At 45.2% G+C, this 60,948-nt stretch overlaps 3 protein-coding genes and 2 pseudogenes across 3 annotated transcripts; all 5 read left to right on the forward strand.

The window, feature by feature from the left end:
* Window positions 1-11,835: 11,835 nt before the first annotated feature.
* Window positions 11,836-13,378, forward strand: LOC141041899 (noroxomaritidine synthase 2-like; annotated as a pseudogene).
* Window positions 13,379-15,012: 1,634 nt separating this feature from the next.
* LOC141041470 (desmethyl-deoxy-podophyllotoxin synthase-like) lies at window positions 15,013-17,212 on the forward strand (annotated as a pseudogene).
* A 23,776-nt stretch (window positions 17,213-40,988) lies between these two features.
* On the forward strand, window positions 40,989-43,075 carry LOC109781177 (noroxomaritidine synthase 2-like). The gene is made up of 3 exons (XM_073506700.1): window positions 40,989-41,048; window positions 41,160-41,245; window positions 42,457-43,075. Exons 1-3 carry the CDS (start codon window positions 40,989-40,991, stop codon window positions 43,073-43,075), a joined length of 765 nt encoding a protein of 254 aa, XP_073362801.1.
* Window positions 42,362-44,543, forward strand: LOC141041900 (noroxomaritidine synthase-like). The gene has a single exon (XM_073509465.1). The coding sequence runs from the start codon at window positions 43,082-43,084 to the stop codon at window positions 43,916-43,918; it is 837 nt and encodes a 278-aa protein (XP_073365566.1). The 5' UTR covers window positions 42,362-43,081; the 3' UTR covers window positions 43,919-44,543.
* A 1,015-nt stretch (window positions 44,544-45,558) lies between these two features.
* On the forward strand, window positions 45,559-47,646 carry LOC141041471 (desmethyl-deoxy-podophyllotoxin synthase-like). The gene is made up of 3 exons (XM_073507666.1): window positions 45,559-46,052; window positions 46,164-46,619; window positions 46,738-47,646. Exons 1-3 carry the CDS (start codon window positions 45,630-45,632, stop codon window positions 47,359-47,361), a joined length of 1,503 nt encoding a protein of 500 aa, XP_073363767.1. The 5' UTR covers window positions 45,559-45,629; the 3' UTR covers window positions 47,362-47,646.
* The last annotated feature ends 13,302 nt before the right edge of the window (window positions 47,647-60,948 follow it).

Genomic DNA, 60,948 nt, shown 5'->3' on the forward strand with positions numbered 1-60,948 from the left:
TTACAGAGAAACTTCCATGAAAAATCCTACATTGTTTCCGTGAGCATGAACACAAGTGCTCAAGGTCGACCCTCACTTCTTCAATGCATAACTTTCCAATCACTTATCTTTTTGAAAAACTTTTTAGGCATGATAGGCAAGTAATGTTTTTTATTTTCATTCTTTTAAAAAAGTTGTATGTTTCACCCACAACTAAACAGAAACAAAAAGGTAAAACAAAATCTACTTAGTGAAGAAAGCAAACAACCACACACGAGAATATCAACCCCACGCTATTGCTCCCCGGCAACGGCGCCAGAAAAGAGCTTGATAATCCCCAAGTGCAAGGAATCATCGCAGCAACTTCAAAAGGTGGAAGTGATAAGTATGGAGTGTCGAACCCACAAGGAGCTAAAGGTAAGGTCAATATTCTCTCAAGCCCTATCTGCCACTGATACAACTCTACGTACACCGAACGTTTGCTTCCAACTAGCAACAAGAAATAAAACTATGTTGTGGGTATGAAGAGGATAACTTTGCATGGTATCGGAGAGCTAAAATATAAAAGTAGGTGCTGTTATCATAAAGTTAGAATAAATTACTAAATATTATAAATAGCGAGTGTGGAATAATGGTGGATCGGTGCGGAATTATCATAGGCAATTGTTAACAAGACCGGTAGTCGTCATTGCAATTTCATATGAGGGAGAGGCATAAGCTAACATACTTTCTCTTTTTGGATCATATGCACTTATGATTGGAACTCTAGCAAGCGTCCGCAACTACTAAAGATCATTAAGGTAAAACCCAACCATAGCATTAAAGCATCAAGTCCCCTTTATCCCATATGCAACAACCCCCTTACTCGGGTTTATGCTTCTGTCACTCAAGCAACCCACTATAAGCGAATCATGAACGTATTGCAACACCCTACAGCGGGAATCCCTCACGCTTTCGCGACACGGAGGGCACAATAGGACAGCACCAAAATAAAACATACAACTCGTACCAATCTGGATCATCAATGAACCCAAAGACAAAGGATATCTACTCAAAACATCATAGGATGGCAACACATCATTGGATCATAATATCTGGCATAAAGCACCATGTTCAAGTAGGGATTACAGCGGGGTGCGGGAGAGTGGACCGCGTAAAAGAGATGAGGGTGATGATGATGATGGTGATGTTGATGAATACGATCACCGCGGCGATAATTCCCCTCCCGATGGCACTCCGGCGCCACCGAGAGAGAGGAGGAGAGGTCCTCCCCCTTGTGCTTCCTCCTCCATGGCCTCCCTCCTGGATGGGGAGAGGTCCTCCCTCTGGTCCTTGGCCTTCATGGCGATGATGGCCCCTCCGGGATCCTCCTCCATGGCCTCCGGTGATGATGGCCCTCTCCGGCAGGGTGCCAGAGAGGGCCTAGATTGATTTCGCGTGGCTACAAAGGCTTGCGGCGGCGGAACTTCCGATCTAGGTTATTTCCCGAAGGTTTCTGTATTTATAGGACGAGTTGGCGTTGATTTCACGTCAGGAGGGCCTTCGGGGAGTCCACGAGGCAGGGGGGCGCGCCCCCACCCTCGTGGGGCCCTCGTGACTCCCTTCCGGTAGATTTTTGTTCCAGTAGTTTTCATATTTTCCAGATAAATTCTCCCTTGATTTTCATCGCATTCCGAGAACTTTTATTTCTGCACAAAAACAACACCATGGTAGTTCTGCTGAAAACAGCGTCAGTCCGAGTTAGTTCTAATCAAATCATACCAAAATCATATAAAACTACTGTAAACATGGCATGAATACTTCATAAATTATAGATACGTCGGAGACGTATCAATGATACCTCCGGCAACAAACTTGTCCGGTAGCATACAGTTTAAGTGCTCAAGTTCTCTAGCAAATGACTGTATCTCATGAGCTTGCTCAACCACGGAGCGCTCTTCAGTCATCTTGTAGTCATAGAATTGCTCCATGATGTACAACTCAGTGCCGGCATCCGAGACCCCAAACTTGGCCTCGAGTGCGTCCCACATATCTTTTCCATTGTCAATTGATGCATAAGCATCAACTATGTTCTCACCAAGAACACTAAAGAGAGCAGCCTTAAACAGAGTATCCATTTTCCGAAAAGCTTGTTCCTGTTGGGCATCATACTCCCGTTCAGGTTTGCCAAGCGGGGCGTCATAGCAACTCATGGTTTGAAACCATAAGACTACTCTCACGTGCCACCTCTTATAGTGGATACCCTCAAACATAGGAGGTCTCATGGAAGCAGCAAAACCACTTGGGGTAAATTGCCTATAATAAGGTTTTTGGATTGTTGGAAATATGAGCAATTTACTGAATGATTTTATTAACAGAAATACTAGATAAAGCATGACTAGTATGGCAGTGATAAAACAAGTCATGCGATTTGACAAAGGGAAGGTTAACAGCATCTTCATATATGAACTGTAACAGAGTCTAACATATCTAGGGCAAACACTAGAACAAGGAACTGTAGCAGGATCTCTAATGGACATGGGCCCTTCTCCCGTACAGGACTCAAATAGGTGGAGTTTCGGAGGCCTACTGTCCCGGCGTGCACCGCAGTGCTCAGGAACTTTGTGGCGAGAGGAAGAGGATCTTCGTATACCCGTAGTGCGTGGCAAAATTTAGACATCGGCTCGGCTCATTCCCGTAACCCGCGGCACGTCGCGACGAGGCGGGCAGCGGAGGAGCGCCCGTGGATGTCCCTCTTGTTCTCATGCTCATACAAGTGGGAAAAGATCCTCCCTTATAAGGAGGTCCAACTCCCACTAAACTAGCAATGTGGGACTAAACTTTAGTAGTATCCCTTGCCTTGCATGAATGGGCTAAGTGAGCCTTTAGGATTTATTTAGGAATTTCTGAAATAGTTATTGGGCTGTCCCAAAATACACTAAATTCCAGCAGGTATTACTCTCTACTTTACAGCTTCTGCTGATCTCACTCAACTCTTATCTCGTATGTGTCAGAATTATACATTAGATATTAATTATTTTGGTTGGGTGACATGCGATGCTAGTTCCAAGACTTGCAATTACGAAGGGGAAAATGCGCAAAAAAAAAGAAAAAAAATGTGCAAAATACTACAAAGATTAATTGAAATGTAATATAGTCATTACAGCGCCAAAGCAAAACATTACAATACATTTATGCTAGTTGTTGTTTATCATAGTGAAAATTATAGAAACAAATTTTAACTATTGCAAATATAACGATGCTTGTATAGGCTGAAGCGCAACATTATACAATGTTATGATACTTATTTTTCCGCATCGGAATTTTGCTTGGGGCTTGGCTCCCACTATGCCTAAATCCTGGCTCCGCCCCTGCCAACGAGGACGAGGACTTGCTGGATGTGCTGCTCAGGCTGCACATGGAGGAATCCTTGCCATATCCTCAAACTTTAGAGGGAATAGGCGTCATCATATTTGTCAGTACTGTTACAAATACCTTCTTCTATTTGTTTTTTGTCAAAGGAGGATAAACCTCATGAGTCGCACATAGTCATTTATTGGATTATTAATCATTATCTGCCGCATCCTCTCGACACGTTTGTTGAAAATATTATGTTTCATCTACTATATTATTTTCACTATTGATGCTAAATATGTACGTCTCATATAACCCGCAACAATTGTTTGCTGGTGGCACTGAGACCTCTAGAATAACAATGGAGTGGGCTATGTCAGAGCTCTTGAAAAATCCTGAAACTATGAGAAAGGCACAATTAGAAGTTCGACAAGTGCTGGGTGTGCAACAAGCTGTCATAACTAACAATGACCTTCATGACCTCCACTACATGTGAATGGTTATCAAAGAGGTCTTGAGGTTGCATCCTCCCGCTCCGCTACTCCCCCGAAGGGCAAGACTGTGAAATCATGGGATATAAAAATCCCGAGAGCACCAATATACAAGTTAATACATTTGTGATTTGTCAGGATTGCATATATTGGGACCCCAAAGAATTTAAGCCAGAGAGGTTCGAGCAAAGCAACATAGATTATAAGGGCGCACATTTTGCGTTCACGTCTTTCGGGGGACGGGCGTTGGCAGTGTCCTGGAATGTTGTTCGGCACATCAACCGTGGAGATTGCATTGGCAAACTTTCTATACCACTTTGACTGGGTCATCCCTAGTTGGCCTAATCCAGAGTTATTGGACATGTCTGAGAAGTTCGGGATCAGCGTACGTAGAAAGTTCGATTTAGAGCTTAGAGCAACCCCATATGTGCTCTCCAAAGCTGCGTAGATCCATGGACCTGCTGGGGACGCATGGAAGAATTGATTTGCTCATAGGCGACATGTAATCCCTCATCTGGTCCCCGTCTCAACCAACTGTCTCGTGCCTCAGTCCCTGGCTTTGGGCCACTTTCAGTGAAAATCCATGTGGGGAACCTCTCCCCCCGGTGAACATTCGAATAAATAATTTGTCTCACGTTGTACTTCTATACACTCAACCAAGAGAAGCTCATTCAAATACTTGCGTGACATTGACCTTGTGCATGCGCCTTTTACACACGTTAAAATGGTAGAAATAAAGTGTGTGCCTTCTTTACTTTACAATATGCTTATCGGTAAAGAAAAAATTCACGAATTAAAAACATATTTATGAATTCCAAAAATTGTTCTCAAATCTAAAAATATTCATGAATTTAAAAAGACTTTTACAAATTCACAAAGGCTCGCAATTTTCCAAAATGTTCCCAAATTACTCGACTGTGTGTTTGTAAGGCAAATCTGGCATTGGTTGGTTGGGGAGGATCACTGGTAGGCCGGCATTCGAGCCACTAACTGATGAGGAGTTGAGTGCGTGGTGCATCAGGCAAGATTCAACCGCTACGGATCGGAAGTGAACGAGGGCTAAATGCCTCTTGACTACGTGGATCCTTCGGAAGCATCGGAATGACGTCGTGTTCAATGGTGTGACACCGTCAATCTCCCAGTTGAAGCAGCGAATAACGGATGAAGGAAGGCTATGGGCAAAGGCTAGGCTGTTGAGAGGAATACGGTAGGAGTAGAGGTGGAGGTAGGAGTGTGGGATGTCGAGACGTAGTTCGTTCATAAGCTTCGCGGTAGTGTCGGAAAAATTCCGGGATGTAAGAGCATCTCCAGCCGCGCCCCCAACAGCCCCCAGGCGATTTTTAGGAGCCGGCGTCAAAAAATTGGCCCAGTCGCGCCTCTAGGAGCCCGTTTTTCGCCGGTTTGGGCCGAAACTGACGCCGGCGGACCCAGGCCGAACCCGGTGCGCTAGGGCGCCCGGGGGCGCCGGGGAGAGCGATTTTGGCGCGAAAGAGCTGCGGGCCCGCCGAGTCAGCGACTCGCGCCTCATCGTCCTCAGAACGCCTCGATTTCTCGTGGGGAATCAATGGCAAGGCTGTCGCCGGTCAGCCTTCCATTGATTCCTCACGGGCGGTGCGGCGACGCCTACACACGGCGCGCGGCTATAAAAGCAAGGCCTCCCCTCGCCTCTGGCCACACCCGCCCACAGCCACCGCCGAGCTCTGCCTCACTCCCCGTGTGCAGCCCCCGCTGACGTTCCTCCCCTCTCTCCCTTTCCCCAAGCCCATCCGATGGCCGAGCGGTTCCCCGGCGATGGGGCGGCGGCCAGCGGCTTCCGCCACCGCTCGCTCCACGAGTGGGAGGCCTATCTCTTCTTCGAGGCGAACATCCCGGCGCCACCGGACATGCGCGCCGGGCCGACGGCGTGGAGGCTCAGCGCCGGTGTCGTCCCAATTCCCCCGGTGCCCGACGTCGACGCGCGTCCCGACATCTTCGCCGCCGAGGTCGACCGCGTGCGGGCGTCGCTAACAGAAGAGTAGCAGGCCCTCCCGCAGTACGCCGCCGACAACCATGCGTCATGGACGGCGTACTTCCAGCGCCGGCAGGCGCAGCGGCAGGCGTCCACGAACGGGGCGCCGATGGTGGGGGCGTCAAGAACAGCGAGAGGCGCCGCCTATGGTGGGGCGCCCCCGGCCGCACGCTCCATGAGGTACTCCAGTACCTCGAGGGCGGCAATGACCCGCCGCTGGCATATCTGCCGCGGCCGCCGCCCCGGTCCACCGCCGGAGCGCCGGGCAATGGATGCCCAGGAGGTTCGGCTCCTCCTCGTCTTCCTCTTCTCACTCCTCCTCCCGCTCCTCTTCCTACTCCTCCGGCTCGCCGGCGGTGTTCGACGTCAAGGCCGAGCCCGCAGCGGAGACGCCGCTCGGTCGACGCACCCGCAACACCGGCATCGTCATCAACGAGGGCGGGGGCGCGCCTCCTCCTCGGCTCCTCCCCGCTACGTCAAACCGAAGACGGAGCCGGGGCTCGCCGTCGTGAAGACGGAGCCAGGGCTCGCTGGTGGCGTCAAGGAGGAGCTCGACGATGCAGCGGCCTTGAAGTGGGCGCGTGACGATTGGGCGCGGACGGAGCTGGAGCGCCAGCGCCTCGCCTACGAGCGGTTCGCCGCTCGGCGCCGTGGCCGCGACAAGGGAGGCGTAGTCGTCCTCGACGACAGCGACGATGACGCACCGCCGCCACCGGTCCGCCAGGGCGACGCCGGGCAGGGGTCCAGCATGGGCGGCCGCGTCAAGGAGGAGAAGGCCGATGAGGACGGCGGCGAGGATGGCGGCGACGTCGGCGACTTCGCCTCTCTTAGCGCGTTCTTCGACCCGTAGTCGCGTTTATTTTTTGAAGTCTTTTATCTATGTAAAAGAACTATTTCAGTTCGCCGAAGTAATGCACTGTTTCGCCGAATATTTGTCCCGTTCGCCGAATTTTAGTCAAATAAATGTTCCAAAAAGATTTAAAACAGGCGCCTGGGGCCGATCCTGGGGCGTCGGCTGGGAACCTGATCGCCCCCAGTCCGATTTTACCACCGGTTCGCTCCCAGGCGGCGATTTTTCGAGCCGTCTGGGGGGCCAACGGCTGAAGATGCTCTAATTAAACTTTATACATATGAACTTGGGGAGTCTTCTCTCTTTATTAATGAATGATACGCACACTCGTGCGTATTCGAGAAAAAGAAATTCTAAAATATTATCATAAATTTGAAAATAGTTCATATATTGGAAAAACAGTTGGTGAATTCCAAACAAAATCACGGGTATGAAAATGTTAAGAAATTTTGAACTAATTTGTTGACAAAATTAAAGGAAAAAGGAAAAAGGAATATGAAACAAGTAGAAGATAATAGAAATAAAAAAGTGGAAAAGGAAAAATTAAATACAAAATGAGTCAAAAAAAAAACAATGGTGCAAAGAGTCTTCTAGATCCTTCCTAAAAATAGTGGTGAAAATACAGAATGGTTCGGCCCATACGGTGAACAGGAGGGTATGCGCTAGGTCGCTACACAGCGACTTACACGACAAATAGGAGCCATGAATAACGATATCCGTAAGTATTGACATCATCTTGAATCACAAGCTAAAATGGGCTGGCTACGACATGGCCTGTTAGCACAACATCTGGTCATGCTTTTTTGTGTTGGCCAGAATACGGCCTTCTAAATATGTACTTCCTCCAATCAATATTACTTGTCTTAGATTTGTCTAGATACGGATGTGTCTAACACATGTTTAGATACATCCGTGTCTAAAAAACATTTAAAAATATATTAAAAAATTCAATTGTTTCTTAATCGTTTTTATACAAATATGGTCTAATGTTATACTCATGTGTAAAGTTTCGCAACAAAATGAAATCTGTGGAAATCTTGGCAAAAAACATTGCCTGTTAGAAAAATGTGAATAGTAACTTTATATTGTATCTGTTTTTATTTAGTTCACCTAGACTACGACGGAAGTCATTTTGTCGTGAAACTTTATACACATATATAACTTTAGACCATGTTTATTTCAACAGTTTTGCTAAAGCACATCTGGATGTGCCTTAAGTATTGCGCATCTAAGTCCTATGTCATTAATTTTACGCTGAGGTTTGTGTCGATAATTTATTTATTTTCTTTTTACCTTTTTATTTTATGTTTGATTGAGTTATTTAGATGTGCAATAATTTAGGCATATCTACATGTGCCCTAGGAAAATTGCTTTTGGGGGCCAAGCTCCATGTAGGGCCTCCATTGCAATTTTGTAAATTCATCAAAATTCTTATTTCTATGTTTCATAAAATTCTGGAAACAAATGCAGATCTACATGGATCCATAATGTACATGTGTGTAAATTTTCAGGATGAAATACTTTGAAATGAGGTTTGTAAAAAAACAAATATGAGGCCTTTTTTGCACATGATACAATTCATCCTCAAAGTCCATGAATTTGTATTTTTAAAGGTCGCATTTTAAGGTATTTCATCCTGGATATTTTTACACAGATATACATTTCATCCTTGTATACTTGGATATTTGTTTTCAGATTTTTTTGAAAACAGAAAGTTTGAATTTGAATTTTTAAAAAATTTCAGGCTGCATAGAGCCCGGTCACCAAAACGCTATTCTCCTAGACAGACCCTTATTCAAGTGAAGTTTCAAAAATATTAGCCCTTCTCTAATACATTTCATAAAAAAAATCAACATGTTCACCGTCCATTGTACTCAGTAAAAAAGTTTTATTCAAATCTTATTAGAACTTATTACATAATTATTAAGATACGAGTAAGAAAAAAAGTGTGATTGTACTTGCTTCACGGGATAGCACAGCGTGCGTGTTGGATTTGCATGCATGCAATGATGCATAGACCCTGTTTGTTTGCACTTTTGCTTCTTCTTTTTGCAGCTTTTCCACTTTGGCCAAAAAGCCATAAAAGCTCATAAATAGATGCTTTTGGAGCTTTTATGTCTTTTGGAGTCCAATATGACTTTTATGGATTTTACACCTATTTAGGCGCTTTTATGGCTTTTTGGCTGGCGGAGAAAGAGTGAGAGGTGGACGAGGAGGTGGAGGCAGGCGGCGGACAAGTACAGGGCGCCGAGGCCGGCCAGGGAGATGAACCAGGCCAGCATTGCCACCATGTCCCAGCTAGCTCCGGCCTCTCGAAAGTATAGTTTTATTTTTTTTTTTGTATTTTTGTACGAATCAAAGCGACTAGGAAGCTGTGGAAACTATGTATATAATAGTCCGTATGTCTTACGGAATAGCAGGTCGAATTTTGACATGGTGATTATTAGATTCCACCACTCCTAATAATCAACGTGTGATATTGATTTATTGATCTTACGTTCGACGAGGTAAGCGGACATCCTAAAACTTCTCCTATGTATAGTTGTAAAATATTAATTGAATATGAATGGAATAATAGAATGAAAAATATTTTTTCATGTATGGTTGCATGTGGTAGTGTGTCTTTTCCCATGCATGGTTGCATGTCATGGTGAGCCTTATCCCATGGATAATTGTATGATGATGTAGAATGCTTGCATGCTTAGATAAATAGGTTAGGGACCACTCTCTTACATATGTAGGATATATCCCACCGATGTCTTTCGCTCATCCACTTAGGAAACTAGAAGATACCCGGTGCATTACTGATGGGAATTGGTTAATGAAAATTTGGTTTGATAACATGAGAATGAAAATTTAAAATACATGTGATTATATTGATTATGTATAGTTGCAACAATATTTATTGAATATAAGTAGAGTAATTGAATGGAAAATGTTTTTCCATGCATGATTAAATGTTGTACTAGGTCTTTTCGTATACATGATTGCATGTTGAGGTAGATCTTATCCCATTCATAATTGTATGATGAGGTGACATGCTTGCATGTTGAGATAAACAAGTTAGTGACGATAACCCTCTTAGGTATATATAGAGTCAGTGGCGGAGATAGGGGTGCCAGCCAGGGCCTGGGCCCTGGCCAACATGCAAACATTTCCACTAGGACACTGAGTATTTCTGCTAAAACAGTGTATTAGCTTTGTATTCCGTTGGTCTGGCTCTCTCCCCAAGCTATAGTCGATGCAAACTCTGTTTGGCAGACGAGGAGGACTTGATGCATGCACTCATACACTGTTCTCATGGCAGGAGCTTTTGGGGCGAAGCTGAGAAGTGGTTCGACTTCAAACTACCTCGCCTTCATCCAACCACTTGGGCGCGATACATTATTAGCTACCCAATCATTCCGACTGGAGACCGGGCGAAGATTGTGTCAGTTATGTGGTCTATTTGGCACTCAAGGAACCAGTGGACACATGATGAAGAACGCTTGGATCAGGCAAACTCGCTACGGATTATTCGAGAGACATTGGCGGTCCTGGAATTACCTAAGGATCTTGCGCTAGCTCTTCCTGGCTTTGGTTGGCTCCCCCCAGACGATGACAGTGTTAAGATTAATACGGATGCGGGTATTGACAGTATCCGGGAGCAAGGGGGGGGGGGGGGGGGTGGGGTTGCCTGTTCAGCCACTGGCTTTTTAGGAGCATGGTGTAAGCCTCACGATGGAGTTACAGATCCTCTGATTGCCGAAGCGCTTTCTTTGCGTGATGGAGTTCTCTATGGAAAGCTTCGAGGTCTGAACAAGGTCGTGATGGAGATGGACCGCAAGGAGGTTGTGGACCTCTGGAAGACTCTCCACAACTCCCGCTCGGTTGTGGCACCGATTCTTTTGGAAATTGGGGATTTATCTGCTAGTTTTAGTTCTTTTATTATTCAACATACTTCTAGACTGTCTAATTTGCCTGCTCATCCTTGCGCTAAGCGAGCATGTTCGCTGCAAGTGACCGAGGCGTGGACCAACGATGTACCTACCTTCCTGGTTAGTAGCCTCATGGCGGACTGTGCTAGGTGTGCTTTTGTTGAATAAAGAACCCCATATTCCAACGCAATAAAAAAAGCTAGTTTAGCAGCTCTTGGCCCTGTCCATTCAGGTTTCGTGGCTCCGCCACTGAGCCACTGTATAGGATGTCGCATAGCATGAACGTGAAATTCCATCTCTAGTTCGACCGATGGCCGGCCTGTGTTATATATTCTTGACAAGATTCTTCGCAAAGCGCCATCATATATATTATAACCATCCCAATTTAAATCTGAATGGTTATCATGGTATATATGTGATATATATGCTCGCTGCCCATGCCAAGGTAGAAGACGAAGAAGCAGAATGACACATTGGCTACGAGAGACGTAGAATTAAGTAATTAAGCAGTGAGAAGGCTACTTGTTTTGATCCTACTTAGAAGTGCGTTTGCTTCTGCAGTTGCTAAACGCTGCTGCTAATGTGTGTTCTAGAAGAAGAAATAGGCGGTCTGAAATCCAAAGCATATACACACACCTACGTATGCATGCGACGTGCTGAACAATTACTGATCGATCGCTGATCACCGGTCTCTTCCATCTCCTGCCGTACGTACGTGTACTGCAAATTACATGAGCCAGCCAGCCACACGGTACTGTTGCTATGAATCCTCCTCGCAAGACGATGACCCTGCATGTTCATATATTGTGGCGATCGGTCAAGAGTACTTTTATCGGCGATGGGATCAAAGAGTGTACTTGATCAAGACTGTTGTGCGGCGACTGAGGCTAATAAAGTGAGCTGGACCTGCACTTTAAAATTTATCCCCAAATCTGCCAATTGCCACCTGCTTTTGAGCCCAATGAAGTGTAGTTATGTAGTTATGTTGACACTTATCAAGTACTGCCAGACTCAAGTATAGCCCGATGAGCTATGTAAGGAGTGATCCAATTTGGAATGAAAGTTATCAAGTACTGCACTTCACATACTTATCGCCAAATCTGCCAACTGTCACCTGCTTTTGAGCCCAATGGATTGGAGTTATGTTGACGCTAACTGAGAATACTAGCAAGTATACTACCAATGCACTGAGGTAGTATCACTATGGTGGAGAGGGAAGGCGTCTATATATGAAGCCATAGCCATGCTAATTGAAGAATAAATCTAACTAATAGCATTATCGCACACTACTGATAACAATGCCAATTATGTTCATCTCCACATTGATCATTCTGCTTGTTCCAATTTGCTTGTATCTCAGGGCTAGTTGTAGATCAAAGAACCCACCAGTGCTTCCCACAAACTGGCCAATGCTGCACATGTTCCCTTCCTTCATAGCCAACCGCCACAACTTGTATGACTATTACACCCTGGTCCTCGCCAGATCAGGCCACAACTTCAGGGTGCATGGACCACCTGGGACCGGGATGCGCTTCTTCATCACATGCAACCCTCCGAACGCCCGGCACATCTTGACGACGAACCACGCCAACTTCCCCAAGGGCACGGAATTCGCTGATATCTTCAACATCATGGGTGGCAGCCTCTTCACCATCGACGGTGAGTCGTGCCGCCAACAACGCGCCAAAGCCAAGAGCATCCTCAGCAGCCCGAGGATCATTTCCAGTATGGCGGTCTACCTCTATGGCAAGGTGGAGAACAACCTCCTCCCATTGTTCACTCGGATGGCGATCACTGACACTTCATTCGACATGCATGAATTGATGTCGAGGCTTATGTTTGACCTGGCTGCTATGCCTCTCTTCGGTGTGGATCCTGGCCTCCTATCCTTAGACATGCCGCCCATGGACGCAGCGGTTGCCCTGGACACGGTGATGGAGGTGGGCTTTTTTAGGCTCATGATGCCAGCTTATTGCTAGAAGTTGATGAGGTGGCTAAACATCGGCTCTGAGAGAAAGCTCGACACGGCACGCATGGTGCTGCGAGAGATCATCGGGGAGATGATGCAAAAGAGGAAGATCACCACATGTCGTTTTGGACATGGCAAGGAACAAGAGAGTGTGGATATTATTTCTTCCTTCCTCGAAGACCCAGACTACGCCAATGCTGACTTGCTCCGTGCGATTATCATTAGCTACATGCTTGCTGCGAGGGACACAATTGCAACAACCCTAACATGGATCTTCTGCGACCTCGCCCAAAACCCTGACATCGTGTCAATCATCCGCAACGAACTTTCACCCATTGCATCACGCAAAGTAGCATTAGGGGCATCTACCCCAGTGATCTTTGAGCCAGACGAGACCAAATCTCTAGTATATTTGACAGCCACTTTGTATGAGACTCTTAGGATGTACCCACCGGCGCCTGTCTTGCTCAAGAAGGTGGCCGTAGATGACATCATGCCGGTGACACCATTTTTGTTTCCGTCCACTCCATGGGGAGAATGGAGGGTGTGTGGGGTAAAGACTGCTTCGACTATAACCCACATAGGTGGCTCTCAGATGATGACAACAACCTGAGGTACATACCATCTCACAAGTTCTTGGCCTTCAATGCTGGCCCGAGGATGTGCCTCGGGAAGGACATTGCACTTATGCAAATGAAGACTGTCATTGCTACAGCTGTGTGGAACTTCGATGTGAAGGTGGTGGAAGGGCAAAGCATCCAGCCTAAGCCGTCCATTATACTGGAGATGAAAAATGGGCTCATTGTTAAGTTGAAGAAGCAAGAAATGTAATAGACTCTCGTTGTATGTAAATGTACTTGCCGACCACTAGGACAGTTTTACACTGCCCATAACCACATTATAGTTGAATAATAAAGGCATGCATGCGTCAAATTTGTATTTCTTTTACGAAAAACAACCAATGTACTACCATTTTTTACTCGTGCTGTATGAGACACGGTATAGAAGCATCGAGACATGGTGTTTCCTCCATATTGTATACGACTATCTACATGTGACATGTTGCTGGTACTTGGAAGTGACCCAACCAGCTCAAAGTTGCATGTACGGGTGCCTAGCAGAATAACGGAACCAATTGATCGGTGAAAGAACAGTCTTCCTTCAGATCTTGGCTGGTAACTAATACACAACTTGCCAGCATCTAGACCTCACCGGTATACTCCAGTTCAACATCATAGCGGTTATGCTCGCTATACTTGTTGAACACGCTGAAGTGACTGGACAAATTAGTGGTGTAATTCATCATTTAGTAGTAGATAGTTTATCCATTCTACAGTATGTGAACGACACCATTTTCTTTCAGGATAAAGCAAGAAACCTCAAGCTCATTCTATGCTTTGCCTTTGAGGATCTTTCGAGTCTTCAAATTTCTATAAGAGTGAACTTTTCTGCTTCGAAGAGGCTACAGACTCGCGTTCAAGTACGCGAAGATCTTAATTGAACTGGAAGAAACAATTCCATTACTTTATTTTCTTCCTGATCACAAACTGTTTTATGGTCTTCCTAGGAAGCCTGTAGCCTTGCGTGCTCTTTAAATCACGCAATTCCTACAGAATAAGCACTTCATCGAACCTTATGTTGTGATCCACCAATGGCAAATATATTTTTACAAGACTAATATCTTTCATTGGAATTCGGCTTACATTTTCATGCAAAATATCCTCTTTCATGTATATAACTTTATCATAACATTTGTGGTGTATATAAAAATATATCATTTGTAGTAGCATAGTATAAAAAACTTGGTTTATTATTTAAACAGTTTTGACACACTAAATATGCTGCCCTCGCACGAGGGCCACCCTGCTAGTTGAAGTAAAAAATGAAATATAACAAAACAGTGAATAGCGAACAAGCTGATAACTAAAACCCAAAATATTTAAAAGCTAAAGGATGAAATAAAATAACAAGAGAAGATATGGAAAAATAAATAAAGTATACAAAAGGGCGGAATAGATGTGCAGATCATGCTTTTAGTGCACCAGTGCACATCATGTGCTCATCTCTCTTAATAAATCAAATGTTTTGAATATTAAATTGTGCCGATCGATGCGATCTCATCCGGCATCCAGCTAGCAATTAAGAAAAGGCAACGAATTTGCCTCTGTTATTTTTCTAAGGCATTTATTTCCTCGTGCTCGGCACTTTGTCCTTTTGATTAACAAAAAATTGCCATAAAGCTATCCTCAACCACTGCATTTGGAATAATGGAAGTTGTATCATTCAACCACACACTGTACTGTTTAGTGAATGGAATGGAATTTTTCATGAAAGTTCGTACCTAAACCAAATACACCGTTGTTTTGCATACATCTCCTCACGTGTAGTAGGTAAGTTTGATTTCCAGATCCCAACCAATCCCATGTCCTGTGCTGCATATCTGATCCATAAATACGGATGATCCGTGTATAAACTGAATGTCAACTGACTGATTAGTACTAAACTTGCGGCTGGTTACTAGCTAGCTCCCAGCTGCATGACATGGAGGTAACAATTTCAAGCATTTCTTTCGTTTCCCTAGCCCTAGTACTCCTCCTTTGGTTTTTTCATCCCAAGCCCAACAAGCATTTGCGGCCTCCCGGGCCATGGACCCTACCGATCATCGGCAGCCTCCACCACGTATTCGGCGTCCTCCCGCACCGCATCATGGCGGAGCTATCTCGCCGGCATGGCCCACTGATGTTCCTCAGACTCGGCGAGGTCCCCACCGTGGTGGTCTCGAGCGCGGAGATGGCGGAGGTGGTGATGAAGAGCAAGGACCTCATGTTCGCCTCGCGACCGCGCGGTGTGACACTGGACGTCATAGGTTATGGCAGCGGCATAGGCATCATCTTTGCCCCCTATAGCGACCGCTGGCACCAGGCGCGCAAGGTCTGCACCATGGAGCTCCTGAGCGCGAAGCAGGTTATTAATTTGCATACACCATCTTTTTGGGGGGAAATGCCAGCACCTAACTAGTTTGCGATAAAGCATGAGTGTTGATAGATAGAAGTGGACAATATGTTTCTAACACAGGTGAAGCGTATGGAAGGCATCAGGTCCGAGGAGGTCCCTCCTTAGTTCCATCACCACCTCGATTGGCACAACTATCAACCTCACGGAGAAGTTGTCGGCACTCATGAACGATGTCATTGCGCGGGCGGTGTTCGGAGGCAAGTGCGCACAGCAAGGTGAGTACCTCCGGGAATTGGAAAAAGTCACTGCATTGGTGGGAGGCTTCTCGCTCGTAGACCTATTCCCGTCGTCGCGGCTGGTGCGGCTGCTGAGCTCCGGGGAGCGACGGATGAGGAGGAGCTATGGACGAATCCAGTGCATCATCTCCAACATCATTGAGCAACGCAAGGAGATGCGCGCTGCAGTCAGCTCCAACGACGAGGAGGACTTGCTGGACGTGCTGCTCAGGCTGCACAAGGAGGACTCCTTGCCATATCCACTAACTTTAGAGGCAATAGGCGTCATTATATTTGTGAGTATTGTTTGCCATGTCCTCTCCTCACTTTGTTGGAAATATACGTTTTATCTATATTTTTTCATTATTGAAGCTAAATATGTACGTGAGTATAACCTAGAACAATTGTTCGTAGGACTTGTTCGCGGGTGGCACCGAGACCTCTGGAATAACATTGGAGTGGGCTATGTCAGAGCTCTTGAAAAATCCCGAAAATATGAGAAAGGTACAACTAGAGGTTCGACAAGTGGTAGGTGGGCAACAATCTGTCATAAATAACAATGACCTTCATGACCTCCACTACATGAGAATGGTGATCAAGGAGGTCTTGAGGTTGCATCCCCCCGCTCCTCTACTCCCCCGAAGGGCAAGAGAAGACTGCGAAATCATGGGATATAAAATTCCTGAGGGCACCAATGTACAAGTTAATATATTCGCGATTTGTCGGGATTGCAGATATTGGGATGCCCCTGAAGCATTTAAGCCAGAGAGGTTCAAAGAGAGCAACATAGATCACAAGGGGACACATTTTGAGTTCACACCTTTCGGGGCTGGGAGACGGCAATGTCCTGGAATGTTGTTCGGCACATCAACCGTGGAGATCGCATTAGCAAACCTTCTACACCATTTTGACTGGGTGTTCCCTGATGGGCCTAATCCGGGGTCGTTGGACATGTCTGAGAAGTTCGGGATCAATGTACGTAGAAAGTTCGATTTAGAGCTTAGAGCAACCCCATATGTGCTCTCCAAAGCTGCGTAGATCCATGGACCTGCTGGGGACGCATGGAAGAATTGGCTCGCTCATAGGCTCCCTCCTCTAGTTGCCCTCTCTGCTCTCTCGACCAACCTTCTGTTGATTTCCTTGGTCCTCTTCTTTGTAATGCATCCGTCTTTGGGCCCCTTTCAGTGAAAATCCATGTGGGGAACCTCTCCCCCAGGTGAATATTCGAATAAAAAATGTGTCTCACGTTGAACTTCTATACAGTCAAGCAAGAGAAGCTCACTCAAATACTTGTGTGACATTGACTTTATGCATGGGCCTTTACACACGTTGAAATGAAATTATTTCACCTTTTAACTTATCCGTACTACTATTCCACAGGCAATAGAAAAAAATTGTGATCAGTCGATTTCAAATAGAGGAAACATCATGAGAGACATAAGCAAGAGGGGAGTAGCACGAGACCGAAGACGGATGCGGCGCGGCGAATCACAGCAAGGCCAAGACAGGAGCGAATTGAAGCTGGGACGATGCGGTTGGTCGTGGCATCGCATGCGGTGTTGAGTCCGAGGTATAACAGAGGCCCAACGGGGATGGGGATGACGCGGACAACCGAGGCATCGTCGGTGAGGGCTTGGGAAAAAGCTCGCCAGAGGCGAGGTATGGCCAAGAAATCCCATTGGTTGAGAGAGATCGTTGGGTCCATTCGATCTGTTGGCTGGAATAAGCCGCGGCGCCAGTGTCGGACGCGTCGGGCGCGTGTATGGGCGTGCGCCGGGCGTGTCGGGCGCGGCGGGACCGTGGTGTAGGCGTGTGTGGTCGGGCTCGTCAGGCGCGACGGATTCATGCGGGACGTGCGGGATGCACTAGTGGTGTCGGGCTCGTCGGGCGCGTCGGATATGCGCGGGACGTGCGGGATGCACTGGTGGTGTCGGGCTCGTCGGGCGCGTCGGATGCGCGCGGGACGTGCTGGACAGCAGAAGCCATGGCAAAGTATACGTGTGTGCGTATGTGTGTGTGGCGTGCGTGTAAGTGCTCGTAGCCGTCGTAGTTAGGCTGGCAGTAGTAGCAAAACGGCCGCAGCGTTCCGTTCATAGCCAGCCGGGTCGTACGCATAGAGCGCGTCGTGGAGGCCGGGCTGAGCGGATGGATAGTGCGTAGATCGGGGAGGTGGGCAGCGATGTGCATGCATGCATCGGCCAAGTATAAAATCCCTCCTGGTTGAGTTTGTTATGAGAGCGCGTGCGTTGTGCGTCCAAGGTTGTAGCCCGTGGTGGTTAGTCCAGCTATAAAGAAAAATGGCATTGTGAGCGCCGGGGCGTTCGTCGCCGGAAATCAATGTTGTCTTCTTCCTGTGTATGTGCCAGAGAGAGGATGAGCCGAGGGTGAGCTAGGGCTAGCCGGTTCCAACAATTGGTATTCAGAGCCAGCCATGTAGCCATTCAAAAGATAAAGAAGATTAGGGCGGGCGTGCGCCCACGGTGGCGTTCGTGCGCCGGCCCGGAATTTTTTGTGTCTTGTGTATTCTTCTACCTCTAGCCGAGAGTGAGAGAGGGCTGCGGTTCAAACACATTCATCTGATCATTGCATCGGCCAAGAAACACGGGAGGAAGACATCCAGCGGTTCATTTCTGATCCAAAGGTAGGGAAAATTCAGTTATTTATCCTAAAAGGCATGCATATTATAGCTTGAAAGCGGGAGAAAAGCATGGAATGAGTACGATCATTGTACGATGTCCAATCCTGCGCTGTGGACGGCTTGAGAAATCCAGCGCTGTGCTACCTTCAATCACTAGTAGAAAAAGGGGCTTTCGTTCGGGCCTGGCCAGTCCATTAGTCCCAATTCTTATACGAACCAGGACCAATGGGGGCATTCGTCCCGGTCCGTGAGCCCAGGTGGTCGGCTGGGGCCTCGTGGGCTTTGGTCCCGGTTCGTATGGACCCATTTGTCCCGGTTCTAGGCACGAACCGGAACCAATGGGCCTCGCTCCTCGCCCACATCCATTAGTCCCGGTTCCAGCCACGAACCGGGACAAATGAGTTGCCTATATATAGTCCATCGCCGGCGAGCAGAGCACTCCACACTGCTCTGTTTTTTGCTGGCCGGCGAGGGGAGGGCATTTGGGTGCTCTAGCTCACCTCCTATGCACATGAGGTGTTCGATGAAATGTCCGAGCCACACTAGTTAATATTTCTTCTCTCGAAACTCGACCTCCGAGCTCCATTTTCCCCGAGATTTTTCTAGGTTTAGTGGCCCGTCACGTCCCGTCCCCGTCTTCACCGTCGTCGATCGCCCGCGCCGATCTCGTCGCCGGCACCACCGTGGTGAGCCTCTTGTTCTTATCTTATTTCTGAAAGAAAAAATTCTTACTTGAGATAGATACTTGTCTAATTTTCTTAATTTTATTATTCCTTGTTATTATATAGTGCGATGGTTCTGGTATCCGCCCCCGTCGGCCCTCGTCCTGTCTATGATTCGGATGTGGTATATATTATCTTTTTATAACTATTTGGTTCATTTATTGTTTATGACAATTATGCCGACCAACGTGACATAGATTTTATTAATACGAGGTGGTTGAACCGGAAATTCCAACCACCCTATTGTCGAGAGGTTAAATTTAGTTAAAGAAGAAAACAATTACTTGAAGGAAAAAATAAAAAAAATTGAGGAGGAGAAGATGATATTGGAGTTACATGTTGCGGATGCCGTCGATGATCACAAGATCAATATGGATGCAATGCGGTTGAAGATTAGAACGATTAGAAAATATGCCATTCATACCGAGGCTTGGTATCATTATGCCGTTGGATCAATTGTTACCTTAGTTGTGATTATGATCGCATTTGTTGTTGCATTGAAAGGTTTTACATAGTTTCAATGTATGGTTTAACTAGATGCTCTGGAGAGCTATATGTTGTTCTATTTGAACTATGTATGTACTTTGGTTTTAATGTGATGATGAACTACTATTAATTTGGTCACTTACCTATCCATGTTCATTTGTAGTGCTTTTCAATTTCAGGGTCTTATAGCTGGAAAAAATCAGTAAATGCATGAAAAATAATAAATGAAGTCAGAAAGGGTTGAAAATTGATGATGTGGCTTTGAATGGTGCATTTTGAACACAGAAAAACTATGGAGTTCAAATAAGTTCAAAAAAATGAAATCCCTTTGTAACAGACGAGTTTCCGTATGAAACCCTGATACTTCGAAAGAGATTGTCCGTTTTGTACACGAAGTGCATCCAGTTTTTGCCGTAAGCCTCCCTACTTTCTTGCACATGCTATATGGGTGAAATGATGATACCATGCCAACTTTCACCCTTTTAAGAGTTCATTTGTAGTGTTTTTCAATTTCAGGGTCTTATAGCTGAAAAAAATCAGTAAATGCACGAAAGATAACAAATGAAGTCAGAAAGGGTAGAAATTGATGATATGGCTTTGAATGGTGCGTTTTGAACACAGAAAAACTATGGAGTTCAAATAAGTTCAAAAAAATGAAATCCCTTTGTAACAGACGAGTTTCCGTATGAAACCCTGATACTTCGAAAGAGATTGTCCGTTTTGTACATGAAGTGCATCCAGTTTTTGCCGTAAACCTCTCTACTTTCTTGCACATGCTATGTGGGTGCAATGATGATACCATGCCAACTTTCAACCTTTTCAGAGTTCTTTTGTAGTGCTTTTCAATTTCAGGGTCTTACAGCTGAAAAATAAGTAAATGCACGAAAAATAACAAATGAAGTCAGAAAGGGTAGAAAATTGATGATGTGGCTTTGAATGGTGCATTTTGAACACAGAAAAACTATGGAGTTCAAATAAGTTCAAAAAACTGAAATCCCTTTGTAACAGACGAGTTTCCGTATGAAACCCTGATACTTCGAAAGAGATTGTCCGTTTTGTACACGGAGTGCATTCAGTTTTTGCCGTAAGCCTCTATACTTTCTTGCACATGCTATGTGGGTGAAATGATGATACCATGCCAACTTTCAACATTTTTCAGAGTTCATTTGTAGTGCTTTTCAATTTCAAGGTCTTATAGCTGGAAAAAATCAGTAAATGCACGAAAAATAACAAATGGAGTCAGAAAGGGTTGAAAATTGATGATGTGGCTTTGAATGGTGTGTTTTGAACACAGAAAAACTATGGATTTCAAATAAGTTCAAAAAATGAAATCCCTTTGTAATAGACGAGTTTCCGTATGAAACCCTGATACTTCGAAAGAGATTGTCCGTTTTGTACACGAAGTGCATCCAGTTTTTGCCGTAAGCCTCTCTACTTTCTTGCACATGCTATGTGGGTGAAATGATGATACCATGCCAACTTTCAACCGTTTCAGAGTTCATTTGTAGTGCTTTTCAATTTGAGGGTCTTATAGCTGAAAAAAATCAGTAAATGCACGAAAAATAACAAATGAAGTCAGAAAGGGTTGAAAATTGATGATGTGGCTTTGAATGGTGCATTTTGAACACAGAAAAACTATGGAGTTCAAATAAGTTCAAAAAAATGAAATCCCTTTGTAACAAAATCTGTTTTTGAATAGAATCATAAAACACAGTAATATTAAATAGCAGGAAAAAGAATCACTCCAAAATCTATTTTTATAGTAAAGTTAATCACAAACTAGTGATTCACACAAATTTCAAAGAATTCAAATTTTAACTATTCAAATTTGAAAACTAATGGCAGTAATAGAAAGTTTATAATTTTTGTGACCTAAAAGAAAAATTATTAAAAATAAACTTTAATAAAATAAATAAAAATAGCACCAATAAGTATTTTGTTGTAAGTAGAAACAAAATAAAATAAATAAAGCAACAAAGAAAACTAAAAAACTAAAAAAAAGTGCCACCTACTGGGCCCACACGGCCTGAATACGACTAGAAACCCAAACATGGGCCAGGATTCAGGCCCGCAGGAGGCCCAGTACGCCCACAGGCATACAGCGTACGGTTAGGCCCGAAAGCCTGCAATCGAGAGGAGCTCGAGAGGGTGGGCGCAACAGCGCTTATAAACCACCCTCGAGCTCTCTCAGCTAGCGAGGTGGTACTAAACTTTTGATACGGGGCAGCACAAGGCCTTTGGTCCCGGTTGGTGGCACCAACCGGGACTAAAGGGTTGCATTGGTACCGGTTCGTGGAACCAACCGGGACCAATGCCCCCCTTTCGCTGCGGCTTCCCGCCCTTTCGGCTGCCGAAAACTGATCTTTGGTCCCGGTTGGTGGCACCAACCGGGACTAAAGGGGGGCATTGGTCCCGGTTGGTGCCACGAACCGGGACCAATGCTCTTGGTATATAAGTGGCACTTCGAAAGTTTGCAGAGTTCATCACACCAGTTACCCCCGACGACGCCGAGCACATCGACGCCGCCAGGCTGCCCCTGCCCCGGCCCGCCCCCGCCGTCGCCCGCGCCCCTGCCCCGGCCCGCCCCCACCGTCTCCGTCGCGCACGCCCCCTGCCCCGGCCCGCCCCCATCGTCGTCGTCGCCCTGCCCCGGCCCGCCCCTATCGTCGTCGTCGCCCCTGCCCCAGAGCCCGCACCCTGCCCCGCCCCCTCCATCGTCGTCGACTTCGCCACCCACGCTGTGAGCTGCCGCCGCCCCAGCCCACTGTCGTTTTTTTATTAGTAAAGTTTATGTTTTTTTTGTTCATATATAACGTAGATGTATATATATATATATGGATGTATGTATGTATATATGGATGGATGAAAATATTGATGTGATGTTTTTTTTGTTCATAGACCTTTTTATGTTCATAAAATTAGTATTTTTTTGTTCATATATAATGTAGATGTATATGTATGTGTATGTATGTATGGATGGATGTGTAGTTATATTATTTTAGTTTATGTTTAGTTTAGTTTTTAGATTAGGAAAATTTCAGATGTGTAATTATATTTATTTACATGTATAGTTAATTTAGATATTGTAATTTGTTCATAAAAATTGTGCACTTTTGTATAGAAACTTTATTTTTTTCATATGTACGAAAATGTAGAATGAAAACGAAAACAAACATATAAGAAAAAACAAAGGACAAAATGAAGAAGGAAAAGAAAACCGCCCGGCCCGGCCACCACCGCATTTTCATAAAGTGTTTCCACCGAGTCCACGTCGCACCGATCGAGCACCCGCGTCGAAGCAAGTCTTTTTTTAAGGTAGTTCTTTGTTAAAGTGAGGGGGAACGTCGGGAGCACCCCCCCCCCCCCCCCCCCGGCCCTCTCGCTCGACCAAAACTCTCGAGGACACCCAAACCCTAGAAAAAAACGATGTCGGTCTCCTACACCCTCCCGCCGCGCCCCTACCCGATCGACAAACTCTCTTGAGGCCACCCAAATTTACTAAGTTAAAAGAGCGTTGTCGTCGAGGCCACCCCGAACCCTTGAAGCGTTGTTGAGGCCACCCCAAACCCTTGAAGCGTTGCCGAGGCCACCCCAAACCCTAGAGAAGCGTCGAGGCCAGGCCACTAATATGATTCCTTATTGTGCTTAGCTAGCTAGTTCTACGTTTGCCACTAATATATCCATCTGTCATGTTTGAATAATAATTGCCATGTTGTAAATATTTGCAGAAACTATGGATCCGCACCCCTGAGACGAAGCAAAAGAAGCGGTGTTGGGGGAGATAATCGCACACGGAAGTGATGCCGTCTTGTCGTTTCTCAACGACACATGCACCGATGGTCTGGAAAGACAGGATGAAGAAGCAGGCTACGACGATGATCAAACAATGGAGGAGGAAGGACACCGTGATGACGGCTCCGGTGACCGAATGGAGGAGGAAGGACACCGTGATGATGGCTCCGGTGACCGAACGGAGTCCGGCCAGGTATATATATTAATTAATTAAGCCTGTGCTCACTATAGCTAATTGATGCATTAATTGTTTTTGGTATGTACACATATTAACTCTCTTCTTTTTCTTATTTTCTAGCCCTCCGGATCGAGCAACACTTCGGTAACGAGACGAGGCCCGAAGAGAAAGTTGCACGCGGATGAAAGGTACATGATCATCGAAATTGATCGCGCTGGCCAGCCGATTGAACCCCTCCGGACCAAGCAAAAATTTAATGCTCAGTGCGGGGTTCTAGTTAGGGACATGATCCCGATCAGCATCGAGCAATGGTTGAGGCCTAAGGGCAAAGACTCTCAGTTGTCTTATGTCAGCGATAGGCAGAAAGCTGATCTTTGGACCGCGCTGCAGGAAAATTTCACCTTCCCGCCAGAGGAGGATCCAGAGAATCCAGTTAAAAGCCAATGATCAAGGCTTATGCTCTTAAGAAGATGGCTGAGCTATTCAGGAGGTGGAAGAATGAGCTGAAATCATCGTTTGTCGACCAAGACAAGACTCCAGAATTCATCGGCCGGTTTGAGAAGATCAAAGATCAGTGGTCCGCATTTGTCACCAAAAAGAAATCTGAGAGAGCAGTGAAGATGTCAGCGACAAACAAGAAAAATGCTGCAAAGAAGAAGCATCACCATCGCACGGGGTCAGGTGGCTACCTGAAAGCCCGGCCGTTGTGGGACAAGGCTGAGAATGACCTCATTGATAAAGGGATCGAACCAGAGACGCGACGCTGTCCAGACCGTTGCAGGACTTGGTTCTTCGGGGTTGGGGGAAAATTGGACCCTGTAACAGGGAAGTGCGTTTGGACCAACGAGCAGATGAACACACCCATCGAGAAGCTTCAGGAGTATATCAAGAAAGCGCAGCAAGGGACGTTCGTTCCGGACAGAGAGAACGACGAGCTCACAGAGGCCCTCGGGAATCCTGAGCACCCCGGACGGACACGAGGTACGTCAGGCTCCCTTTCGTGGAAGGCTGGATTTCCCGACGCAAGCGGTTACAAACGCCGGGAGAGGAAGAAGAAAAAGGAGTTGACCCAAGTACAGGCGCTGCACGCAAGGGTACAAGCACTAGAGGAACGAGACACAGTTCGCAGCACGCGACCTGCCGAAGCTACACCCGAAGCTACCCCGCCATCTCAGCGGAGAAGCAGTGTGGCTTCCACGGAGCTGCTTCAGGAGCCTGTCTTCACGGCTCCGGCTAGCTACCCCATGGATGCTATCACGGAGTCTCAGCACTTCCACCTTATGACGCAGTGGATGAATTTGAAAGTCAAGGCTGCTGTTGGCTCTGTTGCACCTCCTGAACCTGGCGCAACTTTTCACTGCCGGCCGATTCCAGAAGGATATGCTAGGGTGATGGTGGATGAAATCACAGAAGGATTTGAGGACCTCACGCTTGACCACCCTACGGGTGACGGGAAGACTCGGCTGGGTTCTTGTCTGAAGACTCCATGCCTATGGCGGACGGAGCTCATCAACCTTCCGAACTGGACTCCTCCGCCTCCTCCTCCTCCTCCTCCTCCGGCAAGTCAGGGCAGTCCGCCTCCTCCTCCGCCTCCTCCTCCGGCGAGTGATCAAGGCACTCAGCATCCTTCTCCGGCGCGTGGCGGCACACCGCCTCCTTCTCCGCCTACGTCGGCGCGCCCGAGCAGCCAGCCTCCTCCTTCTCCGCCTCGCCAGCAAGGGCGGAAGAGACCGCCGCCGCCCCGGCTGCTCCGGCGCGTCGTAGTCCTTCTCCTCCGCCTCGTAAGCAAGCACGAAAGAAGACAGCCGCAGCCGCTCCGTCTACTCCGGCGTCTAGCAGTACAGCCAGAGGCGGGAGGCAATACAGATATGGTCCTTCTCTTAAGACTCCGCCAAAGTTACCATACGAGAGGACCGTGGAGGAAAACGCGAATATCGTGCGAGCCGAAGTGACGAACTTCTTTGAAGGGGTGAAAGCAAAGAAACATCCACCTCCGGAGGAGAAGATAGATCCGGTGAAAGCGAAGCGCACTCTGGCTGCCCTGAAGAAACCACCAAAGTCTCCGCCGAAAGCCAACTATGACCGCATTATTGAAAAGTCATTTCTCGAAGCGAAGCGGTCGGGAAGTACTATCAGTGATCAAAGGTTAGCAGAACGACGAGCTGGGAAACAAATTGCCCAGCTCGGCGAACAAGCGGACCAATCGTGCCCCCCCGCTCAAGGTGTCTAGCGACATCGTCGCTAATGATCCGAGGATGGTGCCCGGTTATAGCAATCTTGGAGATTATTTGCCCGACGATGTACATTATGATTTCTTGGAGGTGGACCAACAAAGATACGAGTACGGGAAGCCTCTCGTCAAAGATGAAAAATCTCTAACAACGATGATGCGAATATTCCATGATTGGTACATGAAAACCTGCAGAGAGTCTGGGGGGACGAATACTTTGACGTTGTTCGTTAAAGAGGAGCATGACCTCGTTGGAATTGATCTACTGCATGTTCCATTTGGATCATAATATGTGGGATAAAGCACCATGTTCAAGTAGGGATTACAGCGGGGTGCGGGAGAGTGGAGCGCGTAAAAGAGATGAGGGTGATGATGATGATGGTGATGTTGATGAAGACGATCACCCCGGCGATGATTCCCCTCCCGATGGCACTCCAGCGCCACCGAGAGAGAGGAGGAGAGGTCCTGCCCCTCGTGCTTCTTCCTCCATGGCCTCCCACCTGGATGGGGAGAGGTCCCCCCTCTGGTCCTTGGCCTTCATGGCGATGATGGCCCCTCCGGGATCCTCCTCCATGGCCTCCGGTGATGATGGCCCTCTCCGGCAGGGTGCCAGAGAGGGCCTAGATTGGTTTCTCGTGGCTACAGAGGCTTGCGGCGGCGGAACTTCCGATCTAGGTGATTTCGCGAAGGTTTCTGTATTTATAGGAGGAGTTGGAGTTGATTTAACGTTAGGGGGCCTTCGGGGAGTCCACGAGGCAGGGGGTGCCCTAGGGGGGTGGGCGCGCCCCCCACCCTCGCGGGGCCCCCGTGACTCCCCTCCGGTAGATTTTTGTTCCAGTATTTTTCATATCTTCCAGAAAAATTCTCCGTTGATTTTCATCGCATTCCGAGAACTTTTATTTCTGCACAAAAACAACACCACGGTAGTTCTGCTGAAAACAGCGTCAGTCCGGGTTAGTTCTAATCAAATCATACCAAAATCATATAAAACTATTGTAAACATGGGATGAATACTTCATAAATTATAGATACGTCGGAGACGTATCAGCTTCCCCAAGCTTAATTCCTGCTCGTCCTCGAGTAGGTAAATGATAAAAGAAATAATTTATGAAATGTGAATGCTAGGAAGTGCACAAGTTTGATCAATGGTAATTTCAATCACCTTTTCTAGCATCATTATATGACATAACTGTAGCTCATCTCATAAAACTTTTCATGATCAAGTAACAAGCTATTCACATGTTAAAGTATAGATCATAAACTTTCTTGAAACTAACAAACTATATTCTCAGTCATCAAACAATTGCAATTCATCTTATTTTCCGGAAGGGTCTATGTCAGAGCTTTGATTTAGCAAACTCCACATACTCAACTATCATTTAATCTTTCGTAATTGCTAACACTCACGTGATATTTATGGGTTCAAAGTTTTAATCGGACACAGAGAAAGATAGGGGCTTATAGATTCGCCACCCAACCTTTTACCTCAAGGGTAATGTCAACAATAATAGTTCATGATAACTTACATCCAATTGGATATATATATCAGGATCTTTCCAACACAATGTGCTTGCCAAAGGATAAAATGTAAAAAGATAAGGTGAAGATCACCATGACTCTTGCATAAGGTAGAAGATAAAAGTAAAAGATAGGCCCTTCGTAGAGGGAAGCAGAGGATGTCATGTGCTTTTAAGGTTGGATGCAAAAGAACGTCACTTTATATTGCCTCTTGTGATAGAGACCTTTATTATGCAGTCCGTCGCTTTTATTTCTTCCCTATCACAAGTTCGTATAAAAATTATTTTCTTCGCACTAATAGATCATACATATTTAGAGAGCAATTTTTATTGCATGCACCGATGAGAACTTACTTAAAGGATATCTTACTCAATCCATAGGTAGGTATGGTGGACTCTCATGGCAAAACTAGTTTAAGGGATATTTGGAAGCACAAGTAGTATCTCTACTTGGTGCAAAGAATTTGGCTAGCATAAAGGGGAAAGGCAAGCTCAGCATGTTGGATGATCCATGACAGTATACTTTATTTTGGATATAAGAAAACATAACCCATTACGTTGTCTTCCTTGTCCAACATCAACCTTTTAGCATGTCAAATTTTAATGAGTGCTCACAATTACAAAAGATGTCCAAGATAGTATATTTATATGTGAAATCTCTCTTCCTTCAATATTCTTTCATGAATTGTTCAAGTGACCAATTCTGAGTTTGCTAACCTTCAATAAGTTTACTACCTATACTTATTATGTGTGAAGTCATTACTCCCCATGTTATAAGCATATGAAACATATATAAATTCAGATTTATGATATTCAATTCATTCAACCATTGATTCATAGGATATACGTGAAGCACGTGAGTAAATGACAAACTACTACAAAAAGATATAAGTGAAGAACATTGAGTAGGCAAATAATTAACTAGCCATGGGAGGATTCTATTTCATTCAAGATTTCAGATCCAATGATTTTATTCAAACATCAAGTAAAATGAAAATACGCTCCAAGCAAAACACATATCATGTGACGAATAAAAATATTGCTCCGAGTAAGATATACCGATAGTTTTGAAGACGAAAGAGGGGATGCCTTCCGGGGCATCCCCAAGCTTAGGCGCTTGAGTCTTCCTTGAATATTACCTTGGGGTGCCCTTGGGAATCCCCAAGCTTAGGGTCTTTCCACTCCTTATTCTCCTCATATCGATATCTCACCCAAAGCTTGAAAACTTCAATCACACAAAACCTAACGGAACTTCGTGAGATAGGTTAGTATGATAAAGTGCAAACCATTCACTTTGGTACTGTCAAAGACAAGGTACATAGTTGTTCTCACACAATGCCTACTGTACCTTATCATTTCTACAATTTATATTGAGAAATATAAGACATAGAAACTAGAAAACAAGCAAACTATGCAATGAAAACAGAATCTGTCAGAAACAGCACAGTCTGTAATGATCTGAACAGCAACCATAATTCTGATACTCCAAAAATTATGAAATAAATTGTTGCACGTGAGAAATTTGTCTATTAATCATCTGCAAAAAGAATCAACATAAAAGCACTCTCCAGTAAAAAATGGCATCTATTCCCGTGAGCGCAAAGTTTCTGTTTTTTACAGCAAGATCACATTAAGTTTCACCCAAGTCTTCCATAAGGTCTTACTTGGAACTTTATTGAAACAAAAGCTTAAAACATGATTTCTACAGTAGCTTAATCATGTAAACACACAAAAACAGTAAGGGTAAATATTGGGTTGTCTCCCAACAAGAGCTTTTCTTTAATGCCTTTTAGCTAGGCATGATGATTTCAATGATGCTCACATAAAAGAAAATAATTGAAACATAAAGAGAGCATCATGAAGAATATGACTAGCACATTTAAATCTAATCCACTTCCTATTCCTAGGGATTTTGTGAGCACATAATTTGTAGGAACAAGAATCAACTAGCATAGGAAGGCAAAACAAGTATAACTTCAAAACTTTAAGCACGTAGAGAGGAAACTTGGTATTATTGCTACTCCTACAAGCATATATTCCTCCCTCATAATAATTTTCAGTAGCATCATGAATGAATTCAACAATATAACCATTACATAAAGCATTCTTTTCATGATCTACAAGCATAGAAATTTTTCTACTCTCCACATAAGCAAAATTCTTCTCATTCGGAATAGTGGGATCACTAATTCCTAAAGTTGACACTTTTCCAAACCCGCTTTAGATGATAGTATTATTCATACTCCAAAAGATATAAGTGAAGTTCATGGAGCATTCTTTAATTAATATAGACTAACCAATATCCAAGCTCAAAATATATAAGTGAAGCACACGAAGCATTCTATAAAACCATACTCAAATGATTTAAGTGAAGCACAAAGAGCAATTCTATAAAATCATACTTAAAAGATATAAGTGAAGCACATGAAGTATTCTATAAATAAATGAAGGTCTATCTCATACTAGCTTGGTTCTTAAAGGAAAAACAAAAACACAAAGGACACAAATCATGTGAACAAAACAAAAACCGAGGTGTACCGATATTTGTTGAAGAAGAAAGATGGGATGCCAACCGGGGCATCCCCAAGCTTAGATGCTTGAGTATACTTTGAAATATTTACTTGGGGTGCCTTGGGCATCCCCAAGCTTGAACTCTTGCCTCTGTTTATTCTTCTCATATTGATAGCTCCTCGATCTTCGAACACTTCATCCACACAAAACTTTAACAAAAACTTTGTGAGATCCGTTAGTGTAATAAAACAAACTACCCCTTTAAGGTACTGTAATGAACTCATTCTTTATTTGTATTGGTGTTAATCCTACTGTATTCCAACTTCTCTATGGTTCATACCCCCCGATACTAGCCATAGATTCATCAAAATAAGCAAACAACACGCGAAAAACAGAATCTGTCAAAAACAGGACAGTCTGTAGTAATCTGGAAGTTTAGTAAACTTCTGTAACTCCAAAAATTATGAAATAAATTTGAAAATTTGAAAATTTTGTACAGAAGTAATTTGCAAAACGTTTCAGACCCATTTGACCTTCCAGTAAAAAATGTAAAATAACACGCTACAGTCAAAGTTTCTGTTTTTGTTCTGCACAAAGTGAACAAGCAATCTAATCACCCTAAAACCAAAGCTTGGCACATTAATACAATGGATATACACAAGGGGATAATTATTTACAGAGAAACTTCCATGAAAAATCCTACATTGTTTCCGTGAGCATGAACACAAGTGCTCAAGGTCGACCCTCACTTCTTCAATGCATAACTTTCCAATCACTTATCTTTTTGAAAAACTTTTTAGGCATGATAGGCAAGTAATGTTTTTTATTTTCATTCTTTTAAAAAAGTTGTATGTTTCACCCACAACTAAACAGAAACAAAAAGGTAAAACAAAATCTACTTAGTGAAGAAAGCAAACAACCACACACGAGAATATCAACCCCACGCTATTGCTCCCCGGCAACGGCGCCAGAAAAGAGCTTGATAATCCCCAAGTGCAAGGAATCATCGCAGCAACTTCAAAAGGTGGAAGTGATAAGTATGGAGTGTCGAACCCACAAGGAGCTAAAGGTAAGGTCAATATTCTCTCAAGCCCTATCTGCCACTGATACGACTCTACGTACACCGAACGTTTGCTTCCAACTAGCAACAAGAAATAAAACTATGTTGTGGGTATGAAGAGGATAACTTTGCATGGTATCGGAGAGCTAAAATATAAAAGTAGGTGCTGTTATCATAAAGTTAGAATAAATTACTAAATATTATAAATAGCGAGTGTGGAATAATGGTGGATCGGTGCGGAATTATCATAGGCAATTGTTAACAAGACCGGTAGTCGTCATTGCAATTTCATATGAGGGAGAGGCATAAGCTAACATACTTTCTCTTTTTGGATCATATGCACTTATGATTGGAACTCTAGCAAGCGTCCGCAACTACTAAAGATCATTAAGGTAAAACCCAACCATAGCATTAAAGCATCAAGTCCCCTTTATCCCATATGCAACAACCCCCTTACTCGGGTTTATGCTTCTGTCACTCAAGCAACCCACTATAAGCGAATCATGAACGTATTGCAACACCCTACAGCGGGAATCCCTCACGCTTTCGCGACACGGAGGGCACAATAGGACAGCACCAAAATAAAACATACAACTCGTACCAATCTGGATCATCAATGAACCCAAAGACAAAGGATATCTACTCAAAACATCATAGGATGGCAACACATCATTGGATCATAATATCTGGCATAAAGCACCATGTTCAAGTAGGGATTACAGCGGGGTGCGGGAGAGTGGACCGCGTAAAAGAGATGAGGGTGATGATGATGATGGTGATGTTGATGAATACGATCACCGCGGCGATAATTCCCCTCCCGATGGCACTCCGGCGCCACCGAGAGAGAGGAGGAGAGGTCCTCCCCCTTGTGCTTCCTCCTCCATGGCCTCCCTCCTGGATGGGGAGAGGTCCTCCCTCTGGTCCTTGGCCTTCATGGCGATGATGGCCCCTCCGGGATCCTCCTCCATGGCCTCCGGTGATGATGGCCCTCTCCGGCAGGGTGCCAGAGAGGGCCTAGATTGATTTCGCGTGGCTACAAAGGCTTGCGGCGGCGGAACTTCCGATCTAGGTTATTTCCCGAAGGTTTCTGTATTTATAGGACAAGTTGGCGTTGATTTCACATCAGGGGGGCCTTCGGGGAGTCCACGAGGCAGGGGGCGCGCCCCCACCCTCGTGGGGCCCTCGTGACTCCCTTCCGGTAGATTTTTGTTCCAGTAGTTTTCATATTTTCCAGATAAATTCTCCGTTGATTTTCATCGCATTCCGAGAACTTTTATTTCTGCACAAAAACAACACCATGGTAGTTCTGCTGAAAACAGCGTCAGTCCGAGTTAGTTCTAATCAAATCATACCAAAATCATATAAAACTACTGTAAACATGGCATGAATACTTCATAAATTATAGATACGTCGGAGACGTATCAATGATACCTCCGGCAACAAACTTGTCCGGTAGCATACAGTTTAAGTGCTCAAGTTCTCTAGCAAATGACTGTATCTCATGAGCTTGCTCAACCACGGAGCGCTCTTCAGTCATCTTGTAGTCATAGAATTGCTCCATGATGTACAACTCAGTGCCGGCATCCGAGACCCCAAACTTGGCCTCGAGTGCGTCCCACATATCTTTTCCATTGTCAATTGATGCATAAGCATCAACTATGTTCTCACCAAGAACACTAAAGAGAGCAGCCTTAAACAGAGTATCCATTTTCCGAAAAGCTTGTTCCTGTTGGGCATCATACTCCCGTTCAGGTTTGCCAAGCGGGGCGTCATAGCAACTCATGGTTTGAAACCATAAGACTACTCTCACGTGCCACCTCTTATAGTGGATACCCTCAAACATAGGAGGTCTCATGGAAGCAGCAAAACCACTTGGGGTAAATTGCCTATAATAAGGTTTTTGGATTGTTGGAAATATGAGCAATTTACTGAATGATTTTATTAACAGAAATACTAGATAAAGCATGACTAGTATGGCAGTGATAAAACAAGTCATGCGATTTGACAAAGGGAAAGTTAACAGCATCTTCATATATGAACTGTAACAGAGTCTAACATATCTAGGGCAAACACTAGAACAAGGAACTGTAGCAGGATCTCTAATGGACATGGGCCCTTCTCCCGTACAGGACTCAAATAGGTGGAGTTTCGGAGGCCTACTGTCCCGGCGTGCACCGCAGTGCTCAGGAACTTTGTGGCGAGAGGAAGAGGATCTTCGTATACCCGTAGTGCGTGGCAAAATTTAGACATCGGCTCGGCTCATTCCCGTAACCCGCGGCACGTCGCGACGAGGCGGGCAGCGGAGGAGCGCCCGTGGATGTCCCTCTTGTTCTCATGCTCATACAAGTGGGAAAAGATCCTCCCTTATAAGGAGGTCCAACTCCCACTAAACTAGCAATGTGGGACTAAACTTTAGTAGTATCCCTTGCCTTGCATGAATGGGCTAAGTGAGCCTTTAGGATTTATTTAGGAATTTCTGAAATAGTTATTGGGCTGTCCCAAAATACACTAAATTCCAGCAGGTATTACTCTCTACTTTACAGCTTCTGCTGATCTCACTCAACTCTTATCTCGTATGTGTCAGAATTATACATTAGATATTAATTATTTTGGTTGGGTGACATGCGATGCTAGTTCCAAGACTTGCAATTACGAAGGGGAAAATGCGCAAAAAAAAAGAAAAAAAATGTGCAAAATACTACAAAGATTAATTGAAATGTAATATAGTCATTACAGCGCCAAAGCAAAACATTACAATACATTTATGCTAGTTGTTGTTTATCATAGTGAAAATTATAGAAACAAATTTTAACTATTGCAAATATAACGATGCTTGTATAGGCTGAAGCGCAACATTATACAATGTTATGATACTTATTTTTCCGCATCGGAATTTTGCTTGGGGCTTGGCTCCCACTATGCCTAAATCCTGGCTCCGCCCCTGCCAACGAGGACGAGGACTTGCTGGATGTGCTGCTCAGGCTGCACATGGAGGAATCCTTGCCATATCCTCAAACTTTAGAGGGAATAGGCGTCATCATATTTGTCAGTACTGTTACAAATACCTTCTTCTATTTGTTTTTTGTCAAAGGAGGATAAACCTCATGAGTCGCACATAGTCATTTATTGGATTATTAATCATTATCTGCCGCATCCTCTCGACACGTTTGTTGAAAATATTATGTTTCATCTACTATATTATTTTCACTATTGATGCTAAATATGTACGTCTCATATAACCCGCAACAATTGTTTGCTGGTGGCACTGAGACCTCTAGAATAACAATGGAGTGGGCTATGTCAGAGCTCTTGAAAAATCCTGAAACTATGAGAAAGGCACAATTAGAAGTTCGACAAGTGCTGGGTGTGCAACAAGCTGTCATAACTAACAATGACCTTCATGACCTCCACTACATGTGAATGGTTATCAAAGAGGTCTTGAGGTTGCATCCTCCCGCTCCGCTACTCCCCCGAAGGGCAAGACTGTGAAATCATGGGATATAAAAATCCCGAGAGCACCAATATACAAGTTAATACATTTGTGATTTGTCAGGATTGCATATATTGGGACCCCAAAGAATTTAAGCCAGAGAGGTTCGAGCAAAGCAACATAGATTATAAGGGCGCACATTTTGCGTTCACGTCTTTCGGGGGACGGGCGTTGGCAGTGTCCTGGAATGTTGTTCGGCACATCAACCGTGGAGATTGCATTGGCAAACTTTCTATACCACTTTGACTGGGTCATCCCTAGTTGGCCTAATCCAGAGTTATTGGACATGTCTGAGAAGTTCGGGATCAGCGTACGTAGAAAGTTCGATTTAGAGCTTAGAGCAACCCCATATGTGCTCTCCAAAGCTGCGTAGATCCATGGACCTGCTGGGGACGCATGGAAGAATTGATTTGCTCATAGGCGACATGTAATCCCTCATCTGGTCCCCGTCTCAACCAACTGTCTCGTGCCTCAGTCCCTGGCTTTGGGCCACTTTCAGTGAAAATCCATGTGGGGAACCTCTCCCCCCGGTGAACATTCGAATAAATAATTTGTCTCACGTTGTACTTCTATACACTCAACCAAGAGAAGCTCATTCAAATACTTGCGTGACATTGACCTTGTGCATGCGCCTTTTACACACGTTAAAATGGTAGAAATAAAGTGTGTGCCTTCTTTACTTTACAATATGCTTATCGGTAAAGAAAAAATTCACGAATTAAAAACATATTTATGAATTCCAAAAATTGTTCTCAAATCTAAAAATATTCATGAATTTAAAAAGACTTTTACAAATTCACAAAGGCTCGCAATTTTCCAAAATGTTCCCAAATTACTCGACTGTGTGTTTGTAAGGCAAATCTGGCATTGGTTGGTTGGGGAGGATCACTGGTAGGCCGGCATTCGAGCCACTAACTGATGAGGAGTTGAGTGCGTGGTGCATCAGGCAAGATTCAACCGCTACGGATCGGAAGTGAACGAGGGCTAAATGCCTCTTGACTACGTGGATCCTTCGGAAGCATCGGAATGACGTCGTGTTCAATGGTGTGACACCGTCAATCTCCCAGTTGAAGCAGCGAATAACGGATGAAGGAAGGCTATGGGCAAAGGCTAGGCTGTTGAGAGGAATACGGTAGGAGTAGAGGTGGAGGTAGGAGTGTGGGATGTCGAGACGTAGTTCGTTCATAAGCTTCGCGGTAGTGTCGGAAAAATTCCGGGATGTAAGAGCATCTCCAGCCGCGCCCCCAACAGCCCCCAGGCGATTTTTAGGAGCCGGCGTCAAAAAATTGGCCCAGTCGCGCCTCTAGGAGCCCGTTTTTCGCCGGTTTGGGCCGAAACTGACGCTGGCGGACCCAGGCCGAACCCGGTGCGTTAGGGCGCCCGGGGGCGCCGGGGAGAGCGATTTTGGCGCGAAAGAGCTGCGGGCCCGCCGAGTCAGCGACTCGCGCCTCATCGTCCTCAGAACGCTTCGATTTCTCGTGGGGAATCAATGGCAAGGCTGTCGCCGGTCAGCCTTCCATTGATTCCTCACGGGCGGTGCGGCGACGCCTACACACGGCGCGCGGCTATAAAAGCAAGGCCTCCCCTCGCCTCTGGCCACACCCGCCCACAGCCACCGCCGAGCTCTGCCTCACTCCCCGTGTGCAGCCCCCGCTGACGTTCCTCCCCTCTCTCCCTTTCCCCAAGCCCATCCGATGGCCGAGCGGTTCCCCGGCGATGGGGCGGCGGCCAGCGGCTTCCGCCACCGCTCGCTCCACGAGTGGGAGGCCTATCTCTTCTTCGAGGCGAACATCCCGGCGCCACCGGACATGCGCGCCGGGCCGACGCGGTGGAGGCTCAGCGCCGGTGTCGTCCCAATTCCCCCGGTGCCCGACGTCGACGCGCGTCCCGACATCTTCGCCGCCGAGGTCGACCGCGTGCGGGCGTCGCTAACAGAAGAGTAGCAGGCCCTCCCGCAGTACGCCGCCGACAACCACGCGTCGTGGACGGCGTACTTCCAGCGCCGGCAGGCGCAGCGGCAGGCGTCCACGAACGGGGCGCCGATGGTGGGGGCGTCAAGAACAGCGAGAGGCGCCGCCTATGGTGGGGCGCCCCCGGCCGCACGCTCCATGAGGTACTCCAGTACCTCGAGGGCGGCAATGACCCGCCGCTGGCATATCTGCCGCGGCCGCCGCCCCGGTCCACCGCCGGAGCGCCGGGCAATGGATGCCCAGGAGGTTCGGCTCCTCCTCGTCTTCCTCTTCTCACTCCTCCTCCCGCTCCTCTTCCTACTCCTCCGGCTCGCCGGCGGTGTTCGACGTCAAGGCCGAGCCCGCAGCGGAGACGCCGCTCGGTCGACGCACCCGCAACACCGGCATCGTCATCAACGAGGGCGGGGGGCGCGCCTCCTCCTCGGCTCCTCCCCGCTACGTCAAACCGAAGACGGAGCCGGGGCTCGCCGTCGTGAAGACGGAGCCAGGGCTCGCTGGTGGCGTCAAGGAGGAGCTCGACGATGCAGCGGCCTTGAAGTGGGCGCGTGACGATTGGGCGCGGACGGAGCTGGAGCGCCAGCGCCTCGCCTACGAGCGGTTCGCCGCTCGGCGCCGTGGCCGCGACAAGGGAGGCGTAGTCGTCCTCGACGACAGCGACGATGACGCACCGCCGCCACCGGTCCGCCAGGGCGACGCCGGGCAGGGGTCCAGCATGGGCGGCCGCGTCAAGGAGGAGAAGGCCGACGAGGACGGCGGCAAGGATGGCGGCGACGTCGGCGACTTCGCCTCTCTTAGCGCGTTCTTCGACCCGTAGTCGCGTTTATTTTTTTAAGTCTTTTATCTATGTAAAAGAACTATTTCAGTTCGCCGAAGTAATGCACTGTTTCGCCGAATATTTGTCCCGTTCGCCGAATTTTAGTCAAATAAATGTTCCAAAAAGATTTAAAACAGGCGCCTGGGGCCGATCCTGGGGCGTCGGCTGGGAACCTGATCGCCCCCAGTCCGATTTTACCGCCGGTTCGCTCCCAGGCGGCGATTTTTCGAGCCGTCTGGGGGGCCAACGGCTGAAGATGCTCTAATTAAACTTTATACATATGAACTTGGGGAGTCTTCTCTCTTTTTTAATGAATGATACGCACACTCGTGCGTATTCGAGAAAAAGAAATTCTAAAATATTATCATAAATTTGAAAATAGTTCATATATTGGAAAAACTGTTGGTGAATTCCAAACAAAATCACGGGTATGAAAATGTTAAGAAATTTTGAACTAATTTGTTGACAAAATTAAAGGAAAAAGGAAAAAGGAATATGAAACAAGTAGAAGATAATAGAAATAAAAAAGTGGAAAAGGAAAAATTAAATACAAAATGAGTCAAAAAAAAAAACAATGGTGCAAAGAGTCTTCTAGATCCTTCCTAAAAATAGTGGTGAAAATACAGAATGGTTCGGCCCATACGGTGAACAGGAGGGTATGCGCTAGGTCGCTACACAGCGACTTACACGACAAATAGGAGCCATGAATAACGATATCCGTAAGTATTGACATCATCTTGAATCACAAGCTAAAATGGGCTGGCTACGACATGGCCTGTTAGCACAACATCTGGTCATGCTTTTTTGTGTTGGCCAGAATACGGCCTTCTAAATATGTACTTCCTCCAATCAATATTACTTGTCTTAGATTTGTCTAGATACGGATGTGTCTAACACATGTTTAGATACATCCGTGTCTAAAAAACATTTAAAAATATATTAAAAAATTCAATTGTTTCTTAATCGTTTTTATACAAATATGGTCTAATGTTATACTCATGTGTAAAGTTTCGCAACAAAATGAAATCTGTGGAAATCTTGGCAAAAAACATTGCCTGTTAGAAAAATGTGAATAGTAACTTTATATTGTATCTGTTTTTATTTAGTTCACCTAGACTACGACGGAAGTCATTTTGTCGTGAAACTTTATACACATATATAACTTTAGACCATGTTTATTTCAACAGTTTTGCTAAAGCACATCTGGATGTGCCTTAAGTATTGCGCATCTAAGTCCTATGTCATTAATTTTACGCTGAGGTTTGTGTCGATAATTTATTTATTTTCTTTTTTCCTTTTTATTTTATGTTTGATTGAGTTATTTAGATGTGCAATAATTTAGGCATATCTACATGTGCCCTAGGAAAATTGCTTTTGGGGGCCAAGCTCCATGTAGGGCCTCCATTGCAATTTTGTAAATTCATCAAAATTCTTATTTCTATGTTTCATAAAATTCTGGAAACAAATGCAGATCTACATGGATCCATAATGTACATGTGTGTAAATTTTCAGGATGAAATACTTTGAAATGAGGTTTGTAAAAAAACAAATATGAGGCCTTTTTTGCACATGATACAATTCATCCTCAAAGTCCATGAATTTGTATTTTTAAAGGTCGCATTTTAAGGTATTTCATCCTGGATATTTTTACACAGATATACATTTCATCCTTGTATACTTGGATATTTGTTTTCAGATTTTTTTGAAAACAGAAAGTTTGAATTTGAATTTTTAAAAAATTTCAGGCTGCATAGAGCCCGGTCACCAAAACGCTATTCTCCTAGACAGACCCTTATTCAAGTGAAGTTTCAAAAATATTAGCCCTTCTCTAATACATTTCATAAAAAAAAATCAACATGTTCACCGTCCATTGTACTCAGTAAAAAAGTTTTATTCAAATCTTATTAGAACTTATTACATAATTATTAAGATACGAGTAAGAAAAAAAGTGTGATTGTACTTGCTTCACGGGATAGCACAGCGTGCGTGTTGGATTTGCATGCATGCAATGATGCATAGACCCTGTTTGTTTGGACTTTTGCTTCTTCTTTTTGCAGCTTTTCCACTTTGGCCAGAAAGCCATAAAAGCTCATAAATAGATGCTTTTGGAGCTTTTATGTCTTTTGGAGTCCAATATGACTTTTATGGATTTTACACCTATTTAGGCGCTTTTATGGCTTTTTGGCTGGCGGAGAAAGAGTGAGAGGTGGACGAGGAGGTGGAGGCAGGCGGCGGACAAGTACAGGGCGCCGAGGCCGGCCAGGGAGATGAACCAGGCCAGCATTGCCACCATGTCCCAGCTAGCTCCGGCCTCTCGAAAGTATAGTTTTATTTTTTTTTTGTATTTTTGTACGAATCAAAGCGACTAGGAAGCTGTGGAAACTATGTATATAATAGTCCGTATGTCTTACGGAATAGCAGGTCGAATTTTGACATGGTGATTATTAGATTCCACCACTCCTAATAATCAACGTGTGATATTGATTTATTGATCTTACGTTCGACGAGGTAAGCGGACATCCTAAAACTTCTCCTATGTATAGTTGTAAAATATTAATTGAATATGAATGGAATAATAGAATGAAAAATATTTTTTCATGTATGGTTGCATGTGGTAGTGTGTCTTTTCCCATGCATGGTTGCATGTCATGGTGAGCCTTATCCCATGGATAATTGTATGATGATGTAGAATGCTTGCATGCTTAGATAAATAGGTTAGGGACCACTCTCTTACATATGTAGGATATATCCCACCGATGTCTTTCGCTCATCCACTTAGGAAACTAGAAGATACCCGGTGCATTACTGATGGGAATTGGTTAATGAAAATTTGGTTTGATAACATGAGAATGAAAATTTAAAATACATGTGATTATATTGATTATGTATAGTTGCAACAATATTTATTGAATATAAGTAGAGTAATTGAATGGAAAATGTTTTTCCATGCATGATTAAATGTTGTACTAGGTCTTTTCGTATACATGATTGCATGTTGAGGTAGATCTTATCCCATTCATAATTGTATGATGAGGTGACATGCTTGCATGTTGAGATAAACAAGTTAGTGACGATAACCCTCTTAGGTATATATAGAGTCAGTGGCGGAGATAGGGGTGCCAGCCAGGGCCTGGGCCCTGGCCAACATGCAAACATTTCCACTAGGACACTGAGTATTTCTGCTAAAACAGTGTATTAGCTTTGTATTCCGTTGGTCTGGCTCTCTCCCCAAGCTATAGTCGATGCAAACTCTGTTTGGCAGACGAGGAGGACTTGATGCATGCACTCATACACTGTTCTCATGGCAGGAGCTTTTGGGGCGAAGCTGAGAAGTGGTTCGACTTCAAACTACCTCGCCTTCATCCAACCACTTGGGCGCGATACATTATTAGCTACCCAATCATTCCGACTGGAGACCGGGCGAAGATTGTGTCAGTTATGTGGTCTATTTGGCACTCAAGGAACCAGTGGACACATGATGAAGAACGCTTGGATCAGGCAAACTCGCTACGGATTATTCGAGAGACATTGGCGGTCCTGGAATTACCTAAGGATCTTGCGCTAGCTCTTCCTGGCTTTGGTTGGCTCCCCCCAGACGATGACAGTGTTAAGATTAATACGGATGCGGGTATTGACAGTATCCGGGAGCAAGGGGGGGGGGTGGGGTTGCCTGTTCAGCCACTGGCTTTTTAGGAGCATGGTGTAAGCCTCACGATGGAGTTACAGATCCTCTGATTGCCGAAGCGCTTTCTTTGCGTGATGGAGTTCTCTATGGAAAGCTTCGAGGTCTGAACAAGGTCGTGATGGAGATGGACCGCAAGGAGGTTGTGGACCTCTGGAAGACTCTCCACAACTCCCGCTCGGTTGTGGCACCGATTCTTTTGGAAATTGGGGATTTATCTGCTAGTTTTAGTTCTTTTATTATTCAACATACTTCTAGACTGTCTAATTTGCCTGCTCATCCTTGCGCTAAGCGAGCATGTTCGCTGCAAGTGACCGAGGCGTGGACCAACGATGTACCTACCTTCCTGGTTAGTAGCCTCATGGCGGACTGTGCCAGGTGTGCTTTTGTTGAATAAAGAACCCCATATTCCAACGCAATAAAAAAAGCTAGTTTAGCAGCTCTTGGCCCTGTCCATTCAGGTTTCGTGGCTCCGCCACTGAGCCACTGTATAGGATGTCGCATAGCATGAACGTGAAATTCCATCTCTAGTTCGACCGATGGCCGGCCTGTGTTATATATTCTTGACAAGATTCTTCGCAAAGCGCCATCATATATATTATAACCATCCCAATTTAAATCTGAATGGTTATCATGGTATATATGTGATATATATGCTCGCTGCCCATGCCAAGGTAGAAGACGAAGAAGCAGAATGACACATTGGCTACGAGAGACGTAGAATTAAGTAATTAAGCAGTGAGAAGGCTACTTGTTTTGATCCTACTTAGAAGTGCGTTTGCTTCTGCAGTTGCTAAACGCTGCTGCTAATGTGTGTTCTAGAAGAAGAAATAGGCGGTCTGAAATCCAAAGCATATACACACACCTACGTATGCATGCGACGTGCTGAACAATTACTGATCGATCGCTGATCACCGGTCTCTTCCATCTCCTGCCGTACGTACGTGTACTGCAAATTACATGAGCCAGCCAGCCACACGGTACTGTTGCTATGAATCCTCCTCGCAAGACGATGACCCTGCATGTTCATATATTGTGGCGATCGGTCAAGAGTACTTTTATCGGCGATGGGATCAAAGAGTGTACTTGATCAAGACTGTTGTGCGGCGACTGAGGCTAATAAAGTGAGCTGGACCTGCACTTTAAAATTTATCCCCAAATCTGCCAATTGCCACCTGCTTTTGAGCCCAATGAAGTGTAGTTATGTAGTTATGTTGACACTTATCAAGTACTGCCAGACTCAAGTATAGCCCGATGAGCTATGTAAGGAGTGATCCAATTTGGAATGAAAGTTATCAAGTACTGCACTTCACATACTTATCGCCAAATCTGCCAACTGTCACCTGCTTTCGAGCCCAATGGATTGGAGTTATGTTGACGCTAACTGAGAATACTAGCAAGTATACTACCAATGCACTGAGGTAGTATCACTATGGTGGAGAGGGAAGGCGTCTATATATGAAGCCATAGCCATGCTAATTGAAGAATAAATCTAACTAATAGCATTATCGCACACTACTGATAACAATGCCAATTATGTTCATCTCCACATTGATCATTCTGCTTGTTCCAATTTGCTTGTATCTCAGGGCTAGTTGTAGATCAAAGAACCCACCAGTGCTTCCCACAAACTGGCCAATGCTGCACATGTTCCCTTCCTTCATAGCCAACCTCCACAACTTGTATGACTATTACACCCTGGTCCTCGCCAGATCAGGCCACAACTTCAGGGTGCATGGACCACCTGGGACCGGGATGCGCTTCTTCATCACATGCAACCCTCCGAACGCCCGGCACATCTTGACGACGAACCACGCCAACTTCCCCAAGGGCACGGAATTCGCTGATATCTTCAACATCATGGGTGGCAGCCTCTTCACCATCGACGGTGAGTCGTGCCGCCAACAACGCGCCAAAGCCAAGAGCATCCTCAGCAGCCCGAGGATCATTTCCAGTATGGCGGTCTACCTCTATGGCAAGGTGGAGAACAACCTCCTCCCATTGTTCACTCGGATGGCGATCACTGACACTTCATTCGACATGCATGAATTGATGTCGAGGCTTATGTTTGACCTGGCTGCTATGCCTCTCTTCGGTGTGGATCCTGGCCTCCTATCCTTAGACATGCCGCCCATGGACGCAGCGGTTGCCCTGGACACGGTGATGGAGGTGGGCTTTTTTAGGCTCATGATGCCAGCTTATTGCTAGAAGTTGATGAGGTGGCTAAACATCGGCTCTGAGAGAAAGCTCGACACGGCACGCATGGTGCTGCGAGAGATCATCGGGGAGATGATGCAAAAGAGGAAGATCACCACATGTCGTTTTGGACATGGCAAGGAACAAGAGAGTGTGGATATTATTCCTTCCTTCCTCGAAGACCCAGACTACGCCAATGCTGACTTGCTCCGTGCGATTATCATTAGCTACATGCTTGCTGCGAGGGACACAATTGCAACAACCCTAACATGGATCTTCTGCGACCTCGCCCAAAATCCTGACATCGTGTCAATCATCCGCAACGAACTTTCACCCATTGCATCACGCAAAGTAGCATTAGGGGCATCTACCCCAGTGATCTTTGAGCCAGACGAGACCAAATCTCTAGTATATTTGACAGCCACTTTGTATGAGACTCTTAGACTGTACCCACCGGCGCCTGTCTTGCTCAAGAAGGTGGCCGTAGATGACATCATGCCGAGTGGCCATGAGGTGCATGCCGGTGACACCATTTTTGTTTCCGTCCACTCCATGGGGAGAATGGAGGGTGTGTGGGGTAAAGACTGCTTCGACTATAACCCACGTAGGTGGCTCTCAGATGATGACAACAACCTGAGGTACATACCATCTCACAAGTTCTTGGCCTTCAATGCTGGCCCGAGGATGTGCCTCGGCAAGGACATTGCACTTATGCAAATGAAGACTGTCATTGCTACAGCTGTGTGGAACTTCGATGTGAAGGTGGTGGAAGGGCAAAGCATCCAGCCTAAGCCGTCCATTATACTGGAGATGAAAAATGGGCTCATTGTTAAGTTGAAGAAGCGAGAAATGTAATAGACTCTCGTTGTATGTAAATGTACTTGCCGACCACTAGGACAGTTTTACACTGCCCATAACCACATTATAGTTGAATAATAAAGGCATGCATGCGTCAAAATTTGTATTTCTTTTACGAAAAACAACCAATGTACTACCATTTTTTACTCGTGCTGTATGAGACACGGTATAGAAGCATCGAGACATGGTGTTTCCTCCATATTGTATACGACTATCTACATGTGACATGTTGCTGGTACTTGGAAGTGACCCAACCAGCTCAAAGTTGCATGTACGGGTGCCTAGCAGAATAACGGAACCAATTGATCGGTGAAAGAACAGTCTTCCTTCAGATCTTGGCTGGTAACTAATACACAACTTGCCAGCATCTAGACCTCACCGGTATACTCCAGTTCAACATCATAGCGGTTATGCTCGCTATACTTGTTGAACACGCTAAAGTGACTGGACAAATTAGTGGTGTAATTCATCATTTAGTAGTAGATAGTTTATCCATTCTACAGTATGTGAACGACACCATTTTCTTTCAGGATAAAGCAAGAAACCTCAAGCTCATTCTATGCTTTGCCTTTGAGGATCTTTCGAGTCTTCAAATTTCTATAAGAGTGAACTTTTCTGCTTCGAAGAGGCTACAGACTCGCGTTCAAGTACGCGAAGATCTTAATTGAACTGGAAGAAACAATTCCATTACTTTATTTTCTTCCTGATCACAAACTGTTTTATGGTCTTCCTAGGAAGCCTGTAGCCTTGCGTGCTCTTTAAATCATGCAATTCCTACAGAATAAGCACTTCATCGAACCTTATGTTGTGATCCACCAATGGCAAATATATTTTTACAAGACTAATATCTTTCATTGGAATTCGGCTTACATTTTCATGCAAAATATCCTCTTTCATGTATATAACTTTATCATAACATTTGTGGTGTATATAAAAATATATCATTTGTAGTAGCATCGTATAAAAAACTTGGTTTATTATTTAAACAGTTTTGACACACTAAATATGCTGCCCTCGCACGAGGGCCACCCTGCTAGTTGAAGTAAAAAATGAAATATAACAAAACAGTGAATAGCGAACAAGCTGATAACTAAAACCCAAAATATTTAAAAGCTAAAGGATGAAATAAAATAACAAGAGAAGATATGGAAAAATAAATAAAGTATACAAAAGGGCGGAATAGATGTGCAGATCATGCTTTTAGTGCACCAGTGCACATCATGTGCTCATCTCTCTTAATAAATCAAATGTTTTGAATATTAAATTGTGCCGATCGATGCGATCTCATCCGGCATCCAGCTAGCAATTAAGAAAAGGCAATGAATTTGCCTCTGTTATTTTTCTAAGGCATTTATTTCCTCGTGCTCGGCACTTTGTCCTTTTGATTAACAAAAAATTGCCATAAAGCTATCCTCAACCACTGCATTTGGAATAATGGAAGTTGTATCATTCAACCACACACTGTACTGTTTAGTGAATGGAATGGAATTTTTCATGAAAGTTCGTACCTAAACCAAATACACCGTTGTTTTGCATACATCTCCTCACGTGTAGTAGGTAAGTTTGATTTCCAGATCCCAACCAATCCCATGTCCTGTGCTGCATATCTGATCCATAAATACGGATGATCCGTGTATAAACTGAATGTCAACTGACTGATTAGTACTAAACTTGCGGCTGGTTACTAGCTAGCTCCCAGCTGCATGACATGGAGGTAACAATTTCAAGCATTTCTTTCGTTTCCCTAGCCCTAGTACTCCTCCTTTGGTTTTTTCATCCCAAGCCCAACAAGCATTTGCGGCCTCCCGGGCCATGGACCCTACCGATCATCGGCAGCCTCCACCACGTATTCGGCGTCCTCCCGCACCGCATCATGGCGGAGCTATCTCGCCGGCATGGCCCACTGATGTTCCTCAGACTCGGCGAGGTCCCCACCGTGGTGGTCTCGAGCGCGGAGATGGCGGAGGTGGTGATGAAGAGCAAGGACCTCATGTTCGCCTCGCGACCGCGCGGTGTGACACTGGACGTCATAGGTTATGGCAGCGGCATAGGCATCATCTTTGCCCCCTATAGCGACCGCTGGCACCAGGCGCGCAAGGTCTGCACCATGGAGCTCCTGAGCGCGAAGCAGGTTATTAATTTGCATACACCATCTTTTTGGGGGAAAATGCCAGCACCTAACTAGTTTGCGATAAAGCATGAGTGTTGATAGATAGAAGTGGACAATATGTTTCTAACACAGGTGAAGCGTATGGAAGGCATCAGGTCCGAGGAGGTCAGCAACCTCCTTAGTTCCATCACCACCTCGATTGGCACAACTATCAACCTCACGGAGAAGTTGTCGGCACTCATGAACGATGTCATTGCGCGGGCGGTGTTCGGAGGCAAGTGTGCACAGCAAGGTGAGTACCTCCGGGAATTGGAAAAAGTCACTGCATTGGTGGGAGGCTTCTCGCTCGTAGACCTATTCCCGTCGTCGCGGCTGGTGCGGCTGCTGAGCTCCGGGGAGCGACGGATGAGGAGGAGCTATGGACGAATCCAGTGCATCATCTCCAACATCATTGAGCAACGCAAGGAGATGCGCGCTGCAGTCAGCTCCAACGACGAGGAGGACTTGCTGGACGTGCTGCTCAGGCTGCACAAGGAGGACTCCTTGCCATATCCACTAACTTTAGAGGCAATAGGCGTCATCATATTTGTGAGTATTGTTTGCCATGTCCTCTCCTCACTTTGTTGGAAATATACGTTTTATCTATATTTTTTCATTATTGAAGCTAAATATGTATGTGAGTATAACCTAGAACAATTGTTCGTAGGACTTGTTCGCGGGTGGCACCGAGACCTCTGGAATAACATTGGAGTGGGCTATGTCAGAGCTCTTGAAAAATCCCGAAAATATGAGAAAGGTACAACTAGAGGTTCGACAAGTGGTAGGTGGGCAACAATCTGTCATAAATAACAATGACCTTCATGACCTCCACTACATGAGAATGGTGATCAAGGAGGTCTTGAGGTTGCATCCCCCCGCTCCTCTACTCCCCCGAAGGGCAAGAGAAGACTGCGAAATCATGGGATATAAAATTCCTGAGGGCACCAATGTACAAGTTAATATATTCGCGATTTGTCGGGATTGCAGATATTGGGATGCCCCTGAAGCATTTAAGCCAGAGAGGTTCAAAGAGAGCAACATAGATCACAAGGGGACACATTTTGAGTTCACACCTTTCGGGGCTGGGAGACGGCAATGTCCTGGAATGTTGTTCGGCACATCAACCGTGGAGATCGCATTAGCAAACCTTCTACACCATTTTGACTGGGTGTTCCCTGATGGGCCTAATCCGGGGTCGTTGGACATGTCTGAGAAGTTCGGGATCAATGTACGTAGAAAGTTCGATTTAGAGCTTAGAGCAACCCCATATGTGCTCTCCAAAGCTGCGTAGATCCATGGACCTGCTGGGGACGCATGGAAGAATTGGCTCGCTCATAGGCTCCCTCCTCTAGTTGCCCTCTCTGCTCTCTCGACCAACCTTCTGTTGATTTCCTTGGTCCTCTTCTTTGTAATGCATCCGTCTTTGGGCCCCTTTCAGTGAAAATCCATGTGGGGAACCTCTCCCCCAGGTGAATATTCGAATAAAAAATGTGTCTCACGTTGAACTTCTATACAGTCAAGCAAGAGAAGCTCACTCAAATACTTGTGTGACATTGACTTTATGCATGGGCCTTTACACACGTTGAAATGAAATTATTTCACCTTTTAACTTATCCGTACTACTATTCCACAGGCAATAGAAAAAAATTGTGATCAGTCGATTTCAAATAGAGGAAACATCATGAGAGACATAAGCAAGAGGGGAGTAGCACGAGACCGAAGACGGATGCGGCGCGGCGAATCACAGCAAGGCCAAGACAGGAGCGAATTGAAGCTGGGACGATGCGGTTGGTCGTGGCATCGCATGCGGTGTTGAGTCCGAGGTATAACAGAGGCCCAACGGGGATGGGGATGACGCGGACAACCGAGGCATCGTCGGTGAGGGCTTGGGAAAAAGCTCGCCAGAGGCGAGGTATGGCCAAGAAATCCCATTGGTTGAGAGAGATCGTTGGGTCCATTCGATCTGTTGGCTGGAATAAGCCGCGGCGCCAGTGTCGGACGCGTCGGGCGCGTGTATGGGCGTGCGCCGGGCGTGTCGGGCGCGGCGGGACCGTGGTGTAGGCGTGTGTGGTCGGGCTCGTCAGGCGCGACGGATTCATGCGGGACGTGCGGGATGCACTAGTGGTGTCGGGCTCATCGGGCGCGTCGGATATGCGCGGGACGTGCGGGATGCACTGGTGGTGTCGGGCTCGTCGGGCGCGTCGGATGCGCGCGGGACGTGCTGGACAGCAGAAGCCATGGCAAAGTATACGTGTGTGCGTATGTGTGTGTGGCGTGCGTGTAAGTGCTCGTAGCCGTCGTAGTTAGGCTGGCAGTAGTAGCAAAACGGCCGCAGCGTTCCGTTCATAGCCAGCCGGGTCGTACGCGTAGAGCGCGTCGTGGAGGCCGGGCTGAGCGGATGGATAGTGCGTAGATCGGGGAGGTGGGCAGCGATGTGCATGCATGCATCGGCCAAGTATAAAATCCCTCCTGGTTGAGTTTGTTATGAGAGCGCGTGCGTTGTGCGTCCAAGGTTGTAGCCCGTGGTGGTTAGTCCAGCTATAAAGAAAAATGGCATTGTGAGCGCCGGGGCGTTCGTCGCCGGAAATCAATGTTGTCTTCTTCCTGTGTATGTGCCAGAGAGAGGATGAGCTGAGGGTGAGCTAGGGCTAGCCGGTTCCAACAATTGGTATTCAGAGCCAGCCATGTAGCCATTCAAAAGATAAAGAAGATTAGGGCGGGCGTGCGCCCACGGTGGCGTTCGTGCGCCGGCCCGGAATTTTTTGTGTCTTGTGTATTCTTCTACCTCTAGCCGAGAGTGAGAGAGGGCTGCGGTTCAAACACATTCATCTGATCATTGCATCGGCCAAGAAACACGGGAGGAAGACATCCAGCGGTTCATTTCTGATCCAAAGGTAGGGAAAATTCAGTTATTTATCCTAAAAGGCATGCATATTATAGCTTGAAAGCGGGAGAAAAGCATGGAATGAGTACGATCATTGTACGATGTCCAATCCTGCGCTGTGGACGGCTTGAGAAATCCAGCGCTGTGCTACCTTCAATCACTAGTAGAAAAAGGGGCTTTCGTTCGGGCCTGGCCAGCCCATTAGTCCCAATTCTTATACGAACCAGGACCAATGGGGGCATTCGTCCCGGTCCGTGAGCCCAGGTGGTCGGCTGGGGCCTCGTGGGCTTTGGTCCCGGTTCGTATGGACCCATTTGTCCCGGTTCTAGGCACGAACCGGAACCAATGGGCCTCGCTCCTCGCCCACATCCATTAGTCCCGGTTCCAGCCACGAACCGGGACAAATGAGTTGCCTATATATAGTCCATCGCCGGCGAGCAGAGCACTCCACACTGCTCTGTTTTTTGCTGGCCGGCGAGGGGAGGGCATTTGGGTGCTCTAGCTCACCTCCTATGCACATGAGGTGTTCGATGAAATGTCCGAGCCACACTAGTTAATATTTCTTCTCTCGAAACTCGACCTCCGAGCTCCATTTTTCCCGAGATTTTTCTAGGTTTAGTGGCCCGTCACGTCCCGTCCCCGTCTTCACCGTCGTCGATCGCCCGCGCCGATCTCGTCGCCGGCACCACCATGGTGAGCCTCTTGTTCTTATCTTATTTCTGAAAGAAAAAATTCTTACTTGAGATAGATACTTGTCTAATTTTCTTAATTTTATTATTCCTTGTTATTATATAGTGCGATGGTTCTGGTATCCGCCCCCGTCGGCCCTCGTCCTGTCTATGATTCGGATGTGGTATATATTATCTTTTTATAACTATTTGGTTCATTTATTGTTTATGACAATTATGCCGACCAACGTGACATAGATTTTATTAATACGAGGTGGTTGAACCGGAAATTCCAACCACCCTATTGTCGAGAGGTTAAATTTAGTTAAAGAAGAAAACAATTACTTGAAGGAAAAAATAAAAAAAATTGAGGAGGAGAAGATGATATTGGAGTTGCATGTTGCGGATGCCGTCGATGATCACAAGATCAATATGGATGCAATGCGGTTGAAGATTAGAACGATTAGAAAATATGCCATTCATACCGAGGCTTGGTATCATTATGCCGTTGGATCAATTGTTACTTTAGTTGTGATTATGATCGCATTTGTTGTTGCATTGAAAGGTTTTACATAGTTTCAATGTATGGTTTAACTAGATGCTCTGGAGAGCTATATGTTGTTCTATTTGAACTATGTATGTACTTTGGTTTTAATGTGATGATGAACTACTATTAATTTGGTCACTTACCTATCCATGTTCATTTGTAGTGCTTTTCAATTTCAGGGTCTTATAGCTGAAAAAAATCAGTAAATGCATGAAAAATAATAAATGAAGTCAGAAAGGGTTGAAAATTGATGATGTGGCTTTGAATGGTGCATTTTGAACAAAGAAAAACAAAGGAGTTCAAATAAGTTCAAAAAAATGAAATCCCTTTGTAACAGACGAGTTTCCGTATGAAACCCTGATACTTCGAAAGAGATTGTCCGTTTTGTACACGAAGTGCATCCAGTTTTTGCCGTAAGCCTCCCTACTTTCTTGCACATGCTATATGGGTGAAATGATGATACCATGCCAACTTTCACCCTTTTAAGAGTTCATTTGTAGTGTTTTTCAATTTCAGGGTCTTATAGCTGGAAAAAATCAGTAAATGCACGAAAAATAACAAATGAAGTCAGAAAGGGTAGAAATTGATGATATGGCTTTGAATGGTGCGTTTTGAACACAGAAAAACTATGGAGTTCAAATAAGTTCAAAAAAATGAAATCCCTTTGTAACAGACGAGTTTCCGTATGAAACCCTGATACTTCGAAAGAGATTGTCCGTTTTGTACATGAAGTGCATCCAGTTTTTGCCGTAAACCTCTCTACTTTCTTGCACATGCTATGTGGGTGCAATGATGATACCATGCCAACTTTCAACCTTTTCAGAGTTCTTTTGTAGTGCTTTTCAATTTCAGGGTCTTATAGCTGAAAAAATCAGTAAATGCACGAAAAATAACAAATGAAGTCAGAAAGGGTAGAAAATTGATGATGTGGCTTTGAATGGTGCATTTTGAACACAGAAAAACTATGGAGTTCAAATAAGTTCAAAAAACTGAAATCCCTTTGTAACAGACGAGTTTCCGTATGAAACCCTGATACTTCGAAAGAGATTGTCCGTTTTGTACACGGAGTGCATTCAGTTTTTGCCGTAAGCCTCTATACTTTCTTGCACATGCTATGTGGGTGAAATGATGATACCATGCCAACTTTCAACATTTTTCAGAGTTCATTTGTAGTGCTTTTCAATTTCAGGGTCTTATAGCTGGAAAAAATCAGTAAATGCACGAAAAATAACAAATGGAGTCAGAAAGGGTTGAAAATTGATGATGTGGCTTTGAATGGTGTGTTTTGAACACGGAAAAACTATGGATTTCAAATAAGTTCAAAAAATGAAATCCCTTTGTAATAGACGAGTTTCCGTATGAAACCCTGATACTTCGAAAGAGATTGTCCGTTTTGTACACGAAGTGCATCCAGTTTTTGCCGTAAGCCTCTCTACTTTCTTGCACATGCTATGTGGGTGAAATGATGATACCATGCCAACTTTCAACCGTTTCAGAGTTCATTTGTAGTGCTTTTCAATTTGAGGGTCTTATAGCTGAAAAAAATCAATAAATGCACGAAAAATAACAAATGAAGTCAGAAAGGGTTGAAAATTGATGATGTGGCTTTGAATGGTGCATTTTGAACACAGAAAAACTATGGAGTTCAAATAAGTTCAAAAAAATGAAATCCCTTTGTAACAAAATCTGTTTTTGAATAGAATCATAAAACACAGTAATATTAAATAGCAGGAAAAAGAATCACTCCAAAATCTATTTTTATAGTAAAGTTAATCACAAACTAGTGATTCACACAAATTTCAAAGAATTCAAATTTTAACTATTCAAATTTGAAAACTAATGGCAGTAATAGAAAGTTTATAATTTTTGTGACCTAAAAGAAAAATTATTAAAAATAAACTTTAATAAAATAAATAAAAATAGCACCAATAAGTATTTTGTTGTAAGTAGAAACAAAATAAAATAAATAAAGCAACAAAGAAAACTAAAAAACTAAAAAAAAGTGCCACCTACTGGGCCCACACGGCCTGAATACGACTAGAAACCCAAACATGGGCCAGGATTCAGGCCCGCAGGAGGCCCAGTACGCCCACAGGCATACAGCGTACGGTTAGGCCCGAAAGCCTGCAATCGAGAGGAGCTCGAGAGGGTGGGCGCAACAGCGCTTATAAACCACCCTCGAGCTCTCTCAGCTAGCGAGGTGGTACTAAACTTTTGATACGGGGCAGCACAAGGCCTTTGGTCCCGGTTGGTGGCACCAACCGGGACTAAAGGGTTGCATTGGTACCGGTTCGTGGAACCAACCGGGACCAATGCCCCCCTTTCGCTGCGGCTTCCCGCCCTTTCGGCTGCCGAAAACTGATCTTTGGTCCCGGTTGGTGGCACCAACCGGGACTAAAGGGGGGCATTGGTCCCGGTTGGTGCCACGAACCGGGACCAATGCTCTTGGTATATAAGTGGCACTTCGAAATTTTGCAGAGTTCATCACACCAGTTACCCCCGACGACGCCGAGCACATCGACGCCGCCAGGCTGCCCCTGCCCCGGCCCGCCCCCGCCGTCGCCCGCGCCCCTGCCCCGGCCCGCCCCCACCGTCTCCGTCGCGCACGCCCCCTGCCCCGGCCCGCCCCCATCGTCGTCGTCGCCCTGCCCCGGCCCGCCCCTATCGTCGTCGTCGCCCCTGCCCCAGAGCTCGCACCCTGCCCCGCCCCCTCCATCGTCGTCGACTTCGCCACCCACGCTGTGAGCTGCCGCCGCCCCAGCCCACTGTCGTTTTTTTATTAGTAAAGTTTATGTTTTTTTTGTTCATATATAACGTAGATGTATATATATATATATGGATGTATGTATGTATATATGGATGGATGAAAATATTGATGTGATGTTTTTTTTGTTCATAGACCTTTTTATGTTCATAAAATTAGTATTTTTTTGTTCATATATAATGTAGATGTATATGTATGTGTATGTATGTATGGATGGATGTGTAGTTATATTATTTTAGTTTATGTTTAGTTTAGTTTTTAGATTAGGAAAATTTCAGATGTGTAATTATATTTATTTACATGTATAGTTAATTTAGATATTGTAATTTGTTCATAAAAATTGTGCACTTTTGTATAGAAACTTTGTTTTTTTCATATGTACGAAAATGTAGAATGAAAACGAAAACAAACATATAAGAAAAAACAAAGGACAAAATGAAGAAGGAAAAGAAAACCGCCCGGCCCGGCCACCACCGCATTTTCATAAAGTGTTTCCACCGAGTCCACGTCGCACCGATCGAGCACCCGCGGCGAAGCAAGTCTTTTTTTAAGGTAGTTCTTTGTTAAAGTGAGGGGGAACGTCGGGAGCACCCCCCCCCCCGGCCCTCTCGCTCGACCAAAACTCTCGAGGACACCCAAACCCTAGAAAAAACGATGTCGGTCTCCTACCCCCTCCCGCCGCGCCCCTACCCGATCGACAAACTCTCTTGAGGCCACCCAAATTTACTAAGTTAAAAGAGCGTTGTCGTCGAGGCCACCCTGAACCCTTGAAGCGTTGTTGAGGCCACCCCAAACCCTTGAAGCGTTGCCGAGGCCACCCCAAACCCTAGAGAAGCGTCGAGGCCAGGCCACTAATATGATTCCTTATTGTGCTTAGCTAGCTAGTTCTACGTTTGCCACTAATATATCCATCTGTCATGTTTGAATAATAATTGCCATGTTGTAAATATTTGCAGAAACTATGGATCCGCACCCCCGAGACGAAGCAAAAGAAGCGGTGTTGGGGGAGATAATCGCACACGGAAGTGATGCCGTCTTGTCGTTTCTCAACGACACATGCACCGATGGTCTGGAAAGACAGGATGAAGAAGCAGGCTACGACGATGATCAAACAATGGAGGAGGAAGGACACCGTGATGACGGCTCCGGTGACCGAATGGAGGAGGAAGGACACCGTGATGATGGCTCCGGTGACCGAACGGAGTCCGGCCAGGTATATATATTAATTAATTAAGCCTGTGCTCACTATAGCTAATTGATGCATTAATTGTTTTTGGTATGTACACATATTAACTCTCTTCTTTTTCTTATTTTCTAGCCCTCCGGATCGAGCAACACTTCGGTAACGAGACGAGGCCCGAAGAGAAAGTTGCACGCGGATGAAAGGTACATGATCATCGAAATTGATCGCGCTGGCCAGCCGATTGAACCCCTCCGGACCAAGCAAAAATTTAATGCTCAGTGCGGGGTTCTAGTTAGGGACATGATCCCGATCAGCATCGAGCAATGGTTGAGGCCTAAGGGCAAAGACTCTCAGTTGTCTTATGTCAGCGATAGGCAGAAAGCTGATCTTTGGACCGCGCTGCAGGAAAATTTCACCTTCCCGCCAGAGGAGGATCCAGAGAATCCAGTTAAAAGCCAATGATCAAGGCTTATGCTCTTAAGAAGATGGCTGAGCTATTCAGGAGGTGGAAGAATGAGCTGAAATCATCGTTTGTCGACCAAGACAAGACTCCAGAATTCATCGGCCGATTTGAGAAGATCAAAGATCAGTGGTCCGCATTTGTCACCAAAAAGAAATCTGAGAGAGCAGTGAAGATGTCAGCGACAAACAAGAAAAATGCTGCAAAGAAGAAGCATCACCATCGCACGGGGTCAGGTGGCTACCTGAAAGCCCGGCCGTTGTGGGACAAGGCTGAGAATGACCTCATTGATAAAGGGATCGAACCAGAGACGCGACGCTGTCCAGACCGTTGCAGGACTTGGTTCTTCAGGGTTGGGGGAAAATTGGACCCTGTAACAGGGAAGTGCGTTTGGACCAACGAGCAGATGAACACACCCATCGAGAAGCTTCAGGAGTATATCAAGAAAGCGCAGCAAGGGACGTTCGTTCCGGACAGAGAGAACGACAAGCTCACAGAGGCCCTCGGGAATCCTGAGCACCCCGGACGGACACGAGGTACGTCAGGCTCCCTTTCGTGGAAGGCTGGATTTCCCGACGCAAGCGGTTACAAACGCCGGGAGAGGAAGAAGAAAAAGGAGTTGACCCAAGTACAGGCGCTGCACGCAAGGGTACAAGCACTAGAGGAACGAGACACAGTTCGCAGCACGCGACCTGCCGAAGCTACACCCGAAGCTACCCCGCCATCTCAGCGGAGAAGCAGTGTGGCTTCCACGGAGCTGCTTCAGGAGCCTGTCTTCACGGCTCCGGCTAGCTACCCCATGGATGCTATCACGGAGTCTCAGCACTTCCACCTTATGACGCAGTGGATGAATTTGAAAGTCAAGGCTGCTGTTGGCTCTGTTGCACCTCCTGAACCTGGCGCAACTTTTCACTGCCGGCCGATTCCAGAAGGATATGCTAGGGTGATGGTGGATGAAATCACAGAAGGATTTGAGGACCTCACGCTTGACCACCCTACGGGTGACGGGAAGACTCGGCTGGGTTCTTGTCTGAAGACTCCATGCCTATGGCGGACGGAGCTCATCAACCTTCCGAACTGGACTCCTCCGCCTCCTCCTCCTCCTCCTCCTCCGGCAAGTCAGGGCAGTCCGCCTCCTCCTCCGCCTCCTCCTCCGGCGAGTGATCAAGGCACTCAGCATCCTTCTCCGGCGCGTGGCGGCACACCGCCTCCTTCTCCGCCTACGTCGGCGCGCCCGAGCAGCCAGCCTCCTCCTTCTCCGCCTCGCCAGCAAGGGCGGAAGAGACCGCCGCCGCCCCGGCTGCTCCGGCGCGTCGTAGTCCTTCTCCTCCGCCTCGTAAGCAAGCACGAAAGAAGACAGCCGCAGCCGCTCCGTCTACTCCGGCGTCTAGCAGTACAGCCAGAGGCGGGAGGCAATACAGATATGGTCCTTCTCTTAAGACTCCGCCAAAGTTACCATACGAGAGGACCGTGGAGGAAAACGCGAATATCGTGCGAGCCGAAGTGACGAACTTCTTTGAAGGGGTGAAAGCAAAGAAACATCCACCTCCGGAGGAGAAGATAGATCCGGTGAAAGCGAAGCGCACTCTGGCTGCCCTGAAGAAACCACCAAAGTCTCCGCCGAAAGCCAACTATGACCGCATTATTGAAAAGTCATTTCTCGAAGCGAAGCGGTCGGGAAGTACTATCAGTGATCAAAGGTTAGCAGAACGACGAGCTGGGAAACAAATTGCCCAGCTCGGCGAACAAGCGGACCAATCGTGCCCCCCCGCTCAAGGTGTCTAGCGACATCGTCGCTAATGATCCGAGGATGGTGCCCGGTTATAGCAATCTTGGAGATTATTTGCCCGACGATGTACATTATGATTTCTTGGAGGTGGACCAACAAAGATACGAGTACGGGAAGCCTCTCGTCAAAGATGAAAAATCTCTAACAACGATGATGCGAATATTCCATGATTGGTACATGAAAACCTGCAGAGAGTCTGGGGGGACGAATACTTTGACGTTGTTCGTTAAAGAGGAGCATGACCTCGTTGGAATTGATCTACTGCATGTTCCATTTGGATCATAATATGTGGGATAAAGCACCATGTTCAAGTAGGGATTACAGCGGGGTGCGGGAGAGTGGAGCGCGTAAAAGAGATGAGGGTGATGATGATGATGGTGATGTTGATGAAGACGATCACCCCGGCGATGATTCCCCTCCCGATGGCACTCCAGCGCCACCGAGAGAGAGGAGGAGAGGTCCTGCCCCTCGTGCTTCTTCCTCCATGGCCTCCCACCTGGATGGGGAGAGGTCCCCCCTCTGGTCCTTGGCCTTCATGGCGATGATGGCCCCTCCGGGATCCTCCTCCATGGCCTCCGGTGATGATGGCCCTCTCCGGCAGGGTGCCAGAGAGGGCCTAGATTGGTTTCTCGTGGCTACAGAGGCTTGCAGCGGCGGAACTTCCGATCTAGGTGATTTCGCGAAGGTTTCTGTATTTATAGGAGGAGTTGGAGTTGATTTAACGTTAGGGGGCCTTCGGGGAGTCCACGAGGCAGGGGGTGCCCTAGGGGGGTGGGCGCGCCCCCCACCCTCGCGGGGCCCCCGTGACTCCCCTCCGGTAGATTTTTGTTCCAGTATTTTTCATATCTTCCAGAAAAATTCTCCGTTGATTTTCATCGCATTCCGAGAACTTTTATTTCTGCACAAAAACAACACCACGGTAGTTCTGCTGAAAACAGCGTCAGTCCGGGTTAGTTCTAATCAAATCATACCAAAATCATATAAAACTATTGTAAACATGGGATGAATACTTCATAAATTATAGATACGTCGGAGACGTATCAGCTTCCCCAAGCTTAATTCCTGCTCGTCCTCGAGTAGGTAAATGATAAAAGAAATAATTTATGAAATGTGAATGCTAGGAAGTGCACAAGTTTGATCAATGGTAATTTCAATCACCTTTTCTAGCATCATTATATGACATAACTGTAGCTCATCTCATAAAACTTTTCATGATCAAGTAACAAGCTATTCACATGTTAAAGTATAGATCATAAACTTTCTTGAAACTAACAAACTATATTCTCAGTCATCAAACAATTGCAATTCATCTTATTTTCCGGAAGGGTCTATGTCAGAGCTTTGATTTAGCAAACTCCACATACTCAACTATCATTTAATCTTTCGTAATTGCTAACACTCACGTGATATTTATGGGTTCAAAGTTTTAATCGGACACAGAGAAAGATAGGGGCTTATAGATTCGCCACCCAACCTTTTACCTCAAGGGTAATGTCAACAATAATAGTTCATGATAACTTACATCCAATTGGATATATATATCAGGATCTTTCCAACACAATGTGCTTGCCAAAGGATAAAATGTAAAAAGATAAGGTGAAGATCACCATGACTCTTGCATAAGGTAGAAGATAAAAGTAAAAGATAGGCCCTTCGTAGAGGGAAGCAGAGGATGTCATGTGCTTTTAAGGTTGGATGCAAAAGAACGTCACTTTATATTGCCTCTTGTGATAGAGACCTTTATTATGCAGTCCGTCGCTTTTATTTCTTCCCTATCACAAGTTCGTATAAAAATTATTTTCTTCGCACTAATAGATCATACATATTTAGAGAGCAATTTTTATTGCATGCACCGATGAGAACTTACTTAAAGGATATCTTACTCAATCCATAGGTAGGTATGGTGGACTCTCATGGCAAAACTAGTTTAAGGGATATTTGGAAGCACAAGTAGTATCTCTACTTGGTGCAAAGAATTTGGCTAGCATAAAGGGGAAAGGCAAGCTCAGCATGTTGGATGATCCATGACAGTATACTTTATTTTGGATATAAGAAAACATAACCCATTACGTTGTCTTCCTTGTCCAACATCAACCTTTTAGCATGTCAAATTTTAATGAGTCCTCACAATTACAAAAGATGTCCAAGATAGTATATTTATATGTGAAATCTCTCTTCCTTCAATATTCTTTCATGAATTGTTCAAGTGACCAATTCTGAGTTTGCTAACCTTCAATAAGTTTACTACCTATACTTATTATGTGTGAAGTCATTACTCCCCATGTTATAAGCATATGAAACATATATAAATTCAGATTTATGATATTCAATTCATTCAACCATTGATTCATAGGATATACGTGAAGCACGTGAGTAAATGACAAACTACTACAAAAAGATATAAGTGAAGAACATTGAGTAGGCAAATAATTAACTAGCCATGGGAGGATTCTATTTCATTCAAGATTTCAGATCCAATGATTTTATTCAAACATCAAGTAAAATGAAAATACGCTCCAAGCAAAACACATATCATGTGACGAATAAAAATATTGCTCCGAGTAAGATATACCGATAGTTTTGAAGACGAAAGAGGGGATGCCTTCCGGGGCATCCCCAAGCTTAGGCGCTTGAGTCTTCCTTGAATATTACCTTGGGGTGCCCTTGGGAATCCCCAAGCTTAGGGTCTTTCCACTCCTTATTCTCCTCATATCGATATCTCACCCAAAGCTTGAAAACTTCAATCACACAAAACCTAACGGAACTTCGTGAGATAGGTTAGTATGATAAAGTGCAAACCATTCACTTTGGTACTGTCAAAGACAAGGTACATAGTTGTTCTCACACAATGCCTACTGTACCTTATCATTTCTACAATTTATATTGAGAAATATAAGACATAGAAACTAGAAAACAAGCAAACTATGCAATGAAAACAGAATCTGTCAGAAACAGCACAGTCTGTAATGATCTGAACAGCAACCATAATTCTGATACTCCAAAAATTATGAAATAAATTGTTGCACGTGAGAAATTTGTCTATTAATCATCTGCAAAAAGAATCAACATAAAAGCACTCTCCAGTAAAAAATGGCATCTATTCCCGTGAGCGCAAAGTTTCTGTTTTTTACAGCAAGATCACATTAAGTTTCACCCAAGTCTTCCATAAGGTCTTACTTGGAACTTTATTGAAACAAAAGCTTAAAACATGATTTCTACAGTAGCTTAATCATGTAAACACACAAAAACAGTAAGGGTAAATATTGGGTTGTCTCCCAACAAGAGCTTTTCTTTAATGCCTTTTAGCTAGGCATGATGATTTCAATGATGCTCACATAAAAGAAAATAATTGAAACATAAAGAGAGCATCATGAAGAATATGACTAGCACATTTAAATCTAATCCACTTCCTATTCCTAGGGATTTTGTGAGCACATAATTTGTAGGAACAAGAATCAACTAGCATAGGAAGGCAAAACAAGTATAACTTCAAAACTTTAAGCACGTAGAGAGGAAACTTGGTATTATTGCTACTCCTACAAGCATATATTCCTCCCTCATAATAATTTTCAGTAGCATCATGAATGAATTCAACAATATAACCATTACATAAAGCATTCTTTTCATGATCTACAAGCATAGAAATTTTTCTACTCTCCACATAAGCAAAATTCTTCTCATTCGGAATAGTGGGATCACTAATTCCTAAAGTTGACACTTTTCCAAACCCGCTTTAGATGATAGTATTATTCATACTCCAAAAGATATAAGTGAAGTTCATGGAGCATTCTTTAATTAATATAGACTAACCAATATCCAAGCTCAAAATATATAAGTGAAGCACACGAAGCATTCTATAAAACCATACTCAAATGATTTAAGTGAAGCACAAAGAGCAATTCTATAAAATCATACTTAAAAGATATAAGTGAAGCACATGAAGTATTCTATAAATAAATGAAGGTCTATCTCATACTAGCTTGGTTCTTAAAGGAAAAACAAAAACACAAAGGACACAAATCATGTGAACAAAACAAAAACCGAGGTGTACCGATATTTGTTGAAGAAGAAAGATGGGATGCCAACCGGGGCATCCCCAAGCTTAGATGCTTGAGTATACTTTGAAATATTTACTTGGGGTGCCTTGGGCATCCCCAAGCTTGAACTCTTGCCTCTGTTTATTCTTCTCATATTGATAGCTCCTCGATCTTCGAACACTTCATCCACACAAAACTTTAACAAAAACTTTGTGAGATCCGTTAGTGTAATAAAACAAACTACCCCTTTAAGGTACTGTAATGAACTCATTCTTTATTTGTATTGGTGTTAATCCTACTGTATTCCAACTTCTCTATGGTTCATACCCCCCGATACTAGCCATAGATTCATCAAAATAAGCAAACAACACGCGAAAAACAGAATCTGTCAAAAACAGGACAGTCTGTAGTAATCTGGAAGTTTAGTAAACTTCTGTAACTCCAAAAATTATGAAATAAATTTGAAAATTTGAAAATTTTGTACAGAAGTAATTTGCAAAACGTTTCAGACCCATTTGACCTTCCAGTAAAAAATGTAAAATAACA

This window comes from Aegilops tauschii, chromosome 2, assembly GCF_002575655.3.
Source record: "Aegilops tauschii subsp. strangulata cultivar AL8/78 chromosome 2, Aet v6.0, whole genome shotgun sequence".
Lineage (NCBI taxonomy): Eukaryota > Viridiplantae > Streptophyta > Magnoliopsida > Poales > Poaceae > Aegilops > Aegilops tauschii.

What these genes read in the sequence shown, in the direction of transcription:
- LOC109781177 (XM_073506700.1), top strand. Translation starts at nt 40,989, where the DNA reads ATGGAGATGGACCGCAAGGAGGTTGTGGACCTCTGGAAGACTCTCCAC. An exon ending in CTCTCCACAACTCCCGCTCG is followed by an intron (nt 41,049 to 41,159) that starts GTTGTGGCACCG and finishes CCTTGCGCTAAG; the next exon opens with CGAGCATGTTCGCTGCAAGT. An exon ending in CTCATGGCGGACTGTGCCAG is followed by an intron (nt 41,246 to 42,456) that starts GTGTGCTTTTGT and finishes CTTGTATCTCAG; the next exon opens with GGCTAGTTGTAGATCAAAGA.
- LOC141041900 (XM_073509465.1), top strand. Translation starts at nt 43,082, where the DNA reads ATGAGGTGGCTAAACATCGGCTCTGAGAGAAAGCTCGACACGGCACGC.
- LOC141041471 (XM_073507666.1), top strand. Translation starts at nt 45,630, where the DNA reads ATGGAGGTAACAATTTCAAGCATTTCTTTCGTTTCCCTAGCCCTAGTA. An exon ending in AGCTCCTGAGCGCGAAGCAG is followed by an intron (nt 46,053 to 46,163) that starts GTTATTAATTTG and finishes TTTCTAACACAG; the next exon opens with GTGAAGCGTATGGAAGGCAT. An exon ending in CAATAGGCGTCATCATATTT is followed by an intron (nt 46,620 to 46,737) that starts GTGAGTATTGTT and finishes AATTGTTCGTAG; the next exon opens with GACTTGTTCGCGGGTGGCAC.